This window comes from Lolium rigidum, chromosome 1, assembly GCF_022539505.1.
Source record: "Lolium rigidum isolate FL_2022 chromosome 1, APGP_CSIRO_Lrig_0.1, whole genome shotgun sequence".
In the NCBI taxonomy this organism is placed as follows: domain Eukaryota; kingdom Viridiplantae; phylum Streptophyta; class Magnoliopsida; order Poales; family Poaceae; genus Lolium; species Lolium rigidum.
Window position 1 is genome coordinate 93268654 of NC_061508.1, and position 72089 is coordinate 93340742.

At 45.5% G+C, this 72089-nt stretch overlaps 1 protein-coding gene and 1 long non-coding RNA gene across 2 annotated transcripts; one reads left to right on the forward strand and one right to left on the reverse strand.

Annotated features, from left to right (window-relative positions):
- Window positions 1-27747: 27747 nt before the first annotated feature.
- On the forward strand, window positions 27748-27984 carry LOC124677878. Its single transcript, XR_006994263.1, has 2 exons — window positions 27748-27854; window positions 27949-27984. It is a non-coding gene; the product is annotated as an uncharacterized LOC124677878 (long non-coding RNA).
- A 20791-nt stretch (window positions 27985-48775) lies between these two features.
- On the reverse strand, window positions 48776-49750 carry LOC124649096 (cytosolic sulfotransferase 5-like). Its single transcript, XM_047188773.1, has one exon. It carries the CDS (start codon window positions 49748-49750, stop codon window positions 48776-48778), a length of 975 nt encoding a protein of 324 aa, XP_047044729.1.
- Between the last annotated feature and the right edge of the window lie 22339 nt (window positions 49751-72089).

Sequence of the window (72089 nt, forward strand, 5' to 3'; positions counted from 1 at the left end):
TTGGCCCTCTCCCTCCTCCGGCGGCGGGCGTCCTCCACCACGCCCGGGCCCAAGCTGGGAGGGTCTCCGACGCCTTGCTGCCGCCCGTCGCGCGGGATTCAAGGGGCGGGCCTCCTCGTGCCGGCCTGGAGGACCTTCTCCGGCGCTGGAGACACGGCCGCCGCCAGCCACACGGCCGGACTGCTGCGGCTCGCCTCCATTTTCTCCCCCTTTTTTTTTGTTAGATCTTGTTGAACTAGCTCGATCGGATCTGCAGTTTTTGTAAAGGATCTTATGGATCTTCTGTAGATTTTTTTCATTGATCTTCTGTAATTTTGTGATGGATCTTCTTGGATATGTACATAGATCTCTTACTACTGTGTGTGGATCCCTCTAGTTCCTGTATGAGATCTGTACGAATTTCTTGATATTAACCTGGAAACGTCAAGAACTTTTTCTTTTGTTAGATACTCATCAAGAAATTCTGAAGAACTTTAGAGAGACAAAATGGATCCATATAAAAATTACATAAGATCCATGAAAAAATCTACAGAAGATCCATTAGATCCTTTACAAAAATCTGATGAACTTTTTTTTGCCACTGTTAGATACTGATATTAAAATTTTGAAGAACTTCAGAGTAACAAAAATGGATCCACGCACAACAAGGATTTCTAAAAGTGAATTTGATAAAACATAGGATCTTTTCGCAAAAGCGAATCACCAATCTTGATGCAATGGACGGCGGGAGATAGGGTCCTGGCGCCATAAGGTCCTGTAGGAATCCGCGTTATAGTCTTACCTGATACCCTGAGTAGTTATACCAGAAAAACTATAGCTGAAGGAACCTGCTTCGACTAAAATGGGCTCGGCTCAGGAGCCGAACGCTTCAGACTATGCGAGCGCTCCGTGCCGCTGAAGGCGGTGTATAGGATTTGCGCGTGTAAATGCGGGTGAATGTCAGGTAGACGCATAACAGAATAGGTGCAAAGGAATATTGCATAGGCAAAAGTCTGAAACAAACCTTGAGTTTGTAGGCCAAGTCTGAATCGAAACCTCACCTTTAAATCCCTGATATTCAAACCCTCATCTCTTAAGTCGTGATGTTCTTTTCTAGGGAAATCCAGTTTGCACGTTGGGTTTACATGACGTGGCTGGGATTAGGAGGAAAATTGGGGAATATGACGCCATGGTAGGCTGCTCTAGCGCATTTAACGGACATGGCTGTTCTGGCCCATAACGACGACGCAAATTTCACGCCTCCCAGTTAGCACGAAGATTCAGTTCCTTTCTGCTCCCTTCCTTCCGCCTTAGACGCAATAGCCATAACGACCGACGAGTGATGGCGGCAACAGGAAGACGATCAGGGAGGATTACGTCTTTGCCAACGCCAAACATCCGTCACCGAAGTCTCTAGGAGGTTCTGCAAGTACCCGCTATACCTGAGTCACCGCGGCGGCGACCCGCAACTCGTCAGCAGCGGAGACGTTTACAATTGAAGAGAGGACGCAGGTAACCATTAGGCACCCCATCTTGTCATGTACAATATAGTTTGAATCATCTGCCACATTGCTAGATTGTAGGATGTGTAGATTGGTAGAAGTGGGGTTTGTTGGGAGTTTTATGCGCCTAGAAAATTGATGTTAATCTTGTTCTCTTTGGTAGTTAGAATTTAGAAACACTTTTCCTAAACAACAGCTGGCTGTTTTACAATTGGCGCACAGTCACGTTTTCATCCGCCCGATATGTTTGTGTTGCACGTATCTCAGCGCTGTCTGTACCTCGCTCAGCGCGTCGATCTTACTTTTGTCTGGGATCGGGCTGAGTTATTGTAGCTGAGTTTTTTTTTCTTTTCATTTATGTCGCGACTCGCGAGAGGAGGGGAAACAACGGATGCCGCCATGGCGAAGAACTCTGCACTAACTCCGCAATCGGCACTGTCGGCGATGGAGGGAGCTATGCATCGTCGGCCGGCGCGACCGTCGATTGAGGGATACGTTACCCCGCAGCCGGCGTCACCAGCAACACAGACATCCGTGGCTCGCGAGCCTGCTCGACCTGTGAAGTTCCGGTGATTCACGAGCCTGGAAGGCATGGTCGCTGCTTGCTAGAATGGTAATCCCCTGCCTTATTCCTCTGTTCCTTTGTGCTCTGATTTCAGTCCCTGTTAGCTCATCTTCATGACGGTTTGTGTGGATGGCATCGCCGGTGGCTCGGTCACTGTAAGATCTGCGAAGTCCGTGACGGGTGGAGCGCGCAGCGCGGAGGCGATTTTGTGGTGGGGGTAGCTCCTATTTTGGATGGAGTGTGGCCACTGTAGTTTGGCAGTTCCGATTTTGGGTTTATGGATTTCTTACTCATTCACTGTAGTCTTCGTGTTGTTGTCGTGTGAGCTTCCCCTCCCCCCCACATTTTATTTTCACTTAGGCGCGCAATTCTGTTGATTTTCTTGTTGGTGGTGCTCACAGCTTGAAGTAGATAGGGTGTAGTTTTGGTTCAGTATGGGTTTTCTGATGTATAATATTGCTGGCTGCTAGATATTTTTTCTGGATAATTTTTTAGTGTGATAGGTTCTGTTTCAGGGATGTATTTATCATTTACTCTCAAAATCATTTTGAGATTGTTGTAGGCTTATCAGTATATTATTTGCTTGTTCATGAGCTTTTTGTTGTTTGGGCAATGCTAGATCAAATAGCTTGAAGATTTTACAATCCCTCATATGTTATCATCTTACATGCATATGGTTGCTATTTCTAGTTGTTAGTGTTTTAGAGATTATTACTTCCATTATCCAAAGTATGCTTTTAATATCCATGCATGCTATTTTCTTCCTTTTGTTAACGGTTTGTTTCCTATCTTTTCGCGGGTATGAAACCGTGAGAAGGTTTGGTGATAAATTGTCAGTGGAGAATTCGAGAGTTTTTTGTACATCAGCCTATGGACCTGTTTATGGTTGATATCTTTGAACATAGCTTATCATCAAGCGAGAATTTTCGCGTGTGTTTTTTACGGTATTATCTTTCAGTACATCATTTTTAGTCCTTCAATTTGCCTTCCTTCAGTTTAGTTCCATTGACACATTTGACACATTAGAATATAAAGAACTAGTAAATAAAATCATAGATAGGAAGTGGGTCGGTCTCAAAATAAATGAGTTGTTAGTTGTAGAATATTACTCTCGTTAGACTTGAGGTTAACGAAAAAAGGAAAGATTCATAGAATTTTCGTGCGGTACGCTCCAAAATTGGCGCGTGCGCTACATGTTCCTTCCATTTCTCCAAGTAAAGCTCTTCGCAAGGCAATACTGACGGTGCATTTTTTCAGTACTTAAGTATTTATTTCTATGACCTTTAGTACTTTATCCTATTATCTTAGTACGGAGTAACTTATTTCCCCGTTTTATCTCAGCATAGTTCAATATTAGTTGTCTTCAGCTTTTATTTCAGTACATGTACATCACTACTTTAGGAATTATAGTACTCCAGCTCTCTCCATATTTCATTGCCTTCAGTTCTCCATTTAATTTTCTCAGTTAATCATTTTTCCTTACTTAATTATTATGTCAAGTTTTCAGTTATAAATGTGTATTCTTCACTTATTCAATTATATTATCATCTTCACTTATTTTCTAAGTTCTTCAGTATCTCATCATTATCTTTCTTCTCATTATTTTTGCGTATCATTATCTCAATTCTTTCTTTCTCTATCTCTTAGTATTTCATTTTACATTTCTGCATTGCTCACTTCTTTCTCCCTGTTGTTTTTATTGCCTTAATATTTCATTTTGATTTTTCTTAGGAATTTAGTACTTTAGTATTTCATTTATGCTCTTTGTTTTTCTTTGCCACTCACTTAGTTAGTATTTCAGTCAAAGGGTAGTCAACAGTGAAAATCGTGGTCATCGGCGGCGCGGTGAACAGTGGCTGGCGTTGCTGCGAGCGGCAGGAGGCTGTGCTGCCAGACACGACCGGAGGTGCTAAGGGCGCCGCAGGTGTTGCTACTAACACCCGTCAGTAAATTCCTCTACTTGTGTTACTTATATCATGCCAATAGGTCAGCATTCAATTTGCTTTTGTTCAGCACTTTTCCTCTAGTTGTTTTGTAATTGTCAAATAGTCACCTTTTGCACCGTCTGATATTTTCATGAATCTTGGCGCGGTCCTTTGTCCAATCTATTTCTTGTCTTTCCTCTGTCCAGGCCTCCGTGGATTTTGGTCCTTTATTTTGAATTTTCATTTTTTTCATTCAACTCACCTACCCTTTTTTGCCCCCGTGTCGGTCGATGTGGAAGCTTCGAGTAGGCAGAGGCATGGCGGAGAAGGATGCGGCGACTCTGCTACTTGGCCCGCGTTCGAGGGTCCGGTGGTTGTATCGACCAGGCATGCTGCTCGGCCGGCATCGAATGGGGCATTGATTCCTTAGACGGGGAGAGGACCGACAGAGCGTGCTGCTCTAGCGGCAATGGGGGAGCTGTGGCTCACGTTCTTATTATTTATCTCATTTCTTTAGTTTCCGTTAAGTCTTTTCTTTTCAGACTCCCTTTTTGAGTTACTTATTTAGTTCCTCAGTCTCTTAGTGTATCTGTGAGCATTATTTACTTTCTTTCTCACTTTTATTCAGTCTTTCAGTCTTAAGTGTTTCACTCTCCTCAGCTTTTCATTCTTTTATTACATCTAATCATCATTTCATTTAGTCTCTTCCTTTTATTCAGTTTTCAGTATCTCTCTTTGGTCCCTTTTCTTTAGTCAATTATTAATAACTTTAGTCTGTCTTCAGTCTTTAAGTATTAAGTTTGTCAGTTATTCAGTCCCGCGTTCCCTGGCTTTTGATTCTTTTATTTGCTCTGTTTTATGAGTTGTCGATTGGCTTCAGTCTCCCTGAGTATCTTAAGTTTGTATCGTCTTAGATGTTCCTCCACCTTTTAGTCCTCAGTTTTCAGTAAGCATTTCATTATTTTTAGTTTATGTTGAGTGTCTATTTTTTAAGTTTATTTCTGATTTCTTTAGTTTATCTCATTCATCATTCATGATTTATTATTCCGTGGTGTCTTAGTTGGTACACAGTGGCGAATCTAGGACAAAAATAAAGGGTGGGCTCAAAGAAAAATATAACTCACCCCTACAAGGGCCAGGTTGGCAAGTCATGCATTTCGTGATGCGTATAGCTTGATTTAGCAGCTATTTGCCTCTCCCACTACGGAATTTGAAGCTCTCAACATCATCTATGATCTGGATACATTTATTTGATGCAACTTGTGCTCAAATTAGAAGGTAGGCTCGAGCCTATCGACGCCTACCCAGTAAATTCGCCCCTGTTGGTACATGTATTCATTACTCATTCCCAATTTTAGTCCTCTCTGTTTGTATTTATTTTAGTGCTCACTTTGCTTTAAGTTTTTTCAATCTTCATTTTCCACATATTTTTCCATCTCCGGCCTCTAAATTTTTGTCTTTATTCTTTCTCCTGAGTAAGTGTATGTTCCATAATCTTCAGCCCCATTCTTTATTATCGTTCTTAGGTGTCTGAGCTGCTTAGGCTTACGTGTTCAGTTTTCCTCTATTTATTATTCTCCAGTCTCCAAGTAGTCCAGTGTTTTTTGCTCATAATTGGACCAAGGTGGGTGGAGCAGCATCATGCCGGTTAGCGGCAAAGCGGGTAAGTGGCACTTGGTTCTTCGGTTTTCAGTTAATTTTGGGAAGGATTTTGTTCACACTCTTTGTCCTGTAGGTTTTCTTTGCACAAACAGATAGTTTTTACTTTTCTCTCTTTCAGCTTATCTCTTTTTTTTTGAAGCTTATGACTATTTTCATTTCTTCATTGCTCTCCTTATTTCATTCCCTCAATTTCTCGGTTTGCGTTCCCGGACAATGTCACTCGTCTCCGTCCGGGGTGATACTCAAGCTGCTGCACTAATCAGCTGCCGATGGCAGCTGCTGCACTTCTCCTCAAGGTACACTATATAACAGTCGTTTGTTCTCTCTCTCTCTCTCTCCCCGATGCTTTTTCTCTGATTATTTGACAAAATGTTCAATTTATTTTTTCTTTGTGCTTTTCTTCCAGGTACACTATACATTTACCAAATCCAAGTCTGCATTCTGGATCACACCATTTGTTTTCTGGAACAATAGATCTTGGTTTTGTTATGTTTCTTTTAGTTTTTGCTGAACACATGTTCTATTACTATTGGACAGGGATTTGTTTTTCACCTTATCTTTCCTTCAAGGAACATCTAGGTATTAAAACTGAACAAGATGTTTAGTCAACCTATAGCACGACTGTTGTTTTGAAATGTCCCTGATTAGTTCTTTTCTGTCTCAGTTTGGCATCTTTACCAGCAGCCTTGCACGGAACGCAAAATCCCAAACCCGCATTCATTATGTAAAATTTACTCTTTTCTCGCAAGGAGTTTGTTCACTCATGTCCCAAAGGGTTTTAGATTCAAATGCACATGATGTTCATATATTCTCACTGTTAATTTTCTCTCTTGTTTATTATGTGGTCAACAATAATTTGTTCACACTCATGTCCCAAAGGGTTTTAGATTCAAATGCACATGATGTTCTTATATTCTCACTGTTAATTTTCTCTCTTGTTTATTATGTGGTCGACAATAATTCAGTGTCTGAAACGAACTCTTTTCTTGTGGGTACAAATGCTCTTTCTATTATTGGAACAGTATATGAACTCAGTTTATTAATGGAACAGTAGATGAGCTAGGGTAGGGCCTAGCGGAGGGTTATGGGTGGTTGCACGCACGGACATCCGCATTATGTCTAATCAGCTGGTACCATTGAAGGTATATTTTCTTCATACAACCTTCTTCCATTTCGCTTCATGATATATGTCTCAGCTTCTGTCATTTTGTAGCAGGTGAGGTAGTTTGCTTGCTGAAGAAGAAGGACGAACATGTGTCTATGGGCTTACAGGGGATGCTCGTTATGTTGTATGGGTTTTTCTTACTCCGAACTGCTTGGCGTCCGATGCAGCTGCGTCCGACTCCTATACGAAGCCAAATCGGAAGGCCTCGACCTAGGTGAGCGTCAGTGTCAACGGTGGAGCAGACGCCTCGTACGAGAATCGCATGTGAAACGTCTCATGTATAGTAGCACTCTTCTTACTCATGGCCTTTTTATTTTTTCGTTGGGTTTTCCTATACTGTGCTTAAAGAAGCCGTTAGAACTGAACGTTAAATGAAGACTCAAAAATTCAAACTCAAGGTGGGCTCAGCAGAATCTGTCTGTTCGCCAAGACTAAAACAGACACATTTTCTAACTGAGTGTTTTTGATTGATATGCTTATTCAGTTTGACAGTTGCAATTATTTCATTGGCTTAGAAAAAAGTGTCTGTTGCTCAATTGCAAAACAGACGGCTGTTGTTGTGGACTGAGGTGAGGGCCTAACCTGAGGTAGAAGGAGGCTGCAGGGAGGAACTCTCTCATATTAGGTTTACAGAGATAGAAGCACCTTATATAGGTCAGGACTGGGCTGGGCCAAATGGGCCAGAACAGAGAACAAGAAGACAGCCCAACAGACACACCAACAGTTGTCCAACACTCCCCCTCAAGATGGGTGATAAATGTCAATCATCCCCATCTTGGCACAGGCTAGATTACACTCCTTTGAGCCCAGTCCCTTTGTTAAACGATCGCCACCTGTTGTCCTGATCTCACATAAGCCAATGAGATAATCCCTGCATCAATCTTTTCTTTAATAAAGAATCTGTCTATCTCCACATGTTTAGTTCGCTCATGCTGGACAGAGTTATTTGCTATGTTTATGGTAGACATATTATCACACCACACTTTCAAGCTTCCTTGCCTTAAAATTTTCAGCTCTCTTAGAAGGTTTCGTACCCACAACATTTCACCCAGGCCCTGTGACATAGCTCTGTACTCAGCTTCGGTCTGTTGATTTCGAGACAACGGATTGTTTCTTACTTCTCCATGACACCAAATTTCCTCCAACAAAAACACAATACCCCGAGGTGGATCTTCGATCATCTAAGCGAGCTAGCCCAATCCGCATCACAATATCCATCTACATTTAGGTGTCCATTACTTTTAAACAACACTCCTTTTCCCGGAGTGCCCTTCAAGTATCTCAAGATTCTTTGAGCTGCTTCCAAGTGTCCATCCCTCGGATCATGCATATAGCGACTCACTACGCTCACTGCAAATGATATATCTGGTCTCGTGTGGCATAAGTATATTAGTCTTCCAACAAGTCTTTGATATTTCTCCTTGTTTATGGGTTCCCCAGACTCTGCTGTGATTTTAGTGTTCTGGTCAATAGGTGTTGAAGCCACTCGGCACCCCAGCATGCCCATATCATCTAAGAGATCCAATGTATACTTTCTTTGAGATAGTGATATCCCTTTTGACGATCCTGCAACTTCTATTCCAAGGAAGTATCTAAGTTTTCCCAAATCTTTCACCTCAAAGGCCCGACTCAAGCATCCTTTCGGTTTTAGATTTCCACAACATCATCTCCCGTGATGATAATATCATCAACATACACGAGCAAGGATAGTGATTTTCTCGCTCCGAATGTCCGTAAAATAAGGTATGGTCTCCATTGCATTGACCATAACCCATGCCACACACCACTTGTCCGAACTCCGTCAAACCAGGCCCGTGGAGATTGTTTGAGACCATATAGAGATTTCTTCGGTCTACATACCTTCCCTTTAGTTTCAGGTCCGACAAACCCCGGTGGCATCTCCATATACACCTCCTCTTGAAGATCACCATGCGGAAATGCATTTTTGACATCAAGTTGATGCAAGGGCCATCCGAAATTTGCTGCACAAGAGATCAAAATTCGACAGTGCTCATTTTTGCCACCGGTGCAAATGTCTCATCATAGTCAATGCCATAAGTCCGACTATATCCTCTTGCCACAAGTCTTGCCTTATATCTCTCCACTTTTCCTTCGCATTTTGTTTTACGTAATAGATCCCCTTACGGCCCTACTCGTATTCTTTCCTTTAGGGAGATCTCGTCAACTCCCATGTTTTATTTTTCTTCAAGGCCTCTAACTCTTCCATCATAGCATTGCACCATCTCGGGTCCAACCTGGCTGCCTTCCAATCCTTAGGAACAAATACAGTTTGCAGTGAAGCAACAAAAGCCCGAAAGGTGGGTGATAATGCCTCGTAAGAAATATAATTTCCTATGTCATAGTCATCATAACTCAGTCGCTTTGGGGGCCCAACCTTCCTTATCCCTTTCCTTATTGCAATTGGCAAGTCTAGGCTATTATTGGACTCAGTCTGAGATTGATTCTCCTCTGCAGAATCTACACTTGTGCTTCCTTGATTTTCTGGTCCAATGGGTTGCTCCCCCTGCCCCTGGTCTTGTTGCTCCTCCAGTGCATCTACTTGTTCCCTTTGTACTTGTCTTCTAGAGTACACAAGTGGATTCTGCAGCCATCTTTGTGGTGGTACAGGTCTAGGTGGTGTAGGTGTACCAGGAATTGCAGGAATCTCCGCAACAATAGGAATTTGTTGATGTTGTTGTTGGTCACCATCTTGCTGCTCTTGATCACCACCTTGTTGTTGCTCCCCCTCTTGAGCATCACCAAGATGGTCAAGCCCCTGGAACAAGCCACTAAGATCACTCTCACCGTCATAAAATGATTCTGACTCGCGAAACGTAACATCCATGCTTACAAATGTCCTCCTATCAGCGGGACTCCAACTAACCCTTCTGTCTGGAGGAATAGCCAATAAAGATACATTTGATAGCCCGATGATCAAGCTTGCCAACAGATGGCCTGTGATCCCTTACAAAACATGTACAGCCAAAGAGTTTGGATGGTACAACAAAGTCATTGTTATTGAGAAGGACTTGGCAAGGAGACTGCATACCTAGAATTTTTGAAGGCATTCTGTTGATCAAATATGTAGCAGTCATAACTGCCTCACTCCATAAGAATTTTGGAACATTCATGGTAAACATAAGAGATCGAGCCACTTCAAGGATGTGCCTATTCTTCCGCTCAGCAACTCCATTCGGGGAGGAGTGTCGGGACATGAAGTCCGGTGCGAGTATACCTTGCGAAGATAAGAAAGCAACAAAAGGTTTGTTGATATATTCGAGTACCATTATCGGTTCGATCACTTGCACTCGAACATTGAATTGGTTTTTCACATAGGCACAAAAACTCTGGAAACAAGTGAACACTTCATCTTTGTGACGCATAAGGTAAATCCAAGTCATTCTGGAATAGCAGTCAATAAAAGTCACAAAGTACTTCATGCCACTTACTGACACAACAGGACACGTCCATACATCGAGGTGCACTAACACAAATGGGGATACACTTCTGATCCCTCTACTAACATAAGAGGTTCTCGTATGCTTAGCATATTCGGAGGCATCACAACATAATTTGGTTTTGTCCACTCCATTCATTACATCAGGAAAAACTCGAAACATTTTATCAAACGCCATGTGGCCCATTCGACAATGATGAACTAGTGCCATACTCTCCTTTCCTCCAACAATCGCAGCAAGCACCGAACTAGCATCATGCCCCATCTTGTCACGATCTATGTGCCAAAGACCTCTATGTCTGGTTGCAGTCCCAATCTTCTTGCTGCTCTCCCTTTCTCGAATTAAACACATATATCTATCAACTATTATACGGTAGTCCTGCTGATCAATCGGGGCACTTAGAGATAGCAGATTCTATGGAAAGCGGGAACATGTAGAACTGATGACAATTTTATGTTGGGTGTACATTGAACCGACCCCTCCCCTTTTATAGATTGTGCTTGTGCCATCTGCTCGTTTGGATAGTGCCTCTATGTGTGGGAGGATACTGAGTATAAGAGTCAAACTCACTAATATTTCCGGTAACATGTTTGGATGCTCCGGAATCAAGAATCCAATCTGAATTAGCATTATGAGTGGCTATAGAAACTCTATCAATATTACCTTCATCTTTGTAGACATAGTGAGCAAAGTTCCCAAAGGTTGCTTCATTTTGTCCTTCTTCCTTTGATTGTCCTTGAGAGGTACTGGTAGTTGACTGCGAAGCTGCGCTGCCATATGTGCCTTGGGTGATATAGCGTGCTGCTGTCCTCCACCCCTGCCATACTGATATCCATATGGCTGTCCACTACCTCTGCCATAGTGTTGTCCACCACCTCTTCCATAGTGCTGTCCATCACCTCTTCCATAGTGATGTCCATATGGCTGTCCACTACCTCTGCCATCACCTCTTCCTCTGTAGCTTCCTCTGCCATGTGTGTATCCTCCTCTCCCCCTACTGGATGTAGCAAAGGAGGTACACTGATGCTTCAAGTGTCCCTTCCGCCGCAAGTATAGCAGTCTCTCATCTCTTGTCTCTCGGTAGTGTAGAAGGTCGGATGAGGGACAGAATCGCTTCCCTTTGTCATATTCGGACGCACTTCCTCTCTGGACATAGCTGCAATGGCTTCTTTGAGAGAAGGGGTAGTGGTTTGATGCGGTAAAGCAGCCCTTCTCCCCTCAAAATCTTGATTAAGACCCTTCAAGAACTTCATGACTCGCCGACGTTCAATCCGGTTTGCAGCGAGCACTCACACATTCCCCATGGGCAAGTTCCGGAGGATCAACATGATCTAAATCTCCCCAAAGATGCTGCAACTCAGCCACATATGCCATCACGAGTTTTGTTTCCTTGTTGCAAGTCATGCACTTTATCCTCAATCTCAGCAATCAACATAATGTTCCCCTTTCCGGAATAAAGATTTGATAGGGTGTCCCATACCTCCGAAGCTTTTGTGAGTGCCTCTACGAAGCAGCAATGTTAGGAACCAAAGAGTTAAGCAACCATGCCACAATCGGAGAATTTATGGCATTCCACTGTTTCCATTCCGAACCGGTCTTGTCTCATCGGTTCAGCAGCTTCACCACTCACACGTTCATCCAGCCCTTTCGAGTTCAAAATCAGCAGCGCCCTCCTTGACCACCGGAGATAGTTGGCCACTCCTTCCAACTTGATTTCGTTCGCCGGCAGCTCAAGTTTCTGACCAATGTTGGTATGGGGAACGATTGCTCCCCCTCCAGCAGATCCTCCTCCATCTCCTTTGGTAGTGATAAGTTCTGCCAGCTTCTCCAGAGCCTTGGCCAAATCCCTGTTGTCCCCCATGCTTGACACCAAACTAACCTCTCCGAACCACCAAAGGACTTACCCGCAGGATGCCTCTTCGTCTCCTTACTTGTCACTGCCTTCTCCTCCTTGCCGCCGCAGCAGCCTGCTCCCTTCCTCTTCCTCCCAGCCACCGCAGCAGCCTACTCCCTTCCTCTTCCTCTTCCTCCTAGTTGCCACAGCAGACTAGGCTTCCAGATCGGCAGTCCTTCCCGTCGCTGCCCTCACTGCCCCTTGCTCTGATACCATGTGGACTGAGGTGAGGGCCTAACCTGAGGTAGAAGGAGGCTGCAGGGAGGAACTCTCTCATATTAGGGTTACAGAGATAGAAGCACCTTATATAGGTCAGGACTGGGCTGGGCCAAATGGGCCAGAACAGAGAATAAGAAGACAGCCCAACAGACACACCAACAGTTGTCCAACAGTTGTATAGTCAGTCCCTTTAGAAATCCATTTTGGAGTGAGACTGTCATTTTATTTCTCGTTTTTAATGTAGGTGGTTCTTGTGCGAAGGAAATCATGGATCCCTGTGATAGTTTGAATGTGTGTTCACTTCGGCGGTGAGTTCGTCCGAATTGGTCCTCGGCTATAGTATGTGGGGGAGATGATGCCATGTCTGAAACTGAACGTGCTAACTTATCTATGCTACATTCGAAGACCCAACTGAGTAAACACATGAATGTAAAGGCATCCATGAAGTACTATTTTTTGCTTCCTGTTAAAAAACTGGATAATGGTATGTTGTTTCTGATTGATGACATTGCCAGCAAGAAAATGTCACAATACACAACTGATGGTTTAGTGGCCGAAGTGTTTGTTGAGTACCATGGTGAGGAGGATGAAGAAGAAGGCAGTGAGAAACGTGGGAGTGACTTCGAAGATGAAATAGGAAGTGAAGAAGAGAATGGAGACAGTGATATCTTAGAGCCTGAAGCTGTGTTTACAACTAATGCTAGCATTATTTTTGGTGGGAACAATATTATTACAGAAGATAACATTCTCGTTCCTAATAATATAGGAGTTCTGAAGACAGACATTAGTAGTCCGTCGAAGCAAAACATGAACCCAAGCTCAACATCAAACAAAATATCAGAGAAGAGACATGTTTGAAGAGATACATAGCTCACAAGGTGCTATGACTGGACGCTGTCAAGTGTTTAATCCAACCACACCATGGGGCAATCAAAGATATGCACAAACAAGTTCTGCAAGGGAGGAATTGGGTGATCAGAGTGGGAGAGATGAAGTTGCAAAGGATCAAGAATCTGATAATGAGTCGGAAGATTTAGATTATGTGCCATGTTCAGATGACAGTCGTGAAGATGATGAAACAATGCAGCTCAGAAAGTTTGTAAAACAGTACAAGAAAAAAACTGAGAGACTCCTAGAGGTTTGTGGAAAGTGAAGCTTCAAGTGCGGTTCCAATTGATCTAATGGCAAATGTTGAAGAGGTGATAGAACAACAAAACATAGAGGCGAAATATGACTTGGGTTCAGAAGACTTTGTTATGATGAAGCTAGTGACGAGAAAGGGTACTGAATCATTCTTTTACATTGTCATATTCTTGAAATTACAATTCCCTGCTCTTGCTGTTGCATTGCCATAAGACTGTCAGTAGTAGTGTAACCTAATGTATATGGCCAGTACATACACCAGCTCCTTGCGCAAAGCTTTCAGTAAACCACCACTGGGTACTGAGCAATGTCGTGTCTATCCTCCATCTTGCAAACCTTGTCTGGCAGATCAACAGCAGAGCCCGTAGAAATTGGCTAGGCTGAGCATCACGCCATATGTAGAAGCCACAGCCACCCCACTGTTTCAGGTGTTTTTTTTTGGACAATTAGAAGAAGAGAAAATAGTAACCAACAGAAATCGAAATCGTGGAAAAAATGCCAAGCTTTGCTAGTGCATTCACGCACACATAGTACCTCATTCATGGGTTTGCATCACTCTACGGAATCCACCGAGTCGCGTACGGCTTCCAGGCGCAAACGCACAGCCAGGCCCGGCGACCTGCAGACGTTGCCGTCGGCCTTGCATGCGACCTTGCGGAGCTTGCTGGCGGCCTTGCAGGCCATTTGGCAGACCTTTCCGATGACCTTGTCGCCGGTGGTGGCCCCAGACGATACAGCCGATGACCACCACATCGACGCCGCCGCCTCTCTATATCCCCTTCTCTCCCTCAGATGATTTCATTCCCCACCAGGTACGAGGCCACGGCCCACATACGAGAGCAAAGGATAAGTGGACTGGTCTGGCCCACCTGTTATTACAACTGTCCTCCTAAGCCACCTAATGTAAACCGAACACAAAAAAGAGATTTCCTCGGAAAGGGATCAGGATCACCGGGATTTGGAAGATGAGGGTTCGAATATCAGGGATTTAAATGTGAGGGTTCGATACAGACGTGGCCTACGAACTAAAGGTTTGTTTCAGACTTTTGCCTATTGCATATATCGGGGCGAGGGGAGTTAGGCTCATGCGAGTGCACACACCCATGTTGCGCTAGCCTACTACCCATGCACGTGTTGGTCGTACTAATGCAGAAGTCAGTTCTATAGCCCAAGACAGTTGCCTTCCAGACGAGGCCCAAAAAGTCGTACAGCGTGACTTGATCACTCGAGAATCCTATTAGACGCTCAATGCGTCTCGGTAGCTACATGTAGGGAGTCATGTGATGGCAACTAGTGACGGCACTGGAGAGGAGGAAGATGGCCGGATTGGAGGAATATGAGGTGCACAAGCAGGCGTTGACCATCAGAGAGGACGGAGATGAGGCACCCCTCACCATAGCCATCGTTGCCACGGCTCGCCGCGACAGGGAATGTGAAGGTGAGAAAGAAAACTTAGGGTTTAGTGTGCGGATTGGGTAGACAATACCGAAAATAAGGTGGTTGGGAGGATCTAGAGGGAAGCTGGGGGTGACGGTGGATCGGCGGCGGCAAGACGACGTGGGAGTGTCGCTAGACGCTGGTGGCGAAGGCGGTCACGGTCATCAGTGGCGATGCCGGGGAATCGACGTGTGAAGAATGGAGGCGACCAAGGGAATCAATGCCCGAAGAACGGAGGCGACCGAGGGAATTGCGTGGTAGAGGGCAAAGATGATGGGGGTGTTAGGTTGGTCGGCCCATAAGGCGGCTTCCTCCGACGTCTGTGAGCTAGCATGCGCATCGAGCGCTAAGTAGGAGATCCTCTTCGTGAAAAGCGATATATAGGATTACCGCACGCATGCAGAGCTCCCCTCGTCCGCTCGGGCCGGCCTAGGTAAAGCCTATTCTCCAGATTTATCTTTTTCATATTTATTTATTTTTTTTAAAATGAAATTCGGAAAACTTTTATTTGTTAGCAAAATAGTTATTCAGATTTGAAAATTTTCAAAATTAAAAATTGTTGAAATAAAGAAAATGTTCTGCAACAAAAAATGCCATTTTTTTAGAAAAAACAAATTTAAAATTTGTTCAATCTTTTTTTAAATGAAATTGAAAATTTTTCAAAATAAAAAAATAAATCAAAATGCTCATATTTCAAAAAATGTTCAAAAAAATTAACATTTTCAAAAAACTCAATCAAAAAGAAGAAACATAAAAGAAAAGAAAATATTAGGAAAACAAAAAAAAGAAACAAAACCAAAAAAAACCCAACTCAGCCAAATAAACAGAAAGAGAAATGGAAAACCCCACCTGGGATCTTCTACTCCTTCCATCTATAAAAGATGTCTTAACTTCATCAAAATTTGAATTATCTAGATCTTCTTTACTATTAAATTGCTAGAGGTATGGTACCTCGTACGTCGCTCCTAAAAAAAAAAATCGTTTTGCATTAAGCCCCTCTAGACATTCAAAATCAACCCGTAGTACTAGAAAACATCCCAAAACGAGCGATGACCTAGACCGAGCTCCGCGCCCCGCCCCTGTCTGTCGTCCCTGCTTTCACCCGTGCGTTCCTCTACCCGGTACCGAGTTTCAGCGTAACCGCTTTCCTCTACCCGGTATGGAATTGGAGTCCCTGGTGTCTGTGCCGCCAGCACGGCCCTAACGCTCTACGTCCGCTGAAGAGGCGGGGCAAGCAGGTCTGGGCGGCCCTGTTCCGTCGTGCCCGCGAGGTCGACCTCGTCTTATCCGGTGAATGGCAGCGCGAGCCTCTAGGCGCTTGAGCGCCTGGTCGATGGACGAGCGCTTCTCGCCATGGCCAGATGGTAGTCTCCGCGCCCTGCAGTTCGATTCTGCTCGTCCTTGCCGTTCTGGGTCTGCCTTACCGTGTAAACGGTACTATGTCCACAAATATCTCTCCTCGTGAGGCCGTGAGTCCCATCACTTGGGAAGAACGGCAACACTCGTTAGTCTCTCAATTTGATGTTGTTTACTTAATTTGATCACAAAGTTGGCGTTTGTTGTACCACACCAAGCTTTATGGCAAAATATACTACTGATTAGTCCTATCCTCTCCCTGTTCTTATTCTGCACCATACATCTTTGTTTCAGAACAAAGCTACAAAGAGGGCCGACGTTGGAGTAGTTGCAGGTGACAATCTGCACATGTGGCACAGGGTAATGCTGACCCTACTCTGCATTTTTCCACTCTGATCGAAGTAAATTCCCGTGTTTGCCGGTGACATGGTGAAGATAAGAAATTAAGTTTATATAAGTTAAGGGAAGGACAATAATTTGTAAAATAAATTGCTCTGACCGAAGTAAATTACTGCGGTGCTTGCCTGCGACATGATGAAGGTAAGAAAATTAATTTGTATGATTTATGGCAAGGATGGAAATTTATGAGATAAATTTAGGAGAATTGTAGCGCTTGTGGTGATATTCATCATACGGTTTGTAGGTTTGGTTGTACTATATATATACTAGGCAAAAACTGATTTCCGACGGTTTCATAATGATCTGTAACATAGGGCCGCCACTTAGTACTCGGAAAGGTCTTGTGCACGCATACTGGCATAAGTTGACCAGTCGACCAACGAGAAAGTGAAGGAGGTGCGGCTACCTACATAAACAAGCAGAGAAGGTGGATGAGGCGCCGGATGAAATACTTGATCACAACTATTCGACAAAAATCAACCCGGAGCGAATGGAGGACTTGGGTTATTTATGTATTTTTAATTTGATCAAGACATATTTAGAGCTTTGTTGTGTAAGTTTCCTAGAAAAAAAAATTCTAGATCTGCAATTGTTCAGCCGTAGCAACGCACGGGTATTTTTGCTAGTCTATTTTAGTATCTGGATACATCAAAAGTTATATAAAATTGAGACATTTTTTATGGCGAATGCTACGCGTCGGTCGACTGATAACTGGGCGAAAATCGGTCGTTCCTGCACCGTCCGATCGTAATCTGGCGTGCAGAATTAGCAGCATTTCGATTTTTGCATTTTACCCCCTGGTTTTTAGAAAATCAACCCGCGGTCCTAAGCCTATCAGTTTAAAACGAACGCGTGTTTCCCTTTGCCCCCAAACTTTCAGATATTTACAACAAAACCCGCCGCTTAGTATAGCAACAAAACCTGCCGCTTTGTGTACAAAAAATAAAAAGTATTACAACAAAATTTTCACAGTAAATCTTCACATATATGTACAACAAATTATCAATATATTTACAATAATAATTAACAACAAAAACAATATTTTTTATTTGGGTGTTTACAATAATAATCAGTTTCCATGCAAAAATATCTTTACAACAAATCGGAAACATACTTACAACAATAATTAATAACAAATTTAACCAACATTATTTTATTTGGATGTTTACAATAAAAGTCCGCTTTCATTCCAGAAATATCTTTAGAAGATATTTACAACAATAATTAGTAACACATGCCACAAATAATTTGGGTGTTTACAACAAAAGTCGCAAACATCATCCATAAAAACCGCAGACTATTTACAACTAAAATATATATGTTTGCAAATAATTCAAAAGTTGTTAAGAAATAATTTAATTTGCTACAACTTGAATGACAACAAAAATCATCATCTATTTTAACAAAAGTTAGAAACAAATACAACAAAAATTTATATGTTTGCAAACAATCAAAAGTGGTCAAGCTACAATTAATTTGCTATAAATTTAATTACAATAAAAGTCGGCAACTATGTTTTACCAAAGTCACAAATAATTACAACAACAAAAAATGGTGCACAAATAGACACACAGCCAGAAGAGAAAGTGTTATCACCAGAATTTGACCGGATCAGAGGTGGACCGCGATTAAAGATGGGCTTGAAGAATATACATGGAAGGAATACATGAATCGGCCTGGTATACAAAGTTTGGGCTAGTTTGCCCGTGTATCTGTAAATATAGTAGGATACGTGTCGGTTAGATAGAATTTGGCTCGTGCACGGTTGGGATTATTCCCACGTTAGAAAGTCTACGGACTATAAATATGTATCTAGGGTTACTGAAATAAACAACAATCACGTTCACCACAAACCAATCTAGGCGCATCGCTAACTACCTTGTCTCGAGGGTTTCTTCCGGGTAAGCATCATGCTGCCTAGATCGGATCTTGCGATCTAGGCAGTACACGTTTATTCGCTGTTCATGCGTTGCTCGTGCTGAAGCCTTGTTGATGGCGAGCAGCGTGGTTATCATAGATGTGTTAGGGTTAGCATTGTTTCATCGTATCATATGCTTTCGTCCGTGCAACCCTTAGACGTCTAGCCGCCCTTACACCTATCTTAGGTGTAAGGGCGACACCTCGCTTGATCATTATTTAGTAGATCCGATCCGTTATGATTGCTCCTTGTTCTTCAAGGATTAGTTTAATATCTCGCATAGTTAGGCCTTACAAACGGGTTGAAGGATCCAGGTGGCACGTAGGGTGTAGTTTGCTAGCCCTAGACAGGATGTTACGGGGATCAACTTCATGTTGGTTTTTAGGCCTTGTTTAGGGTCGGTTTATGATCACCGTGCGTGGCCGCCAGGCTCAATCACGCGTAGGATGTTCCGATTATGTGGTGAAAACCCTAAATCGTAGTAGGTCGTTTTAGCTTTATTTTGATCAAGCAGGACCACCATGTGATCGTACACCTCGTACGAATCGTGGGTGGATCGGCTCCTTGAGCCGATTCACAGGAAAACCTGAGAGCCGATCGAGGCTCGTATTTAATGTTTACGTGTATGTGATGCAGAAACTAAGCGAGGCAAATCCATCACCTTCCCGACCGGTATAGGTCGGTGGCACGCCCTTGCACCAGCATCGGACGTGCGTGCCGAGTCTTTGCGGGCCGTCGCTCGAGGGACCAGGGCCAGCCGCAGTCCTGGGAGCCTCCCGGCTCTACTGTGTTGCCCGTCGCTGCTCGCCGGTGGGTTTCTGACCGCAACAGAAAGGTCCAATGGATTTTTGAGGCCCACCCACGTCTTCTGTAAGAAAATATGTGCATACGTATTTTGGCTTCTGGGTGTTGGTGGGCTTGGTGTTGGTGCCGTAGCTGGGCTTGGTGTTGGTGGGCTGGAGCGCGTCTAAAAGGAGCGAGCGAGCGCGCGATCAACAACCGATCTTTCGCTCCGATCGGTCGGCCGAATAGGAGCGTTTTCCATCTCTACTATCTAAAAAGGAGGAACTGGTTCTGTTTCCTCCGGTCAGATATTTCGTCCTACATATTTTCATCTGACTATTTTGCCCTCCCACCAAATCTCCTCACCAGAGGTCGTTCCCCCGTCCCGCACGTGCAAACTGGGCTAGGCCCAAAGCCAACGATCTGGTCAGAAAGGTTCCTCCCCCGCGCACTTTGGCTCCGTTCGACGCCAAGATCCGCCCCGTGCTGCCGCCGCCGACCCTCCCGTGCCTCCCTCGTTCTCGGGTTCACCGCAGAGGAGGTGGACCAGGGCGCTGCTGGTCCGGCGGGGAGAAGCGACCGCCGGGTGGTACGGCGTGATGGCGTGTATTTCACACGTTCGTTGGGCAACCCCAAGAGGAAGGTATGATGAGCACAGCAGCAAGTTTTCCCTCAGAAAGAAACCAAGGTTTATCGAACCAGGAGGAGCCAAGAAGCACGTTGAAGGTTGATGGCGGCGGGATGTAGTGCGGCGCAACACCGTAGATTCCGGCGCCAACGTGGAACCCGCACAACACAACCAAAGTACTTTGCCCCAACGAAACAGGTGAGGTTGTCAATCTCACCGGCTTGCTGTAACAAAGGATTAACCGTATTGTGTGGAAGATGATTGTTTGCGAGAGAAAACAAGTAAAAACAAGTATTGCAAGTAGATTGTATTTCAAGAAAGAGAATTGGACCGGGGTCCACAGCTCACTAGAGGTGTCTCTCCCATAAGACGAACAGCATGTTGGGTGAACAAATTACAGCTTGGGCAATTGACAAATAAAGAGAGCATGACAATGCACATACATATCATGATGAGTATAGTGAGATTTAATTGGGCATTACGACAAAGTACATAGACCGCCATCCAACCGCATCTATGCCTAAAAAGTCCACCTTCAGAGTTATCATCCGAACCCACTCCAAGTATTAAGTTGCAAAGCAACGGACAATTGCATTAAGTATGGTGCGTAATGTAATCAACAACTACATCCTTAGACATAGCATCAATGTTTTATCCCTAGTGGCAACAAAGCACAACACAACCTTAGAACTTTCGTCACTCGTCCTGTGTGTCAATGCGGCATGAACCCACTATCGAGCATAAGTACTCCCTCTTGGAGTTAAAAGTAAAAACTTGGCCGAGCCTCTACTAGAAACGGAGAGCATGCAAGATCATAAACAACACATAAGCATAACTTTGATAATCAACATAACAAGTATTCTCTATTCATCGGATCCCAACAAACGCAACATATAGAATTACATATAGATGATCTTGATCATGATAGGCAGCTCACAACATCCGACAATGATAGCACAATGGGGAGAAGACAACCATCTAGCTACTGCTATGGACCCATAGTCCAGGGGTAGACTACTCACTCATCACTCCGGAGGCGACCATGGCGGTGTAGAGTCCTCCGGGAGATGATTCCCCTCTCCGGCAGGGTGCCGGAGGCGATCTCCAGGATCCCCCGAGATGGGATCGGCGGCGACGGCGTCTCAGTAATGTTTTCCGTATCGTGGCTCTCGGTATTGGGGGTTTCGTCACGGAGGCTTTAAGTAGGCGGAAGGGCAAGTCGAGAGGCGGCACGGGGGGCCCGCACCATAGGCCGGCGCGGCCAGGGGTGGGGCCGCGCCGCCCTAGGGTTTGGCCACCCCATGGCCCCTCTTCGTCTCGTCTTCGGTCTTCTGGAAGCTTCGTGAGAAAATAGGCCTCTGGGCTTTTATTTCGTCCAATTCCGAGAATATTTCTTTACTAGGATTTCTGAAACCAAAAACAGCAGAAAACAGGAACTGGCACTTCGGCATCTTGTTAATAGGTTAGTTCCAGAAAATGCACGAATATGACATAAAGTGTGCATAAAACATGTAGATAACATCAAAAATGTGGCATGGAACACAAGAAATTATCGATACGTTGGAGACGTATCAGCATCCCCAAGCTTAGTTCTGCTCGTCCCGAGCAGGTAAAACGATAACAAAGATAATTTCTGGAGTGACATGCCATCATAATCTTGATCATACTATTTGTAAAGCATATGTAGAGAATGCAGCGATCAAAACAATGTGTATGACATGAGTAAACAAGTGAATCATAAAGCAAAGACTTTTCATGAATAGCACTTCAAGACAAGCATCAATAAGTCTTGCATAAGAGTTAACTCATAAAGCAATAATTCAAAGTAAAGGTATTGAAGCAACACAAAAGAAGATTAAGTTTCAGCGGTTGCTTTCAACTTGTAACATGTATATCTCATGGATATTGTCAACATAGAGTAATATAATAAGTGCAATAAGCAAGTATGTAGGAATCAATGCACAGTTCACACAAGTGTTTGCTTCTTGAGGTGGAGAGAAATAGGTGAACCGACTCAACATTGAAAGTAAAAGAATGGTCCTCATAGAGGAAAAGCATCGATTGCTATATTTGTGCTAGAGCTTTGATTTTGAAAACATGAAACAATTTTGTCAACGGTAGTAATAAAGCATATGCATCATGTAAATTATATCTTATAAGTTGCAAGCCTCATGCATAGTGTACTAATAGTGCCCGCACCTTGTCCTAATTAGCTTGGACTACCTGGATTATCACCGCAATACATATGCTTTAACCAAGTTTCACAAAGGGGTACCTCTATGCCGCCTGTACAAAGGTCTAAGGAGAAAGCTCGCATTTGGATTTCTCGCTTTTGATTATTCTCAACTTAGACATCCATACCGGGACAACATAGACAACGAGATAATGGACTCCTCTTTTAATGCTTTAAGCATTTGACAACAATTAATTCTTTTCTCATTAGAGATTTGAGGATATTTGTCCAAAACTGAAACTTCCACCATGAATCATGGCTTTAGTTAGCGGCCCAATGTTCTTCTCTCACAATATGCATGCTCAAACCATTCAACTCAGTGTAGATCGCCCTTACTTCAGACAAGACGAACATGCATAGCAACTGACATGAAATTCAACAATGAGTTGATGGCGTTCCCCAGTAAACATGGTTATCGCACAACAAGCAACTTAATAAGAGATAAAGTGCATAATTACATATTCAATACCACAATAGTTTTTAAGCTATTTGTCCCATGAGCTATATATTGCAAAGGTAAATGATGGAATTTTAAAGGTAGCACTCAAGCAATTTACTTTGGAATGGCAGGAAAATACCATGTAGTATAGGTAGGTATGGTGGACACAAATGGCATAGTGGTTGGCTCAAGTATTTTGGATGCATGAGAAGTATTCCCTCTCGATACAAGGTTTAGGCTAGCAAGGCTTATTTGAAACAAACACAAGGATGAACGGTATAGCAAAACTCACATAAAAGACATATTGTAAACATTATAAGACTCTACACCGTCTTCCTTGTTGTTCAAACTCAATACTAGAAATTATCTAGACCTTAGAGAAACCAAATATGCAAACCAAATTTTAGCATGCTCTATGTATTTCTTCATTAATGGGTGCAAAGCATATGATGCAAGAGCTTAAACATGAGCACAACAATTGCCAAGTATCACATTACCCAAGACATTTATAGCAATTACTACATGTATCATTTTCCAATTCCAACCATATAACAATTTAACGAAGGAGAAACTTCGCCATGAATACTATGAGTAGAAACCAAGGACATATTTGTCCATATGCTACAGCGGAGCGTGTATCTCTCCCATAAAGTGAATGCTAGGATCCATTTTATTCAAACAAAACAAAAACAAAAACAAACCGACGCTCCAAGAAAAAGCACATAAGATGTGGCCGAATAAAAATATAGTTTCAGGGGAGGAACCTCGATAATTTGTTGATGAAGAAGGGGATGCCTTGGGCATCCCCAAGCTTAGACGCTTGAGTCTTCTTGATATATGCAGGGGTGAACCACCGGGTGCATCCCCAAGCTTAGAGCTTTCACTCTCCTTGATCATGTTGCATCATACTCCTCTCTTGATCCTTGAAAACTTCCTCCACACCAAACTCGAAACAACTCATTAGAGGGTTAGTGCACAATATAAATTGACATATTCAGAGGTGACACAATCATTCTTAACACTTCTGGACATTGCATAATGCTACTGGACATTAGTGGATCAAAGAAATTCATCCAACATAGCGAAAGAGGCAATGCGAAATAAAAGGCAGAATCTGTCAAAACAGAACAGTTCGTATTGACGAATTTTAAAATGGCACCAGACTTGCTCAAATGAAAATGCTCAAATTGAATGAAAGTTGCGTACATATCTGAGGATCATGCACGTAAATTGGCATAATTTTCTGAGCTTCCTGCAGGGCAGTGGGCTCAGATTCGTGACAGCAAAGAAATCTGGAACTGCGCAGTAATCCAAATCTAGTACTTACTTTTCTATCAACAGCTTAACTTGGCACAACAAAACTCAAAACTAAGATAAGGAGAGTTTGCTACAGTAGTAAACAACTTCCAAGACACAAAATAAAAACAAAGTACTGTAGGTAAAAACATGGGTTGTCTCCCATAAGCGCTTTTCTTTAACGCCTTCAGCCTAGGCGCGTGAAAGTGTGTATCAAGTATTATCAAGGGGTGGTACTTCTACAGCGGGGTGTGGGCTCTTCTCAACCAGGCATATTATATTAGATACATAAGTTTTAGCATCTCCCTTTTCATTAGTCTTAGGCGTGCTACTCTCATCAAACAAATTTTCAGGAACAAGCCAAACATAATTATATTCTAGTGCATCATTCATAGCTAGGAGCTTGCATGGTATTGGTGCTTTGATCTCCCCACCATCATCAATATTATTAGTGTATCTTATTCTATCCATATCCATCTTTTCAAGGAGACTAACAAAATTAGTAGGAGAACCAAGCATATTAAATTTAGCAAAGACCTTTCTAGCTTCTCTTGCTAGACCACCAAATTCTCTAAGAAGGGTTTCTAAAACAAAATCTTTCTTTTCCCCTTCTTCCATATCACCAAGTGTGAAAAACATATGTTGGATTATAGGATTGAGATTAACAAATTTGGTTTCCAACAAGCGAACTAAATGCGCAGCAGACAATTTCATAAGTAGGCGCAAGGTCTACCAAGTGTCTATCTTCAAAATTTTCAATGGTACTAACATGGTTGAAGAATTCTTCTATATTATTTCTCCCAACTATAGACCCACGTCCTACCGGTATGTTCTTTGTGGTAAAATTAAAAGGAAACATGATGAAATAAGTAAAGTAAATGCTAGTAACTAATTTTTTTTGTGTTTTCAATATAGCAAACAAGATAGCAAATAAAGTAAAACTAGCAACTAATTTTTTTGTATTTTGATTTAGTGCAGCAAACAAAGTAGTAAATAAAATAAAGCAAGACAAAAACAAAGTAAAGTGATTGAGAAGTGGAGACTCCCCTTGCAGCGTGTCTTGATCTCCCCGGCAACGGCGCCAGAAAATATGCTTGATGGCGTGTATTTCACACGTTCGTTGGGCAACCCAAGAGGAAGGTATGATGAGCACAGCAGCAAGTTTTCCCTCGAGAAAGAAACCAAGGTTTATCGAACCAGGAGGAGCCAAGAAGCACGTTGAAGGTTGATGGCGGCGGGATGTAGTGCGGCGCAACACCGGAGATTCCGGCGCCAACGTGGAACCTGCACAACACAACCAAAGTACTTTGCCCCAACGAAACAGGTGAGGTTGTCAATCTCACCGGCTTGCTGTAACAAAGGATTAACCGTATTGTGTGGAAGATGATTGTTTGCAGAGAAAACAGTAAAAACAAGTATTGCGAGTAGATTGTATTTCGAGAAAGAGAATTGGACCGGGGTCCACGGTTCACTAGAGGTGTCTCTCCCATAAGACGAACGAGCATGTTGGGTGAACAAATTACAGCTTGGGCAATTGACAAATAAAGAGAGCATGACAATGCACATACATATCATGATGAGTATAGTGAGATTTAATTGGGCATTACGACAAAGTACATAGACCGCCATCCAACCGCATCTATGCCTAAAAAGTCCACCTTCGGGTTATCATCCGAACCCCTCCAGTATTAAGTTGCAAAGCAACGGACAATTGCATTAAGTATGGTGCGTAATGTAATCAACAACTACATCCTTAGACATAGCATCAATGTTTTATCCCTAGTGGCAACAAGCACAACACAACCTTAGAACTTTACGTCACTCGTCCTGTGTGTCAATGCGGGCATGAACCCACTATCGAGCATAAGTACTCCCTCTTGGAGTTAAAAGTAAAAACTTGGCCGAGCCTCTACTAGAAATGGAGAGCATGCAAGATCATAAACAACACATAAGCATAACTTTGATAATCAACATAACAAGTATTCTCTATTCATCGGATCCCAACAAACGCAACATATAGAATTACATATAGATGATCTTGATCATGATAGGCAGCTCACAAGATCCGACAATGATAGCACAATGGGGAGAAGACAACCATCTAGCTACTGCTATGGACCCATAGTCCGAGGGGTAGACTACTCACTCATCACTCCGGAGGCGACCATGGCGGTGTAGAGTCCTCCGGGAGATGATTCCCCTCTCCGGCAGGGTGCCGGAGGCGATCTCCGGATCCCCCGAGATGGGATCGGCGGCGACGAGCGTCTCGGTAATGTTTTCCGTATCGTGGCTCTCGGTGCGGGGGTTTCGTCACGGAGGCTTTAAGTAGGCGGAAGGGCAAGTCGAGAGGCGGCACGGGGGCCCGCACCATAGGCCGGCGCGGCCGGGGGTGGGGCCGCGCCGCCCTAGGGTTTGGCCACCCCGTGGCCCCTCTTCGTCTCGTCTTCGGTCTTCCGGAAGCTTCGTGAGAAAATAGGCCTCCGGGCTTTTATTTCGTCCAATTCCGAGAATATTTCTTTACTAGGATTTCCGAAACCAAAAACAGCGAGAAAACAGAATCGGCACTTCGGCATCTTGTTAATAGGTTAGTTCCGGAAAATGCACGAATATGACATAAAGTGTGCATAAAACATGTAGATAACATCAAAAATGTGGCATGGAACACAAGAAATTATCGATACGTTGGAGACGTATCACGGCGCTAGCATCTCTAGCAGCGTGCTCTCCTCCGCCGTCATGTTGTACTCGAGGTACCTCAGTTACATTCCCACCACTGGGTCCTCGAAGTCCAGCTTCGCCGGCGGTTCCATCTAGCTTCGTGTATGACACCACCTCAGGCGCGATCTCGAACTCCTTGTGCATGGTCGGGAAAGAAGAGGAGGGGGCGCTGGGGTTGTGGTCGGCGGCCAGAGGAGCCGCCGGAGGGTCCACCTATTTTATCTATCACCTATTCACGCATGATTTCCCTCGTCCTCTCTCGATAGCTAGCCGCTAGGGTTGCGTTCACCCATGCCGCCACTATCACCACCGCGTCGAGCGACTGAAGAGTGTCAGCAATCCCTTGATCGCTCAGTTACCTCTCCTCCACCACCGAGCGGACCTGCTGAGTAATCTATCGAACCACCGCCTGATGCCTCCAAAATCGAAGACTGTGGCCACCCCGTCGCGGATCCGGTGGAGGCGGCTGGACGCGGGATCCAGTGGCAGCTGGATGGTTGCCATCACTGTCTCCCGTCCCTTCCCCGTCGTATCTCCCCCTCTTCCTACCTCGTCGCTCTGAGTTGGGCCTGCTCCGCTAGATCCCTCTACAGGGTATTGTCTGGCGCTTCCTCCACATCACGTCTCTCCTCCACCCATCATCATCTATGTGCGGAGGTTGCGGCCGCCAAGACGAACTCGTCGCCGACCCTGGCAGGAGGGCATCTGTAAATCGACTACCTCCACTCTCTTGCTTAGTTTTGTTGAATTGTTTCTCTGCCTTCCTTTTCAGATTATACGAGATGGAGCCTATGCCTGTAACTTTGTTTATGAGATTCGATCTGGACATGTTTGGCCAAGGTGTGTGGTATGTCATGGAATGAATTCCTAGGAATCATGTCCAGCACAAACATTCGATGCAGAACGTCCACATAACCTCGCCATATTTTTCTCTCTGAAGAAGGTGCACACATTATTCTCCACCTGCTGATTTTTGCCTCGTTCTTCAACTGCTCTGCTCCCAAAGCTTCTAATATTTGTTTGTGCAAATTTGTTTTCTCAACGCCTACAAGGTGTTTGATGAAAATCCAAGAAGACAATGGGGCTCAATTATCTGCGCAAGCCATGTGATTCACAACCAGCTTCAATCCCATGTGTATGTAGTGTTTTGTTCCCTTTTCATCTTATTTTTTGGTATTTTCTTCCCCTTGCCGCTGCAACTCTTTACAAATCATGACCTGATGACGCAGGTTGAAGAAAAATAGGAGAAAATTGTTGTTGGGAGGCAAAAATATTGAACCAGAGAGTGCGACAATCAAGAACAAGAGGTTTTTTTAAATTGAAGTATCCGTCTAAATAGGTTGTATTCGTGGGTGTTTTGATAAGGAACAAGTATCGTTGGGAATGGAATATTACGATGAAAGAATACACTATAGTGCGTTGAAGTCATTCCCTTCGGTTCTGAATTAGAGAGTGCATCATTGAAGAAACAAAAGAAACATGAAGTGAGTTTTATTGAGTATTCTGAGATCAGCAGTTTGTAGTTGGGTTAGAATCAAGTATTGTTGGGTTAGAATCTTCTTAAATCAATATTTGTTGGTTGCAGGGATGCAGACAGTAGTGAAGAGGGCACTGCCCTGACGAGCGTCTTCGCCGTGGGTGCCGAGATCGCAAAAACGCGTGAGCATTGTTGTCCTGGGCCAGAGCTGATGTTCTTGTTCATGATCTCGCCATCTTCGGCACCTCTGCAGGTATATGAGCTCCTTCCTGTCTCTTTGATTTTTCAGTGCTACCTCTTTGGTTTATGCTCATGCGCAATGTGCTTCTTACCTTTTTTATATTGTTATGTGGATGATTGTTGGGGGGATGACCCCCGGTATGCCAAAGGCATGCCAAACCGGATGGTTTGAGCCATCAAGATACCGGTTTAATGTTCGTACCAGAACTTAAAGATAAGAACTTAGCTAAGTGAAGCTAAGCCGGTATCCCCAAGAGGGGTATGCCGGAACAGGGTAAGAAGATACCGGGCCACCGGAGGGAAGAGCAGGTCGGCAGGACTGGTCAAAGATTCTCTCCAGAGCTAGAAGACAAAGATGAGCTAAGCAAAGTAAATTTATACGAAGGGCTGACGATAAAGAGAAGGATGACGGTCAAAGAAGCCGGAGGACGTCAGCATCTCTGATTAAAGAGGACTCCGGTGTCTTCTATGATTAAAGTAGCTTTGTAAAGTAGTTTGTCTAGTCAAAGATGCCATTAGGGTTTCTTGCCTTGTAAGCCACCTCTCCCCTATATAAGGAGAGGGGGCAGCCCTTCTTACACACACGCGCATGAACACGGAAGAACTTGTGCTGAGAAACTTGTAGCTTTGTTGAGATCAATAAAGATGATGATCTAGAGCGAGTTCTTCCTTATGTCTTTCTTCTTCAACCTCTAGCCTTGGCTAAGTTCTTGAGGAAACCATCCGGAAGTTCATCCCATCTAATCACAAACCCTCCCCCGAATCCTCTTGCGTCCATTCGGCCCCAACTTAAGCCATCCTATGGCATCTGTCCGTTCACCACGACGACAGTTGGCGCCCACCGTGGGGCTCGAAGTGGCGCATGCTGGAATACATATTCGGGCAGGCATCCTCGAGTTCGCCGGCGAGCGGACAGTGTCTGCGCTCGTCCAGAGCTTCTACTCCATCGACTTCATCAACGACAACGCGGGCTGCTTCGCCAACGGCGGCATCTTCCCCAAGAACGGCCGCATCATCGAGTTCGGCAGCCACCGCGTCTACTTCGGCACCGTCCCCGTGCGCCGGCGCCTCTCGCCGGTGCTTGGTGGCACCGGACCCGCCAAGGTGGCTGCAGTGCAGGGCCGCGCCGCCGGCAGCGTCGAGGTGATGATGGCTGGCGTAACCGGCGCGGGCAAGGAGGCTGCGGACGAAGTTGCTGGTCGTGCGGCTGCGACCCGTGCGGCCAAGCCACCGCTGGAGCGCGACACCGGCGCGCCGGGAGCGTCTTCCGCACCACCGGCCACACCTCTCCAAGCGGCGATGAACGCGTTGGCAACGCCCATCGCGCAGAACATCGACCCGGCAACGGCTCAGGCGGAGCTGGAGGCGCAGCGCCAGAAGATACTCGAGAGCGGCAAAGACGTCGTCAGGGCGCAGCGCGAGCTGAACCTAACCGTACGTGAGTATAACGCTGCCCATGGCTTTGCTTATGTTAGCGCTCATGCTGCTAGGATACCGGAAAACCGGCTTAAAGCTCGCAATCTAGATCAGGATCTGCGTAAGGAAGTTCTTACAGGCAAGAGTACCTCTGCATCTGCTAGCATCGTAGAGAAACCTAAGTACAGCAGCCCGGATAAAACCATAAAAGCTGCTAAGGCTGCTGTAGATCTGTGTGACTCACTTACCGGAGAGGCTTTGGCAAAGCAACAAGAGCGTGTCAGAGAGCTGCTAGATCGCGTAGAGCGAGCGAACGGCCGAGCAGGCTGGCTAGGCTGAACAAGGCTATAGCCTCGAAATCCGCGCGTTCAACAAAGAATGCCGGAAGCAAGTCCCATGGGCGAGGCCTCGTCCCCCCATCCGGACGAAGAAGAAGAAAAAGAAGTGAACGCACGGCGGATGATCGTGTACGATCCAGTCCTTGCCGGTAAACAACAAGCCGGGCAGCACGATGCCGGTAGAAAAAGCCAAGGGGCAGAGCGAGGCTACGCCAAGGAAGGCTATGCCGGAAACAATCATGCCGATAGACATGAAACCGGGCAAAACTATCCGGCTGCAAGGGCAGCGTATGATGATGAGGAGATGCCTCCACCAAGGTACCGGCAGGCAAGGGCCGCGGCACCAGAACATTACGATGAAGCTGATTCAACAAGACTCACCGCTTACGGAAACCTTTGGGAGAGCGGTTGGGAGAAAGAAACTTGCCGGAACGGGATGCGAGGCACCGTCACGGACAGAGTATACCTGTCGAGAGATGATTGAGGCGAGAGGGTCCTCCGGGTCCAAAGTGCTTTGGCCCAAGGATCATGAAAGAGCCACCTCCGGTTCGCAACTTTCGGTTGCCCCGTGACACCAAAACATACGATGGCACCACTAAGCCGGAAGAGCGGCTCGCGGATTACGTGACCGCGGTATACGTTGCTGGTGGCGGAGGAGTCATAGGCTGGAGGAGGAAACCGGCGTTGGGCCGTGAGAATTGTGCCGACGTTCCTAGTAGGACCGGCAAGAATGCGGCTGAACAACTTGCCGGAAGGAAGCATAAATGGCTGTTTGGACTTTGAGGAAGCTTTTGTGAGCAACTTCGGCGGCACCTACGAGAAGGCCAAACGAGGCCTCGGCAGCTCGCTTTGTGCGTGCGGCGCCCGCAAGAAACGGATCGGGATTACACGACCCGGTGGAACTCCACCAGAAACTCTTGTGAAGGAGTGATAGAGGCACAGGCCATCGCTTGGTTTAGCCAAGGATGCCGGCGAGGTTCGCCTTTATGGCAAAGGCTGCAGCGGAACATGCCAACAACGTTGGCGGAGATGATGCGTGTGGCGGATAACTACGCGTTGGGAGACCCAATGCAACCGGCGATACAAGCTGAGCCGGAACAATCAAACCCGCCTCAACGGCGATGCCGGGACAACCGGAACAACAAAAGGAGGGAAGATTTCCCGGATCGAAGGTATGGCTCGCGGCAAGTTGCTGCTGTGCAGGAAAACTCTGATGCCAGCGGCAGCCAGAGGCAAAGAACCGGATCGCAGCCATGGGCTGGTCCTAAGAAACAGTGGGTCGAAAAGAAACCATGGGGCCAGAAAAAGAACTGGCAAGAGCCCGCGAAGTACACCATGGAAGCCGCCATGGATCAACCTTGCCGATGGCACACGCCGAATCCGGCTCACCCGTCGAACCACTTGACAAAAGATTGTACCTGGACCAAGTACTTGATGCAAAAGGGGGCGGTAAAAGACACCCAAGGGCAAGGAGGCAATGCAATGATGCCACCACCGGACATGCCGCGTCGGCGGCGGCTACCACCACCACCACCGCTTACCGGGGCAAACGCCTTACCGGTACACCCTCGGCAAAACGAGCGAGCAATATCGGCAAGTCAATCAAGTGGGAGAAGGCTACGGACAACCACCTCCACCGACACCCTTGGGCCGGAACGTTTATAAGGACCACGATGTGTCTTGTGTCGTGTTCGTAACCGAGCCGACAGGACAAGCAAAGCCTGCGCCGTCGTTCCATGGAGGTGAACGCGGTGATGCGGCGGTGCCAAAATACATGCCGTGGTCGGAGCGGGAACTCTCATGGTCATACCGGGATCATCCTAAAATCATGCCGAACCCGGGTGGCTACGCTCTCGTGGTGGACCCAATCATGAAAGGGCCCACGACTCGCGTCAAGTTCAGCAAGGTGCTCGATAGACAATGGGAGCAGCATAAACATAATGTACAAGCACACCGTGCATACATCGGGCATAACGAGAAAACATGCTTCGGCCAACGCACACGACGTTCCATGGAATCGTTCCGGGTTTGTCCTGCGCACCGGTTGGAAAAGTCCGGGTGGATGTGTCGTTTGGAGGACGTGACAATTGCCGGGTTGAAAACCTTGAGTTTGAGGTGGTGGACTTAGATAGTCCGTACCATGCATTGCTTGGGGAGACCGAGCATCGGCGGCCTTCATGGCCTCGACCCACACGGCGTATCTCAAGATGAAGATGCCGGCACCTCGTGGACCTCCGGCTGTGGTGGGAAACTACAAAATCTCACTTGGAAACGACATCTGCCGGGTCAAACTTAGCGGAATCGCTGGTGATCGCGGAGGAAAAAGAAGAATGCAAACCGCGGTTGCGGCGGCTCGGTCCTCACGGTTGAGTTTAGCGGCAATGAGTGCAAGTCCGAGCGCTCCGGCGTTCAAACCGACAAAGGAAACAAAGGACATCGTGCTTGGACCCGGCTTTCCACGAGCGTACCGTTCGTATCGGTGCCGGTCTCGGTGAGGCATAGGAAAGCGCGCTCGTCGGCTTCCTCCGTGAGAATCGGAATATCTTTGCACGGTCTACTGATGACTTGGTAGGTGTTCCGAGGGAGCTGGCTGAGCACTCTCTAAACGTTCGGAAGGATGCCAAGCCGGTGCGACAACCATTGCGCCGGTTCGCTGAAGATAGGAGGAAGATTATCGGAGAAGAGGTGACGAAGATGCTGGTTGCCGGTTTCATTGTGGAAGTCACGCATACGGAGTGGCTGGCCAATCCGGTGATGGTCGAAAAGAAGAAGGACGAGAACCTGGAGGCAAAGGCTCCGAAGGTGTGGCGCATGTGCATCGACTACACCAACCTCAACAAGGCTTGCCCAAGAGACCCTTTTCCTTTACCGCGGATCGATCAAGTGATTGATTCCACTGCTGGGTGTGAGTTGTTGTCTTTCCTGGATGCGTACTCCGGTTTCCACCAAATCCCCTTGAAAAAGGAAGATCAAATAAAAACTGCGTTCATTACCCCGCACGGGGCTTACTGCTATATCACTATGCCTTTTGGTTTGCGCAACGCTGGTGCAACGTACCAGCGTTGTATGCAAAAATGCTTGTTTGATCAAATCGGAAAGAATGTGCAGGTGTATGTGGATGACATCGTGATAAAAACTAAGGTAAAAGATACCCTAATTGACGATATCCGGCAAACATTCGATAACCTAAGAAGGTTCCGGATGAAACTCAATCCGGCAAAGTGTACTTTCGGTGTCCCTGCTCGGCAAGCTGCTTGGGTTTCCTCGTCTCAAGCCGAGGCATTGAGGTCAATCCGGTAAAGATCGGGGCAATTGAGAGAATGACGATACCGCGGGATCCGAAGGACATACAAAAGTTTACCGGAAGCTTAGCATCTCTAAGCCGGTTCATAAGCGGGTTAGGAGAAAAGGCCTTGCCGCTATATGCTTTAATGAGAAAATCCGATAAGTTCGTACGGACCCCTCGAGCGGACGCGAGCGTTCAAGGAGCTGAAAACGATGTTAGCTACCGCGCCAATACTGGCTTCGCCGTTGGAAAGAGAACCGATGTTGCTATACATATCAGCAACCAATCGTGTCGTGAGTGTTGTTGTGGTAGTAGAAAGAGAAGAGGAAGGAAAAACCGTCCAGAGGCCGGTATACTACCTGAGCGAGGTGCTCTCCCTCTCAAAGCAAAACTACCCGCACTTCCAGAAAATGACCTATGGCGTGTTTATGGCCGCCACCAAGCTCAAGCACTACTTTGAGGAACATCCTATGAAAGTGGTGAGTGAAGCACCCATCTCTGATATCATGTGCAACAAGGACGCTAGCGGCAGGATTGCTAAATGGGCAATACAAATATCACCGTATGTTCCGGTGTACGAAAGAAGAGACGCCATCAAATCGCAAGCTTTAGCTGATTTTTTGGTCGATTGGGCGGAAATGCAATACAAGCCCCCGGATCAAAGAGCGGAATACTGGAAGATGCACTTTGATGGATCCAAGCTCAAGGAGGGTCTAGGTGCCGGTGTGGTGCTAACCTCACCAAAGGGAGATAATCTCCGGTATGTTTTACAAGTGCATTTCAGGGCATCAAACAATGTCGCTGAATACGAGGCCTTGATCCATGGGCTTAAGGTCGCAAAAGAAATCGGTGCACACCGGATCATTTGCTATGGAGATTCAGATCTTGTGGTGCAGCAGTGTTCCGGGGACTGGGACGCAAAAGATGCCAACATGGCCTCGTACCGGTTTCACGTACAAAAGATTGCCGGCTTCTTCGAAGGCTGTGAATTTCACCATGTACCGCGTGCAGAAAATGAAGCTGCGGATGCTTTGTCCAAGCTAGGCTCATCCCAACAAGAAATTCCTCCCGGAATAGCCTTGGCACACCTGAGAGTACCATCAATCAAGCCAAGTCCAGAGTCGGAATCAATTTTTGTACCGGAGTCACACATTGTACCAATGGATATCGACGAAGGAAACCCGGGGACTGTTCCGGTAAGCTCGGGGACTGTTCCGGTAAGATCGACCGCTGCCGCGCCGGCATCGGAAGAAACGATGCTCGTGGATAGCATGGACATAGACGTACCGGTATTCCTAGTTCGGGAGACTCCGTCATGGGTTAAACCTATTAAGGAATTCCTGGTCAACGGCACCTTGCCGGTTGACGAAGATGAATCAAGGAGGATCCAAAGGAGATCCAAGGCTTACACCATCATCAATGGCGAGATGTACAAGAGAAGTGTTACCGGTGTCCTCCAAAGATGTGTGGAACCGGAAGAAGGAAAGGAAATGCTCGAGGAGATTCACCGAGGAGAGTGTGGACATCACGCTTCCTCAAGGGCGCCGGTAGCAAAGGTGTTCCGGCATGGGTTCTATTGGCCAACAGCTTTGGAAAATGCGGAGGATATGGTAAGAAAATGCAATGGGTGCCAGAGGTACGCCAAGCAAAATCATACCCCAGCCTCCGGCTTGAAAACAATACCATTGACTTGGCCGTTTGCAGTTTGGTGCCTAGACATGGTCGGCCCATTCAAAACGAGCAAGGGGAAACATGACCCATATCTTGGTTATGGTGGACAAATTCACCAAGTGGCTAGAAGTCAAACCCATCGCAAAGTGTGATGGGCGCACAGCGGTTAAATTCTTGAAAGATGTCATTTTGCGGTATGGATACCCACATAGCATCATCAACGACAATGGCACAAACTTTGCTCAAGGTGAGTTCAAAAGGTTTTGTGAGGACAAGAATATCCGGTTGGATTTGTGCTCGGTCGCACACCCACAAGGCAATGGCCAAGTGGAAAGAACAAACGCTTTGGTGCTTTCCGGTATCAAACCGAGACTCATCGATGCGGTGGAAAAATCGCCGGGGTGTTGGCTCGATGAGCTACCATCGGTCTTTGTGGAGCCTAAGAACTACTCCAAACCGGTCTACCGGATACACTCCATTCTTCATGGTTTATGGAGCAGAAGCGGTGATACCAACTGACATTCTCCATGATTCACCAAGGGTGCAACTCTATAACGAGGAAGAGGTAAAGGAAGCTCGAGAGAACGATGTGGACTTGCTAGAAGAAGCAAGAGAGCTGGCCTTGGCAAGAACAGCCATTTACCGGCAGAACCTCGGACGCTATCACGGTCGGAAGGTTAACCCAAGAGTGTTCCGGGAAGGGGACCTGGTGCTACGCACAGTGCGGCGCACCGAAGGCGAGCACAAGCTTTCCCCGCCGTGGGAAGGGCCTTTCATTGAGAGCAAGGCTCTCCACAATGATGCCTACTACCCGATTGATGCACAGGAATGGAAGAAAGGAAAGGCGGACAGGTCCGGAGAGGAGACCAAGCGTCCATGGAATGTAGCCTTGTTGCGTCCTTTCTACTCTTGAAGTTGTGGTGTAAGGAGTTCCTTTTTGTACCTTATCTGCTATGAATAAAAGATGTCGGAACCTCGAATGAATCTCGGGGACTACCCCACTAAGTTGCATGTAACTTGTCTATTTTTTCAGTTTACCGGTTGCTTATTGAATGTTTTTCTTTCCGGTTTAGTAGTGTGCTAAACCCTACCGGAGTCTTCGACTCTGCTGCTGTCCGCAAACCGGCTTCATGGCAAGCAAGATAAACCGGTAGGGGATAAGCACATGAACTGTGGAGAAGGAGAGCAGGAAAGAACAATCCGAGAATTTAACTAGCCCCGGTTAAACCGGTTTTTTGCAAAAATTTCGAGTTATTTCTAAGTTCAAGAAGATGCTTGTTTTGGTGAAAGAACCTTGTGCTCATACGCCAAAGAACGCCCAGAGAAGGCAGGCAGAGCCAAGGCAAAAGAACCAAGTATGCATCGAATTGGATGCGGAAACAATCTAGAAATCTTTGCCGTACAGGATAAAAGCAAAACCATGAGCAAATATGCTAGGGCAAACATAAGATAATTAACACCGGTATAACATACCGGCATAAACTGTTGTGCCACAACCAAAAGCAGATTTAGAGTTTTACATCGTAAACCCCGGCATACCGGGGTAGAATTTAACGGAACATTGTTTTAAGGCACGCAGGGCCAAACAGTACGACAAGATAAATCTTAAAGCAGGTAATCAGGCAGCAGGAGCTTCCGGAGGAGCGTCGCCAGCATCAGCGTCGTCTAGAGGCTCCTCCTCGGCTTCATCCTCTTCCTCATCAAGATAATCTTGAACGTCGGGGAGGGGAGGGATGAAGGTGCGCATTTCGGCGTACTCCGCGATATGGTACGCGCGATCCCGCCGCTTAGCGGTGAGAATCGGGTCCGGATCGGTTTCCGCGCCTTCGCGCACTCCGGTGAGGGCATCCGGGTCGAGCTCCGGGTACCAGGAACAAGCGACGCGGAGGGCAGAGTCCGCTCCAGCGCGGGCAGCAGAGCACTGCCACTCGCGGATCCTCTTGCCGGCGCCCTTGAGACGGTTGCTGATAAGGGAGAATATCCGGCACCTCCTCGCCAGGCCACAGAGTCCTGAAGAGCTGGGTAGCTACGTCAGGAATGTCAGATAGATTGCGATCTATGGCGCGCATATGAGACACCCGCGCGTTGAGCGCGACCAGATGGTCGTTGGGCGTCCATGCCACGGCAAGATTCGCTTGGCCTTGGTCCTTGCGGCGCGCGTCAACCTTCTTGACAGCGTACTTCTGTGAGTCCGGAAAGAGGCCTGTGCGAAGAAAGAAGAAGGCTAAGGAAAAGAATCCGGAAGAAAAAGAGACCGGAAGGAAAGATAAAGAAAAGAAAATATGGTTGGAGGAAAAAAAAGACTCGTATGCAGTAGTCAAAGTATGCGGAAGAAAAGGACTCACGGTAGGCAAGTGCGTCAGTTTGCAGGATCAACTGGTTGCATTCCTTGTGCTCCTCCTCCAGCCGCGCGGCTTTCTCCTGAGCACCCTTCCGGGCCTTGGCCAGCTCCTCCAGCTCAGCCCGCAGTACCACGGTGGCATTGCTGGCGTCCTCCAGAGCCTCGTCCATCTTGGCCGCTGCATCAGCTTCAGCGGCTTTGAGGGCCTTGGCATGGTCAAGCCCCAGCTGAATGAGCTGGGACTTGAGCTCCTGGTAGCTGGTCTTGTGGGCGCTCAGCTCCTCCCGATGCTGCCGGATGAGCTGGTCCTTCTCCTCTGCAACACGGAAAAGGAAATATTAACAAGATTATGCTAATAAATATGAAAAGGAAACTAAGGTAACAGGAGAAAGGAGAAAAGTTATAAGTTGGGCGGTGGCGAGCTGCTCCTTGAGAGCGTCAATGGAAGCTTCCGGGATCACTGTTAAGCAGAAATTGCAAATGTTAGGAGGAAAAAAGGTTTCCGGTAAGAAATGTGCCGGCAGAACAAAAATTTACCTTGGCACTTATCGTGTGCCTCAGCGAGCTCCCGATGCTCCCATAAGAGCTCCTCAAAGAGGGCATTCCGAGCGTCAGCCGTGAGCTGTTCAGAAAGAAGAAATGAGATAAGTTTTGCGCTAAGAACAAAGTTCTTAACCCGAAACTCGGGGACTGGCAGTGCCGGTTTTGCGCTAAGTTTTTAAGTTAAGTTTTGCGCTAAGAACAAAGTTCTTAACCCGAAACTCGGGGACTGGCAGTGCCGGTTTTGCGCTAAGTTTTTAAGTTAAGTTTTGCGCTAAGAGCTGCGCTCTCACCACAAAACTCGGGGACTGGGAAGATAGACAAGATAGAAACCGGCATGAAACTAAAGAAAAGATAGAACAAAGCCGGAAACGAAGAAACCGGTAAAGATTGAAAAAAGTTAGTAGAACGTACCATCAAATTGTTCGTGGCATCATACCACGCGCTGTCGAGCTCTTTCACGGCGCTGCGGAGCCGCATGAAGTGCTCCTCGGAAGACCGGTCCCCGACAGGGTCAGGTGCCGGCAGCCTGTCCTTGCCCAGACCGCGGGTCGCCGGAGTCATGTCCGCGGCGTTCCACTTTTGGGCGTAGGGCGAGGAGATGCCCCGGGTCCCGGCCTTGGCGTTGGAACTCAGTAATACGGCCAAGAAGACCGGTGGCCTTCGTGGCGGTATCCCTGGCGGCCTTGGAGACGTGCAGCACCAGAGGCTGCTGGCCGACGGAAGGGGCGCTGGAGGCCGTCGCCTTCCCCTTAACGAGCTTGGAAGTCTTGGGCGGCGGCACGGTAGGAGCGGCCCCGAGAGGCTTGGCCCGAGGAGTACCTGGCGGCGGCATGAGGATGGTTCGTGGAGAATGGGGAGCGCTGGGCGCGTCACCCGGTTTGGAACTTTCCGGCGCGGAAGGTTCCGGCGCGGAAGTTGTCATCTTTTCAAGGACGGGAGGAGCCGGAGGCTCCGCCCGCCCGGCAGCTTCTTCTTCTCCGGCGCCGATGTTGCTGGCGCCGGTATCCTGGTTCTCTGGGAGGAAGGAAGGATCCTCCTCCGTGCGGTGATCTGATGATGAAGGGGCCGCACGCCCCGAATTTGTTGTGCCCCCCGAAAGGGAGGCAGACGTGTTGCCGGCACCAGGTGGTGCCGGGCTTGAGCGAGGAGGAGGGGTTGAAGTCCTTGCGGAACCTTCAGAGCTCGATGGCCTTGGGCCAAGCTTGAGCGCAGGGCTGAGAAAAAGAAAGAAAGACAGTTGGAAAAGAGCAACCGGAAAAAGAACTTGGCAAAAAAGAGGCAAGCCGGAAAATGAAAAAACTTACCCGGAAGTAGTTGGCATCGCCTTGCGCCCGTAGCGACGCATGCCCACTTGCTTCTCCCCCACGGGCTCGGTCCGGAAGCGCTTGGAGGGAGGGGCCTGGCCGGGACCGGCATTAGATGCCGGCTGCTTGTTCTTTTGGCCCTGGGCCATGAGTTTGTCCACAAACTCGGAGCTGGCCTCGGCGCGCAGGGGCGGCACGCGCTCATGGATCTATGGATTGAGTATGGCTAAGAAGCAGTTCGCAGGAAAGCGATAGCGGAAAAGTAAAAGAAACCGGAAAAGAAAATACCTCAAGCGTGGTCAGGTCATCGGAGGACCCGGTTGGCTTCGGCGGAGTCCGGCCAAGATGCGCAGCCGGGGTCTTGCCCATCTTCAGATCCTTCCAAAAAATGTAGGGATCTGGGTCGAAGGAGTCAAGGGCGCGCTTCTGGCAAGGTCCTCGTCGCTCAGCTTCAATGAGGGGGAAGCGGTCCTTGGCCTGAAACATGAAAAAAGAAGATTAGCAAGAGCAAAAAGCTACCGGCCAAAAACAACCCCAATCGCATAATCCCTTACTTCTTGGGTCGGAGGGTTAGTAGTGCTTTGAGGGAAGGAGGCCCCATTCCCAGTCAAATGGCATAGCAGTTTGGCAAATCTGCTTAGCCTTGCAAACGACGTCTTTCTTGCTAAGGGGACGGCCTGTGATCTTGGTAGGATCGCCTGGGCCATACATCTCGCTCATCCTATGCGCACGGCGCTTCAGAGGAAGCACCCGGCGTGAGATAAAGGTGCGGATGATATCATCCGAGCAGATGTTGGTCTCCTTCTTCAAAGAGGCCAAGAAGCGTACCACCCGGTTGGTTTCGGCATGGTCCGTCTTCGGGTTGTAGCTCCAGTTGGTTTTGCTGGGAGGCCCCGCTTGGTAAGGAGGAAGATCAATAAGATCGGCACGGCCGCTGTTCTTCACGTAGAAAAAGGTTCCTTGCCAGACGCGGTAGGATTCGAGGCCGGCAAATTTAAGGAAAGTGCTCCCCTGGCGAGAGCCAACGATACAAGATCCGCACTCCACGGGCGGCTTGGGCTTAGGGATTTCCTTGCCCTGGACGGAGTTAATCCGCAGACAAAAGAAGCGGGCAAACGTCTCACGAGTGGGACGAATGCCGATATAGGCCTCCATGAAGGTGGCATAGCAAGAAAGGTAGAAGATGGCGTTGCCAGGAAGATGGTGAGGTTGGAGTTTGTAGAAATCTAAAAACTCCCAGAAAAAAGGGGAGGCAGGAAGGCCGAAGCCACGCTCAAAGTGAGCAAGAAAAACAACATATTCATCGGGCTCGGGGTCCGGTTCGATTTCGTCGTCAGGAATCCGGCAAGTGACTCCTTCCGGAATCCTTCGGGACCGGTATAACCAATCGATCTCGAGTTCGGTAACACTGGAGCCCATCCAGGCTCCGCGGGTGATTGGGGAAGGCTCTGCGCCAGATGATTGGCTGGAGCTACTGGATGCTTCGCCAGAGCTACTCGCTTCAAGGTGGCTACCGGATGCTTGGCTAAAGCTACCGGATTCTAAATGGCCACCGGACTCTTGGTGGCTACCGGATCCTGGCTGGTTGCGGAATCGGTCTCCATCGGATCTGAAGCCGTGGATTCGCCGGGAGATTGTCTACGACGCTTAATGGGAAAGGAAGAAGAAGGTGCGGAGGAAGATTCCTCGTCGGACATTGGATGGGTAGGTGAAAAAAACAGAAATCCCACACTTGGACCCCGCGTGAAGATCTACGAGTAAGAAGAAAATCAAAGAAAAAGAGGAAATAAGAACACCGTAGACCCAAGATCTGAAAAGCAAGCAGATGGCGAGCGAAATAAGATTGGAACTAACCTTGAGCGTCGCAGTCGCTGAGGAAGACTTTCGCCGGCGAAGGAAGGGACCTGCGGTCGCCGACGAGCCCCGTCGACGTCGAGGCGGAGAAGGTCACGAAGAAGCAAGAATGCAGCGCGCTCAAAGAAAGTGCTTGCAGGAGATTCCCGCACGACGAGGTCCGGAGGAAGCGCGGCGTAAGTTCGCCGGGCGGCGGAACTCAAGCGAGCAACGGCGGACGGAGAGCGGCGAAGGCGCAGAGGCGAGGAGCACTATGCGCGAAGGTAGGGGAATGCGGAGAAGAGGAAGAAGAAGGGGCAGTTGTGCTTATAAAGGAGAGAGGAGGTGGGCCAGAAACCGCTGGGCCTCGGCGGTTCGCCTCGCGGCCCGCGACGGTTCGTGCCATGGGCCGCCACATGGCAAAGAGGTACACGCGAAAAAAGGGGAGGCCACACGGAGGCGCACACGGGATCCAAAACGGCTAGTGGGATCCGCAGCGGTGCATTAAACGGACGCGCGGGAGTCGAAGCGAAGTGACCCCTGACACTGGCATGTCAGTTACAGTGCGCATGTCACTGACAGACGCGGGGCCCGAGATATTCTCGACATCGCCGAGGAAGTGTTTAATGACCATGGATGCCGAAGGATAGGACACCGGATAATGCCTTAAGGAGAAGAGATAGCGATGATCTGGGCAAAGATGCCGGATCCAAGCCTAAGGCCGGATAGATTAAACCGGTATCCTAAAAAGAAAGAACCTGGCATGGTCTGTTGGATAGGATCCGCCAGACTATACCAGCTTCGGGGACTAATGTTGGGGGATGACCCCCGGTATGCCAAAGTCATGCCAAACCGGATGGTTTGAGCCATCAAGATACCGGTTTAATGTTCGTACCGGAACTTAAAGATAAGAACTTAGCTAAGTGAAGCTAAGCCGGTATCCCCAAGAGGGGTATGCCGGAACAGGGTAAGAAGATACCGGGCCACCGGAGGGAAGAGCAAGTCGGCGGGGACTGGTCAAAGATTCTCTCCAGAGCTAGAAGACAAAGATGAGCTAAGCAAAGTAACTTTATACGAAGGGCTGACGATAAAGAGAAGGATGACGGTCAAAGAAGCCGGAGGACGTCAGCATCTCTGATTAAAGAGGACTCCGATGTCTTCTATGATTAAAGTAGCTTTGTAAAGTAGTTTGTCTAGTCAAAGATGCCATTAGGGTTTCTTGCCCTGTAAGCCACCTCTCCCCTATATAAGGAGAGGGGGCAGCCCTTCTTACACACACGCGCATGAACACAGAAGAACTTGTACTGAGAAACTTGTAGCCTGTTGAGATCAATAAAGATGATGATCTAGAGCGAGTTCTTCCTTATGTCAACCTCTAGCCTTGGCTAAGTTCTTGAGGAAACCATCCGGAAGTTCATCCCATCTAATCACAAACCCTTCCCCGAATCCTCTTGCGTCCATTCGGCCCCAACTTAAGCCATCCTATGGCATCTGTCCGTTCACCACGACGACAGTGATACAAAAGCAAATGACAGATACACATGTGAAAATTGTCCAGTTGTGATATATATATATTTCTTTTTCTCTCCTTGATGTTTTTATCTTACTATTAAGAATAGCTCTGCATGATCGTGGCAGATTAATTGTGAGAATATATGTATATAAATAGACATGTGTGAGTAAAAATAATACTATGCAAATATGATAGTGTGATATCAAGAGTCAAGAGACCTCAGAATTTAGAAATATGTGTATTGTCTTATTGCTGAACTGGGCGTTATAAATTCCAGGAAAGAAGGCAATAGGAGTGTATGCAGTGGAATGGAAATGGTCAAACTCTTCGAATCTCTCTTGCAAATATCACAGGTAACGTCTATATGTTGGTGAATCGGTAGCCTTAGAGTCAGCAATACATGTATTTGTGATTTTCCCTCGTATATTTTGGTAAACCAGGATTGGTAGTCCAGAATTTCGTTTCAGTTTCAGGATTTTCTTAATAATCTTATTCCTCTCGAACTTTTTAAGAGAAACACTTTCTTTTTGATATTGTTTCTAGCTACCATGTATATGGTAGTGATTATCCTGGCCTATCTGGACAGTTAGCTGAGCCCACGTTTACCTGGACATATAAGTCAGTTGGAATGTCTACCTCGACAATTTTTTTGGGATGCTCTATTTTAGTCCAGCGATAGTGCTAGCTAAGATTGCAAGTTATGAGTAAGTAAACTACGAAGTATACTAATTGTTCAGATCACTTATAGTACGTCATCCTTTGTTTTCTGATGTTGCTCCAGGTTGCCCTTGCGGTTCTTCTGTTGGCTGCTCTTAGGTGAGGCCTTCAAGCCCGAATTATCTTTCTCACCATATTAATTGATATGGTTCTTGCAAATTGATCTTCTAAGGTGTTTACTTGGTGAAGCTTCGAGCTGTTGTATTACTAAATTGGAATGCTGTCAAATTGAGCTAGATCAATATGTCTGAAATATTACCATAACTTATATAGATGAGATGTACAGAGATTTTAGTTTTCATATTGGAATTTTTTATTTGATGTGAATATTGTCTCCCTCTTTGATTCTAATCTGAATTAAGTGTGAGATGGCGTTTGCTGAATTTTATTTAATGGAATTGCAACCGAGGCAAGAATTGGGTAGCTGAAAATTATGCGACAGAACAACTGAAAACTATGGTGTTTTTCCCGTGTTTGCCCATTGCTTCATCCTGGTGATCCGTCCAGGTTTAGTTGTTTCTAGATCCATGACAACTGCATACTATTTCCTATTTCTACTTCAGTTTGGATGGTCATGATAGAGAAGTGTCTGGGAATGGGGCATCGTGAGCACTGTCTCCCTGGAGAACAAAAAAAATCAAGAGAACGGATAACGCACTGTCTCCATCCTCCACCATGCCGCTTCACCACCAACGAATGACGGATCCGACCACAGGGGCTCAGATCAGGAGCTCTTCTAACGGATCTGTAGCGCCACAAAATGCCCCGAGGATGAGGTAATCATTAGATGACTCCTCCATATCTTTCATATTTCGTCCAAGGTTCTAAATTTGGGCAAAGTTATGTGCACCTCATCTGAGAGATGGTAAACATGCGGGCACTATTCTTAGAATTAGTAGCAGTACATTCATGTCTTACTAGAAGGAGAGCTATTCACCAAATTCATATTTGTATCTTGTTTCCGCTTAAGTGCATATATATTTTGTGTTTTTGTTCACTATCAGCACGAAATAATCAGTTTGGAAGATAATTTTGTCATATATATTTCACTGATACATAATGTGATAAATCGATGATGAGCATGGCAAAAATTCTTATGAGGAAAGCACATGAGGTTCTTAAATATTCTGATTTATGTGCAATATTTCCTACAGAATTAGAAATCATTTACTTGATGTGCCATAAATTATATTTGTTCTGATTGCACCTGAAAATTCTGAACCTTACAGAAAAGGGTTTTAATATAATTTTGGAAAGAATTATATTTGTTTCCCCTTACCATTATGCTCAGGCTTGAGATGAAACAATAACATCAAGACGAGTTTTTTAATCATGTGCGAACTTCTGTACATGCAATTTGTTTTTTAAGGTCAACTGTGACCTTGCAACCAATGTCGTGTTGCACGACCATGTGAGTGACCACCATGTGGTCACTCCTCTTTAGCACCTTCAACGTTGATGGTGCCTCGCTTTGTTCCCTCCACTGAACTCTGGTAGATTCACCACCACTAGGGAATGTGCGGAGCTATTTTTTCCGATGGGAAGAGAAGGAACCAGCAACTAATATTTCTGGCTACTTCATGGGAGGACGCACTGGATGCTTGGCACGTGCCTGTTATTTTATTATTGTTGATAACATCTAGCGTATGTTAATTTGCATCTCGGAAATTACTAATTTAATACGGTACTTTTATCTCATAAGTGAACTCTTTTGATATCAATTAGTTACTCCATGTCCACTTAGTAGTTCTGGATTAAATATCAGAGATATGAGTTTATTACGATCCATGTAATGGCATATGTACATGTTAGATGGGCATGAGTCCTTCTATGATGAGTTATTCTGGTCTGTATGACTGTATGAGTGAACTTCACATGAATGAGTGCATTATGATATCCCTTGATTGTGTTCTTGATTTGTTTTAAATTTTCATAGTGAGTTATGAATTATATATGTGCATTGAGAAATTAAATTTAAGGACCCGTAGCAACGCACGTGCATTTGTACTAGTTTTTTTATAGACGCGTATGTTTCCAAAGCCGGAAGCAACTGACTCTAGTGGGCTGCGCCCCATATCGTCCGTTAGCCAGCGGGGTGTACCGTCCCACTAGGAGACGATAAATCGGATTTACCCTTCGCAAACGTGATGAAAGCAGTGCGCGAACGGATTGTGCTAAGCTGCTGCTGCTGCATAGACCAGATTGTTTCGAAGAGAAACAAAGGAGCACCTTCTGCGCAAACGCCACGTACGGCGGCAGTACGTAGCGGTTGTCTTGTCATGCTCATCAGTTTGGTAACTGTCCTTGGCGTGAGCGTCAGCAAATTTTGTGGGTACATACTTTAGCTCTTGAATATTGGTACTCGTGACACACGCGCGCAATTCAATACTCCAAAGCCTAAACACTGACGAAGGTTGATCAATATTATAGCTAGCAACGCTCCATTACCGTGCTACCTATGGCCCAATTACATGCATACTACCTCCATTTCATATTAATTTACTCAACTTTCTCAATATACAGTTGTATCTAATTAACAAATAAGTCTAGATATATTCGTATCTAGGTAAAATTTAGTTAATTAATTTGGATCATAAGGTGTATTTGAATCTAGCATGTATTTTCACCACGAGTCTACGAACTTAATGTATTTGGAGAACTCATCCTTCGACAAATAAACAAAGCTCGCGCAGTATGCCCCAAGGGATGTAACTGAGGACGGTGATGTGGTTTCCACTTTCGTTCTGCATGTGTAGTTGCAGGCTTGTAGCATATGGAGTTGTAGTCTGGAGATCTTGTGACAGTTGTAATGACATTATTATGAAAACAAGAATTGTGATCTACTCCCTCAGTTTTAAATTAATTTGTAGTCTTCTCGTAAGTCAAAATACTTCAACTTTGATCAAGTTCATATACAAATCTATAAACATCAGACATAAGTTATATTCTCGTATCATATAGATTCGGTTTTGTAGATATAAGCAATTCTTAAAATAGTATAGTCAAACCAAGAGAGATATTTGACTTACAAGTTACGACAAACTAAAACTTTAACTCTTTTGGAGCGGAGAGATTACAAAATAGTATAGTACTTCAACCGGCTAATTTCCATGCATACACCATAGTGAAAATCATAATGCTACAATGGACTTTTGTTAAGGAGCCATTTTATGGTAGGGACCAAGATATGTGGACCGTCCAGCCGGGAGATCATGTGGCCCATATTAATCAATATTAGTGTTCCACGGGAGTAGTAACTTTTCACTGAAGGGCAAATTTGGCACTTAAAAAGATGGAAAATTATTCGAATCAGTCGACCGATTTGGGGCAAACATCGGCCACCTTGCGTGACGGCATCTCGCTGCCTTTTCTCCGCTTGCGCCTAGCTAGCTTCCTTTACGACACGCGCACTGCTTTTCGTCGCTCTATCTCTTCAGCCGCGTGTTTCCTCACGTGCATGGACCGGCTTTTGTTGCATCGCATACTCTTTTTTGTAACTATATATGCTCCTTCCATGTGTTATAACATACGCACCCACTTGCAAGATGATGTGGCATGCAAGGCTATTACACGTATAGCTAGCTATTTTTATGTTGTCACGTATCTAAGCGAGACGAGCATGGAGAGTGCCACAATTTTATTTTTCTATTTTGCGGCGCTAAAGACTGCATGTATGATCGCTTGCCGTGGTGTTTTCTTATTCGCCACACCGTTATAGGGGCATGCCGGGGGCCAGTCTAACCAAGACGACGCAATTCTACTTGAAGACGGAGCTCCCGAGAGAAAACCGCAACGCCGTCAGATTTCTAAGACAACCACGACTATCACGGTGCGGAGACGACGAAGTAGTTGAAATGGGCTCAGGTAGCCTTGATCGAATAGGCTCTATCGAGTTGGAATCATGGCTGACGGTGTCGAATCGGTGGGATTGGGCTACAATGGACGATGGTATAACTAGTTTTTTCTGAATTACTTGATGTTGCATATGTCCATAAAATTATAACAAATATTGTGTGTGTTTTGTTGCGAAAGCACACCGGAGATGTGGCAATGTTATGTTGGCATTTACTATAAGTTGTGTTTTTCTTGGTTTTTCCTATTACGTAAGTGTTTTTAAAATGTAAGAAACTCGTATGATTTCTATTGTGAAAGCATATACATGAGATGTTGCAATGTCTTTTTTGGGTATTTGCTACAAGTTGTACTTAATTTTAAATTCAAATATTGCATTAGTGATTTAAAATTGTAATAAAGATGTATACGTTTTGTTATAAAAGCGAGGTGTTGAAAGATTTCTCTAGGAGTTTGCTACAAGTTGTGTTTTTTTCTCAGATTTTCGACGTTGCTTTCATGCTTCCAAAAATGTTGCAAACACATAATATTTTTTGCCTTATTCCTTTTGAAAATGTTATGAATCTTTTATTTGCAGAGTTTTGGCAACATCTTTTTAAAATTATTGCGTAACCATTTTGTTGCATTGTATTAATGTTGTGAAGCTATTTTGTAGGGAGGTAACATATTTATGAAAAAATGTTGCAAAAAATTATGTATATCATTTTTTTGTATTACTGTTACAAAATGTTGCGGGACTATTTGGAATTTTACAGTTTCTTCTAAAATAATATCGCGATAATTTGTTGCAAATGTATATTTGTCCCTTGTAAAAAAACTAACATTGTGACAATTTGTACAAGTTTAAGTGTTTTATTATATTATTGGTTTTATTTTATTTTTCTATTTTTATGTGCATGGCTGCAAACGCAGATACCATCCTTTTAGGTGTAGCTTTATAGCTTGTGTGTATAGCAATTAGATTATCGAGGAAGGAAAATCAGAGCAGTACGTCAGCGCAAATAGCCACATCGTAGAGCTCCTGCTCATGATCCAATTACTCAAACAGTGGGAGACGACATGCAAAGGCAGCACTGAATAAGGTGACGTGACACACCGCATGCAGGGCAACGGTGCGAAAAGCGACGGCACCTTCAACCTAACAGTCTAACACATCGTACTAGCAAAGATCGATTCCTAATCGTACGATGTGACAAATCAAATGACTCTAGGTGCGACCGATCTCCGGGCGCGGATCGGCCGAGCGACGGCTGGCGCACCTGAAAAGATACGGGAGGGTATTTGGTGTGAATGTGTGATCATTCTTTCAGCACTCACCATCCTTTTCAGTTTGCGTCTTTTTTTTTTTCAGTTTTTGTTTCCTCGGTATCAGTAGGACACAGCGGAGAGAATAGCCCTGTACCGTAAAACACCTCTTATTAAGAACGCTGCATCATCAAACTGGAACCCGGATACATGTTCTTGCGAGGGTGCAATCGAGGTGAGCTCTCCGGCATATGCCATCGTTGATAGATTCAATCACACATTAGAAGGTGAGACCAGAACCTCTCAGCTTCTCCTCAACGATGCAGTCCACCTTCTTCGCCATCTCCTCAGTCAAGTGTGTCTTCCAGTCTCCCACCTTCCCTGTCCTGAAGTAGGCAGAGTTCTCCATCGGCATCCCGCCGATCCGATCAGACACGCCGGACGAGTTCACCGGCAGGCTCTTCAGCGTCTTGAAGCTACACAGGCTCACGATTTCCTCCACGGCACCGTCGCTAACCTCCTCGTCGGTGAACGGCACGCGGAGGAACTCGGCGAGCATCTTGACGTGCTTGCCGGCGTCGGCCATCATCTCGTCGTACTTGAGGAAGAGGACCCTGTCGGGCTCCGCCACGCTCTGGTTCCAGTACCCGAGGTAGTGCTCCCAGAGAGGGCCGTACAGGGACATCCCCTCGCAGAAGAGCTGGAAGGAGGCGTCCATGTCGATGTGGAAGCCCTCGCCTACCTTGTTCATGTAGTGCCAAGTGGACACGAACACGTCCTTAGGTTCCCGGCACAGGTACACGACACGGCAGCCGAGGGCGGACACGCCCGGTGGCAGCAGCGACGGCGGCATGTGGGTGGAGAGTAGCCTCGGGGAAGGGAGCGTGTCGAGGTCGGTGACCGGGTGGACGTCGCGGTGGGGTAGCTCGAGGAACGGCACGAGGTCCTGCGGGTGCGTGGTGAGCAGCGGGTGGGCGCCGGAGCCGGAGACGACGGGGTGGCGGGAGCGGTTGGCGACGGCGAAGGCGAGCGCCTTGAGCCAGGTGGTGCCGCACTTGGGGTACGTGGCGAGGAAGACGTCGTCGGGGCGCGGCGTGAACTGGGACTGCACGAGCGCAACGCTAGTCACGGAGCGGGGCGTGAGCCAGCAGCCGCGGTAGAGGTAGAATGGCTTCCACATTCCTTGCCTCGTCGGGAGCGTGGACAGAAGCTGGTTGTCTCCTTTCTCTCCGGCGTCATGGTTTTTCTCGGCCATGGCAGAGTGATCGAGAGCAGGAGTCATTTTGCTGGGTATATATGGGCGTGTGCGTGTCAGGTGAGGCCAGGTGGTTACTGATGCAAACAAATTAATTCCTTCCTTTTTTTGCAACAAGTGCACCGTCGCTAATGTGTGTACTCCAGTGACGTGTCGATCTGGTCGTCATTGGTGCTCCTAACTAAACTGTTTAAGTGATACCAAGTGCAATCAGCCAATCGCAGGTCATCTTCCCAAAGATAGTGTAATCACAGGATCCAGCACTGAGGCTACCATGGCCAAGATCTTTTGTAATTTTCTTACTAGGGATTTGCTAGAACTAAATCGAGCTATATGCACTTCTAGTCCTACAACTTGTATGAGATGTGCAAATTAGTCCCACTACTAGTAAAATGAAGTATCCTAGTCCTATAACTTGTCTCGTTGTGCAAAACTGGTCGGAAGTAATCTAGAAGCATGGGCGTATCCAGCAGGGTGGAAGGGTGGGGCACACCCCACCCTAAGAATTCAGCCCGTTAGCCCATATAGATTTTATCTCGACGGAAAGAACTCGTTAGGTTATTAGCGCACCGGTGAGAAAGCTACCTAGGTCCAGAATGCACTGCTTTCATCAGATCCTAAACCCCCGAGCTAAAGTCCCGATCTATCTCCGAATCTGCTCGCCTGATCTGACCGATGGTGCCAGAAAACAAACCATGAACAAGAACTAGGAGGCCACGGCGCAGGTGCAGCAGTCTGCAGCCAGGGGCGCAACGCGTAGTGCCGCATGTGACGGGCGCGAGTGACATAGACATTAAGGACCACACTCCCAGCGCACAGTTTCCTTGCATCTTTTGATCTTCGAGCTCTCTATTTGATCAGGTTAGGTGCTAGATTCTACTCCCATGCCTCTTTTCTTCTTTAATTTTGAGTTTATTTTCCATGGTAGAATTAAGATACCAATTCGTTAGAGACTAATTAGAGAATTGATAGGTTACTTTGTATTTTTGCATCGTTGAACTATTTGAGTAATGGGTGCATTGCAACTACTATCAAAACCATATAGTTTGTGCAAATATTCCTATATGCAAATTTTAGAAGTAATAATTGAATTAATGCTACTTTTACAAACATATGAATCAACTTCTATTGTAATTTTCAGTAATTTTATACATCTCCCTTTCATGCCATATTTGTGCTATTAGAAAAAACAATTAGTTTCCCCACCCTAGCCTAAAATCCTAGATTCGCCACTAGAAGTGGACACGTGGTCACGTTTTCTTTACAGAAATGCCCATACATCACTAGCAGATGTGATCTTATGTTTGTCTTATCTACTCCCCATGTCTACAAATAAGTGTACATGCGGGTTTTCCAAGATAAATTATGATTTGGAGCGAAAAATACATTGGGAACATGCATCTTCCCTCTTTAATTCTCTCACCTCTAATGAGCTAAGTACAATAAGATTCAGTCAGCTGGCTATAAAAGATAAAATACTATATATTTGCTTAGTTGGAGGAGAGAGATTAGGAGAGAGAAGTGAAGTGGGTTATTATGTCATAGCCAGCTGTAGCACGTACTTCTAGGCACTATGTGAGACTAAAAGGTGAGGCATGTATTGTAAAAGTATTACATTTTAACAGTTTACTATTGTACATGCTATCTATATACTGACTATAGATGATGTGGCAAGTTCTTATAGCCGGCTGCACTATTATTCTTGCTCTAAGTGCATGTAGAAAACAAGAAAAATATATACTCAATATTATTGGGTTTGATTTTCATGTGATGAGCCAGAAGCAATTAAAATGCATTGGAAAAATATGAATACATTTTTTGCGGAGAAAGTTTAGAGCTATTCATAGGAGAACTTCAAATTGATGCGCTAGTGGCTATTCGAACCGGGAACTTTCGCATCAAGAAGAAATAGCTAGCCACTGCAGCACACAATTCTTACTGCTGTAATCCATCCTGTTCATCTACTTATATATTATGCAGCTAATACACTTAGATGCATCCCCTGGCTGCTTTTGTTAGTTGCTGGTCGCGCTAGCTGTTTTTTTTTTGAGAGCAACCACATATATTTCAATTATTGAAAATCAAGTTACATGAACACACAAATGTGGAAACTGAAAGATAGACCAGGAGAAAACAGTTGTCCTGGAAACTTTGCAAGTAAAACCCTAAAAAATGAAAAAATACATAATCATTCTCAGGGTTTCCTGCACTCGCCGAAGCTAGCGGCCGCCGCCAACCTCCAACGCCGCCTAGACAGACGTTAGAAGAGACGCCGAACCTCCACCATTGCCAGATCCAAATAAGCACCATCGCCAAAGAGGCTTTGTGAGTCAATGAACAGGCCCGCTGCGAGCAGCAAGACACATGTCGCTGTGGGACGTTGACCGGGGGACGTCCCCGTGCTTCCTTGAACCAAGATCCACCGCATCCCACCGATGAAGTCGGGGAAATGCGACAGACCCACCACCTCCGGGCCAACATCCTCGCTCCAGAGCATCCATCTCGCCCGGCCCCCGGCGCCGCCGTAGAAAACGACGAACGCCAGCGACACGCCGAGAAACTAATCTCGCCAGATCTGAAGATCGACGAGAAGACCAAGCCGCCGATCTGAAGGATCGACAAGCACACGTTGTCAACAACTCCGAGACTTCACCGTAAAGATGGCCGCCGGTGTGGGAGTAGAGTTGTGGCAGATTTATTTGCCCGGGCGCCGCTCCCACCACCCCAACGACGCACCATAGCAGACAAGCCCTAACTACAGAACGGAGGAACGAGCTCCCCTCCCCCTCCTGCCGCCGGAGCGGCAAGCGGAGGGGGAGGGGGCCAGCGCCGGCGTTGGTGTAGATGGGATCTAAGTCGCCTGCCCTGTCGCCTGGGAGAGGAGAGAGGCGAAACGTTTCGTAGGGCGTTTTTTAGTAGCATAGGTCGCGCTAGCTGTTGGATAGCTCGTCATGCCTTTGTCCAAGGCTACCAATTGAGTTTGAAATAGGACTGGAAGTTTAATCCGTGCAGTGCTAGGTACTAGTTCACCGGCTCAATCTATTATCTATTAAAAGTATATTACGGGTTAACTAGAAATTAGAGAATTAGAGAATTATCTAGAAATTCCCACAAAAATTAGAAACATTTGGCCTTTAATTTTAGCGGAATAGAATAGGACACCGTTGGATCTAACTTCAAAAAAATTACCCACCAATGCCAATAAAAAATGAAACGTCCTTCTCTCTTATGCTATTTTCTCCGTACGTTGTCTTCCATGTGTTTCGCAGAAACAAGCTCCTCCTTCTGCCCTAATTTTCCAGGCCGCCGCCTCTCTCAAAAAAGGAAGCACGAAGCTACCCGCTTTGGGATTTCCGGCCGAGCGATTCTTCGATAGCATCGTCCAGGTAACATGTCTCCTTAATGAAAATTAAGATGCAGATCTGAAGTGCAGATTTCAAATTTCAAAGTGAGAATTGGTGATTTGCTTTGGGATTTTCGGCCGAGCGATTCTTCGATAGCATCGTCCAGGTAACATGTCTCCTTAATGAAAATTAAGATGCAGATCTGAAGTGCAGATTTCAAAGTGAGAATTGGTGATTTTCATATGAATCCTACCACTGCCTGGTCTAGCTTATGTATGCATGCATGGCTAAACGGTTATACAACGATCCAGATGATGCGCGGCGCCAGACGGGCTGTATAAGGATTAATTTGACCATCGGTCCTCGCATGTGCTCTCAATGATTCAGCTGCTCAGATCCAGATTGAATTAGATTATCGGTATTAATGTTGGCCTATGACCAATGGCATTATAATGGCGAGATGTTTTGGTGCACACGCTGTGACGTCCTAGCATGGCTGCCCGGCGAGGATTATATACTTACAATTCAACATACATACGCGGACGTTTAAGACATTGCAATAGCTGAGAAGAACACGACCGACCGATACGGCCATACCGACAACATCGGTCCCTGTGTGTACGAGATGCGGCTACATGCATGACCACGTCTGGTAAGATCGAGCTGGACAAGCAAGCAGCTGGATGCATGCTTCATGCATTTACCCAAGCTCTTTTTCAGTGTTCATGGTCCTAACACGGCAGATGCTTTTGCAGCTGGAAAGAATTGTTTCACAAACATTGGCGCTTGATTCTCTTCTATCTATAGTTAATTCTGTACTTCATGTTCAGCCCCAAGCACAGAGATGTACATATGAGGTATTTTTTTCTTTATCTTTGAGCAACTCAAATTTTCCTTGTCATGTATTTTCTGAATTTTAATTGACTGCATAAGTGCATGTAGGAAGAGCCATACCGGCCAGACGGTAATTAGAAGAAAGATTTTTTTTTTGCTGAACTTGATGTATATTGTGAAGACGGAATACTACTTAAACACTTCCTGTTTTGTTGCGTTGATTTTCTTCTTGCATCAATTAGCACCGTACGTGGTGATTGGGATCTGCTGGTATTGTCATCTCAGTTCTCATGGTTATGCCCTTCATGCGGCTGAGGACAAGATGCACTACTCCTTGCTGAAGTAGTCCACCTCATGTTTTTGTTTGCTAAAGATCAGAATATTTAGAAGACGTTCTTGCATATCCGAGGTAAATCCCCCTATCTAGAAAATACTGCCTAAATTTTTGCCTGATCATAAGGATGTAAAACATGGATTTAATTGTCAAGCTGCAGTCTTACGTTGATTTTCTTCAACAATTAACACCATGGTGATTGGGAGCTGCAGGTATCACTAGTAGAAAAACGCTCATCTATACCGGTTCCAGAGGGCCATTTGCACCGGTTTCTCAACCGGTATAAAAAATCCGGTACAAAAGGCCCCCCCTTTCGTACCGGTTCCTTACGAACCGGTATTAATGGCGCCTCCACGTGGGCGCCCAGGAGAGCGCACGGCGAGGGAGCTTTGGTACCGGTTTGTATTACAAACCGGTACCAAAGGTTGGCTACCGCGGCAGGAAATATGCATGAATCTCTGCCGCGGCAGAGAATTCATGGTTTAGGGTTTTTGCAGGGGTTTAGGGGTATCGGAGCGTTTCATATCACGTCGATGCACCAGAAACGCGTTTGGGTTTACGTAGTACATGAAGATCAAGGTGATGCATATCAAGTTGGTGCATATAATATAACACACATGTAATTGCATAAGTAGTACTCTTCGATTCATATCAAGTCGATGCACCGAATAAAGTAGTACATGCATGAAGATCGATCTTCATGCGTAGTGGTACTCTCCGAGGCATACTATCTATTACATGTACCATAGTGGTACACTCCGAGTCGAACTATATATACACAAAGCAATCGAGGAGCGGGAGAAGATCTTTATGCATAGTGGAACTCTCCGGATGGTGGTATGACTTCCCGGAGGAAAAATCCCGCCAATTCCTCGCCAATTGCTTTGAAGCGCTCCTCGATTGAGATCTTCTCCCGCTTTCTTCTCAACTGTAAAAGAATAAGATACAAATGAATACATGAGCTATGTGTGTGTGTATATATATGTATATATCAAATCACAAATCAAACAATTATTACTGAAACTCAGCACAACTTATGGTAACAAAATAAATTTGTGAATATTGTTTTCGTGCCTCTTTATTTCTTTCATTATTCGCTCTCTTGCTGACAATTCTGTGGATGTACTCGCAAACGTAGTATCCACATAGATCACTCCCCTGTGGTTGTTTCGCGCATTTCTGTACAAGAATATAATTCAGTCAAACAATAATCAAGTATGATAAAGGTGTGTGGACCTAGGTAACTACTACTTACTTTGTTCGCACGCCATATCAGCTTCGGTGCCCATTGAAAGGACTGATCTTCATTGATGAAAGTTTCCCATACGCTGCCCGACAAAAGAAAATGCAAAAAAGAGTTATCAATCAGTTGATATCAGGAAATTCACAAAAAAACTGATAAGAATTTGAATTACCTTTTGAGCATAAGAAAACAAGACTTGTATAGTATAGGCTCTTTGGTTAGTGAGTCAAAGACTTCAGCTTCTCCTTCGTACATTTTAATGACGATAAGAATAAAGTGAAACCTGCGCCGGAAATTCAATTCGGCTCCCGGGTGCGTATGCTCCCTCTACCAAGAAAACATATTTTGAAGTGTGGAAAAATTTTGACAAAAAATTCTACATGTACATCTCCATAATATATGTGTGTGCGTCAAGTTTCACGAAAAAATAATATTTTTGGTGGCCTATGTAAAAAAGAGAAAACTTATCCTGTGAAAAGCATTGTTTTTAGCACTGAATTTTGTCTTTTTTACACACGTCAAATGATAAGTTTATTTTTTATGAAACGACTTTGTGAGCGCTTAGCACGTGAAGATGTACGTGCGAATTTTTTGTTTCATTTTTTTTGAAATTTAAAATATGTGTAAGATGCATTTCAAAATATAGGGAGCATATGCTCCCATGTTCCAAAACACCACTCCCTGCCTGCGCACGTTTAAATAAGTAGTGTCATATATATAAGTCATGAGTTAATATTGTAACATATGGTGAGCAAAATAGAATGTGTTATAAGAGAGTAACACTCACTGGAAGTTGTAAGGCCAAAGTATTGTCTTTTTGTCACGTTGTCGCTTCAAAAACCTTAGCAAAGTCTCCGGTGTATCCTCGTTATAGAGGGGTTCTTCTATGGTCCTGACATGCATTGTGTCCGGGTCAATGAACCCAATATCCGTGATTTCATCCCTTTTGCATTCGAGCATCTTCGATCTGCATAACATAGCACACAAAAGATTATAATTTGCAGATAATGAAGGAGCTGAGTTAAAGACTTCTCAAATTATATAAATAAATCACTTACAGACAATAGCAACTGATGATAGATTTGAGGGCCCGAAGATTGTATAACTGGAAAAGCTCGCAGAAGTCAACGCTCACAGAGTATTCTTGGAAGTAGTGCTCTTCCTTAACTCGCACCATAATAGTCTCGATCCCTCCCTTTGTGGCAACACCGTACCACGTATGCAAGTTACGCATTCTTGTTGGTAGCTTCCTGAGATTCTCGACCAAATCTTTCCCTTGAACATATTTATATTGTACTTCACCTAAGGGGTAATCGGTGTATTGTCGAGAACTTTGAACGGCCTTCTCGTCAAACACCACGAGATGGGGGGCCGATTGAACGGGTTGTTGTCCGAGCTGGTAGACTTGGTGTATCCCTTTTATCTCCTTGACACCCGATTGATTGCGTTGTTTCGCCTCCACCATCGCGTCGTACGATCTTTCAATAGAACGCCTATAGTCAGATGGCGCCGATGGTACAGGGTCATACAGATTCTCAACGGTACGCACAACTTTCACTGGATCTAGTGTCTTGTCAAAAGGTATCTCTGGCGCTTTCTTAGCAAAAAAGGCTTTCAGCTGGGACTGACAACTTTCCTCATTTTCCTCGACACTCATTTCCCAAGGTAACTTCTCCATAGGCGGCAGTGGTTTCTCCATTCCAGATCTCTTCCTAGGCGGAGTACCGTTCCGCTTAAAGGACGATGTCTTACGCGGAGGATCTCGAGATGGTGGACTAACGCTGGGGTCTCTCTCAGGTAGGTGTGGACTTTGCTGCTCCTGTGGACTGCTACCAGGAGGAGTCGATGGCCAGATTTGACTGTTCGAGTCATTCAGTCATACTCGTGCCTAGCCCTATAGTAGTCGCCACTGTAGTCGTCGTAGTCGCCGTAGTCGCCGTCATCATCGTCGCTGGCATCGGGGTCGCGGTAGTCGAACCTCGGCGGGAGAGCACGCGTGGGCTGGGACTGAGGGTAGCGCAGGCGGGGGCCACGGTAGGCCATGACGCCCTGGAGAGTCCGGCCGCGCCACCACAGCCGACGGCCGGCCTCGTTGAAGTTCGAAGGAGGCGGGCCGCCCTCCTCGTGCCTGGCAAGCGCCCTCTCACGCCGATTGATGAAGAAGCTTTCCCAAGTCGGGCTGTAGTCGGGATGCCACTGGGGATTCCTCCGCTGCTCTGGCGTGAGCTCGAAGTAGTAGTGGTTCGTGATGGCCATCTCGCGCGCCACACCTAGAGGGACCGGTACGCCTCCGACGCTTAGCAACCAGCCGGTCGGGACGCGGTACCCCGGCGGGCAGGGGTAGTTCGAGGCGCAAAGCGCCTCCGCCTCCCGGGGGGTTAGAAATACGATGGAAGCCATGGGGGTACCCCGGCGGGCAGGGGTAGTTCGAGGCGCAAAGCGCCTCCGCCGAATGATGAGGTTTGCAGATATGAGTCTAGATGTGATATGTAAATGGAGGTCAAGCCTACATATATATAGTGAAAAAATGGCGGGATGACGGAGGCGGGAAGACAGAGGCGGGAACCGGTGGAAAGCGCGGGAAGAAAATATGCGGGAACGTAATGGCGCGGCAAACCTTTAGTACCGGCTGGTGGGTGCAACCGGTACTAAAGGTGTTTTTTCTGTCATGTAACAAAACTGTCGGTGGGATAAGGACGCGTGGGTAACCTTTAGTACCGGCTGGTGGGTGCAACCGGTACTAAAGGTGGTTTTTCTCGTCATGTAACAAAACTGTCGGTGGGATAAGGACGCATGGGTAACCTTTAGTACCGGCTGGTGGGTGCAACCGGTACTAAAGCTGTCGGCAGGATAAGGACGCCCTGCTCGATGAGATAAAGCATGTAGCGCACGACGCCCTGTCGGAGGAAGAAGACAATGTAGAAGCGGCGCCGTGCCTATAAGAGGAGCATTGATACGCCATGTCAAGCAGCTCAACAAGCCAACATGGATGGAGAGTTTCATCACCATGGATGGAGGAAAGGGTTGGTAAATCTCCCGTGGCGGAACTTGTCGAAGATGCCCTTGGTGCACACGCCCTATGGAATCTTTGGAAGTTCCGCCTCGGAAAAATTTCCCTGCAAGCCCGTGAAAGACTCCATCTCCTCTAACAATGTTAGGGAAAGGGTTAGGAAATCTCCCGTGGCGGAACTTCTCGAATATGCCCTTGGTGCACATGCCCTATATATGGCATATTTGGAAGTTCCGCCTCGGAAAAATTTCCCTGCAAGCCCGTGAAAGCTACTTAACTAGTCAAACAAGCCAACCATCTCCATTGTTAATATCTTACATACAGTAACATCATTACACAAAAGTGATTTCCATATTGAGATACACAAGTTATGATCCCTATCTAGCTAGTCTTCTGAGTTTTCTTCGTCTGTTTCCCTTTCTTCTAACTGCGACGCAACCATGGACAATCTTCATTGTGTAAGATGATGCTTGGGTCGTTTTTTACCTTGAAGGGTGGAATATCATAAAACTTATTATAATCTTCTGACATGTCTGTCTTGTCCTCTACTCCCACGATGTTTCTTTTTCCTGAAAGAACTATGTGCCGCTTTGGCTCATTGTATGATGTGTCCTCTTGCCTTTCTTTTCTTTTTTTCGGTTTGCTAGACATGTCCTTCACATAAAAAACCTGAGACACTTCACTGGCTAGGACGAATGGTTCGGTGTCGTATCCTAGATTCTTGAAATCCACTCGTAGTCATTCCGCATCGCGGGTCTACCCGTACCCCGTCTTTCAGGTTGAACCATTTGCACCGGAATAAAGGGACCTTGAAATTAGGTCCATAGTCAAGTTCCCATATCTCCTCTATGTACCCATAATATGTGACCTTGTTCCCATTGCCATCTTCTGCATCAAAGCGGACACCACTGTTTTGGTTGGTGCTCTTTTTGTCTTGGGCGAAAGTGTAAAATGTGTTCCCATTAATCTCGTACCCTTAAAAAGTTGATATAGTAGAAGATGGTTGCTTGGCCAACAAGTACAGCTGCTCATCATCGGTGACATTCATGAGACGTGTTTGCAACCAACCGCCGAAAGTCTTCATGTGTTCTCCATCAATCCAATCTTCACGTTGCTCCGGGTATTTAGAGCGTAAGATATCCTTGTGTTCCTCTTTGTACGGAGCCACCAAGATGGAATTATGTAGAACTATGTAGTGTGCTTGAGTGAAAGAATGTCCGTCCATACACGTTGTTGCTTTCTTTCCTAGCGTGCCTTTCCACGCAGTCTCCCCTCATAGCACGATTCAGGAACACCGATCGGCATAAGGTCAGGAATAAAGTCAACACAAAACTCAATGACCTCCTCTGTTCCATAGCCCTTGGAGATGCTTCCTTCTGGCCTAGCACGGTTATGAATGTACTTCTTTAAGACTCCCATGAATCTCTCAAAGGGGAACATGTTGTGTAGAAATACGAGACCGAGAACGCCAATCTCTTCACCAGGTGAACTAGGAGATGTGTCATAATATTGAAGAAGGATGGTGGGAACACCAACTCGAAGCTGACTAGACATTGGACCACATCCTTCTGTAAATTTTGTAGAGTAAGTGGATTGATCACCTTCTGAGAAATTGCATTGAGGAACACACATAGCTTCACAATGGGTACTCGAACATTTTCCGCGAAGCCCCCTCAATGCAACCGGAAGTAATTGTGTCATAATCACGTGGCAGTCATGAGACTTTAGGTTTTGAAACTTTTTCTCCGACATGTTTATTATTCCCTTTATATTCGACGAGAAGCCAGACGGGGCCTTGATGCTACTCAGGACTTCAAAAAAGATCTCCTTCTCCTCTTTCGTAAGAGCGTAGCTGGCAGGACCTTGATACTTCTCTGGATTCAGGTTGTTTCCTTCGTGGATACTTTGCTGGTCCTGCCGTGCATCCGGTGTATCTTTTGTCTTCCCATACACGCCCAAGAAGTTCAGCAGGTTCACGCAAAGATTTTTCATCACGTGCATCACGTTGATTGCAGAGTGAACCTCTAAGAATTTCCAGTAGGGTAGCTCCCAAAATATCGACTTCTTCTTCCACATGGGCACGTGTCCGTCAACATCATGCGGAACAGATTGTCCACCGGGACCCTTTCCAAAGATCACTTTTAAATCCTTGACCATATCATATATAACTTCCCCGAGTAGGGCGGGTAGGCTTCGTTCGGTTATCTCGCTTCACCTCTCGAAATGCTTTCCTCTCTTTCTTACGTGATGTTGTTTTGGAAGAAATCGACGATGCCCTGGTACACATTCTTGTTTCCAAAATATATACTCGTCGAGCCTCACCTAAACAAGTGTGTGCATGCATTGTATCCCTTGTTTGACCGCCCTGAAATGTTACTAAGAGAAGGCCAATCATTGATGGTTACAAACAACAACGCCCGTAGGTTAAATTCCTTTTGTTCGTGCTCATCGCACACATGTACACCTTCGTCACGCCACAACTGTAAAAGTTCTTCAACCAATGGCCTCAGGTACACATCAATGTCGTTGCCGGGTTGCCTCGGGCCCTGGATGAGCACTGGCATCATAATGAACTTCCGCTTAATGTACAACCAAGGAGGAAGGTTATAGATACATAGAGTCACTGGCCAGGTGCTATGACTGGAGCTCTGCTCACCGAAAGGATTAAAGCCATCTGTACTTAGACCAAATCTTAAGTTCCTTGCGTCATCTGAAAATGACTTGAACTCTCTGTCGATTTTTCTCCACTGCGACCCGTCAGTGGGGTGTCTCAGCATCACATCTTTCTTACGGTCCTCTTTGTGCCATCACAACAACTTGGCATGCTCTTTGTTTTGGAACAAACGTTTCAACCGTGGTATTATAGGAGCATACCACATCATCTTCGCAGGAACCCTCTTCCTGGGGTTGGACTCGCCCTCAACACCGCCAGGGTCATCTCGCCTGATCTTATACCTCAATGCACTACATACCGGGCATGTATTCAAATTCTCGTACTCCCCGCGGTAGAGGATGCAGTCATTGATGCATGCATGTATCTTCTGCACCTCTAATCCTAGAGGGTAGACAACCTTCTTTGCTTCGTACGTACTAGAGGGCAATACGTTCTCCCCGGAAGCATCTTCTTTATTATTTTCAGCAACTTTTCAAACCCCTTGTCGAAGTACCATTCTCTCGCCTTCCATTGCAGCAATTCCAGCGTGGTACCCAGCTTTTTCTGGCCATCTTCGCAATTTGGGTACAACAGTGTCTTGTGATCCTCTAACATTTTCTCCAACTTCAACCTCTCCTTTTCACTTCCGCAGCTTATCTTCGCATCAAGAATGGCCCGACCAAATCGTCATCAAAAATCGGCTCATCAAAAATAGGCTCTTCTTCAGCTTCGTCTTCCCCCATTCTACTATCACCGTCTTCAGTGAACATAGGATAGTTGTCACTATCCTCTTCTTCTTCGTTGTCTTCCAATATAACCCTCTTTCTCCGTGCTTGGTCCAACAATTATAGTTGGGCATGAAACCGTTCTCCAGCAGGTGGACGTGAATGGTCTTTGAGGTAGTGTAATCCATCATATTCTTACAGGAACTACATGGACAATAGATGAATCCATTCGACTGCCTGTTTGCCTCAGCCACGTTGAGAAAATAATGCATGCCATTAATGAGGTCGGGATGGCACCGGTCACCGTACATCCATTGTCGACCCATCTGCATTTTATATGTATATCAAAAATCATTAATTACACAACATCGTAGATATATGAGTGACCAACTTAATTAATATTCAAGTTCATCATATAAAACTAAGTTTTTTTAATAAAAAAGAAGAGGCTCACCGAGGTTGTACGGTGCCGGCTAGGGGACGATGCTGGCGATCGACGGCGGTGAGGACGGGGATGATACTAATTAAAACCTACAAAATATACCATAATTTCAGCTCAAATTGATTATAAAAAAAGTAAAATCCCTAACTTAGTCATTTCATCGAACACCTTGCTAGCACTAGAAAAATAGTACGAGTTAAAACTAGCAAAGAAATGTGCTAAATTAGGAACGCCGGAAGAGAGGATGATATTGCTAACCCTTGGATAGATGTATGCCCTTAATCTTGTTAAAATGGTGGAGAAAAAATAGAGATTTGTTGGAGTGTGAGAGGTGCAAAATAGTGTGAGAGGAGAAAAAGAGAAAAATGAGATGAAGATCCAGGGACGGGCTGGCGATGTGAGATATAGGTGGCACCCTTTGGTACCGGTTCGTGTTACAAACCGCTACGAAAGGTCCAGCCCTAGCCCCACACGAGCCTGCCGGTTCGTAACACGAACCGGTACGAAAGCTCCTCACGAACCGGTGCCAAAGCTCCTCGCCCGCCAGAGGTCCCAAACCGGTGCAAATGACCCCTTTGGTACCGGTTCGTAAGGGAATCGGTACCAAAGGCTTAGATGGATGCCCCATTTTCTACTAGTGTATTCTCATCTCGGTTCTCATGTACAATATGGTGGATCTGGTCGTCTCAACAATTGATGGCTCGGAAGGCAAATACTTCTTAAGGAAGGTTCCCGCGATTGGGAATCATGCTTGCTCCAGATTGGTAGAGTTGGGTGATTGTTCTTGCAAGCTCCAGGTTCGTTCATCTGAGGCAGTCCCGCTAATTTTCTCTTTCAGTGCGTATGTCCTATTGCCATCTGATAAATATGCATGTAGCCTTGCTATTTGAAAAGATATTACATAATCAAGGGGGCTTTGTTATTTGATTTGATGATACTGAAAGTTGTATTGCAGAATACTAAAGGCATTACTGTACAGTTTCTCCTACTGTGCTATGAGATGGAACTCCAAGATTAAGCATAAAGACTAAGAGATCAGTGGCATGATAAAGATGTTGCAGATTGTGCGGACATAAACGTTGAGGAGGCTGCAAGGTGCAACCCTGTAGCAATGGCGGTGCCAAAGATGAGGAAGGTGGAGAGCTCAGGGAAGACCCGTGTCGTCTCGGGTACAACAGCACCACGAGAGGCTCGACATGGAGAGATGTTTAGCGTTGAGCATGTAGAGCGGCAACATCAGGAGGAGGCTGCAAAGTTATGTGTACAAATGGTGTACGGCGCAACCGGCCAATACTGCCTGAGGAAGAGTCCGGCGATTGTAAATTATGCGTGCTTGCAGGTTCATAGATTCCGGCTATTGCAAAACTTGCAAGCTCAAAGTTCGCTCATCTGAGGAAGACCCGCTAATTATCTCTGAATTCCAATACAATTTTGAGGTATTAGACAATCCATTGTATTTTACTGCACGGTTTGGTAAGTTCAGATCAATATTAGTCTTATATGAAAAAAACCAGTTTTATTCTGCACATGTCTATTGCCATCTAATACATGTGTCTCTTGCCTAGGCATTTGAAAAGATTTTAGGGCTTTGTTAGACAAGTTGATGACATTTAGAATTGTAATGTACAACACTAGAAGGCATTACCGTACTGTCTCTCTTATTGTGCCATGAGATGGAACTCTAAGATAAAACACAAAAGACTAGGATATGATGTGTGAGCTTGGATTGCATATTCTCAACCAACCTCATCCAGCTTTTCATATCAAACTGGGTTTATCATATGAGAAAAGTAGTACATAGAGATACGGAATCTACCTAAGTAATAGAAGTGTGCCCATGCTATCATAGCAATTCATATGCACCAGGCCTGCTAGCAAAAGGATGTCCGGGTACCTTCCGAAGTGGTTTAAAATACATATTAGACCGAGAGATGTGGTACATATTAAATATTTAAATCCAGTGCACGTGCATGTAATTTGTACTCGCTCGATCCTGGTGTGGTCAGTACGGTTAATGGAATCATCATCTCGAATATGATTAATCAATTTTACTTTGATACAAGTGGAGCTGGATTTTATTGAAAAAAATATATATACTAAGTTACTGACCCCAAAAAGTGTAGCCGCAGTAATCAGTCTTCGATTTTTTTGCTGATTAAACATAGCTCAACAAAGTACTGTCTTTTTCAGGTTTAGCATCTCCTATTGAATTGTACTTGCTCATCTACCATCTATGGTTCATTTTTTCACATGTTTAAAAGTATTGAAAGAAATTGAAAATCCATATCCATGTTATATATACAACGCCGAAAATTGTGGTTTGATCAGTTGCAGCTACATAGAAGACAAATTACACACCTTAGCAAGAAGGCACATGCCTAAAGCATTTTGTGAATGCAATGTCCTTGACATGTCCAATAACAGTGAAGAGGGTTATGTTCAAAATTCAGTGGCCTTATAATTACTACTAATTTCCTCCCAAGGCAAGAAGAACCTAGACACTATGAACCGTGATAGAAGTTTTATTTTTGTCTTTGAAATATGAAATATAGTAGCCTCTCCCGAAATAATATCTAAAAAATAAAATATTTCGCATCTGAAGTATGTTTGTTCTCATAGACTTTATGATTTAAGGGTTATAATTTCCTATTCGGTCTAGCCATCCGACCCTTAACTTGTATTAATGTTTTCATTCTACAGCCAAGGTAATATGAGGATTTAGCTAGAATATCATGATTTAATAGCAATGATAGCAATGTACAAAGCGCCTGAGTCCAGGCTTTGGAATTACATGTGAATGTACTTGTCACACAAATTTCTGCTTCACATATGGTATGAAGAGTATTACCATGTTTGTATTTAATTCACATGTAAATGTATATAAAGTAGTAAGAAAATGCTTCGATTATTGATATTTCCAAATATCTATATGGTGCAACCATTTGCTAGACTTATATAGATAGATGCCTATAATATAGTGAGATCGCTTACTTCATCATACTGATAAAATATCATTTACGCAAGGCCTATAAAATCACATAGGAACAGACAAGGATCTTAATTCCACACTCTTGCAAATGACATAACAATGAGTCACTTCATGAAACAATGACCCCAAATACAATAGCATTGAATACATATAATGTGTTATACCAAAATCTTATGAATCATATAGTAGTGTTACCTGCACAAATATACAAACATTAATGAAATCATCAATTAATTTATTGGACTGATCTCTAGATGATGCCCTCGCATTTGTGAGGGCCACTTTGCTAATTTAAATAAATATTTTATATCTTTTTTAGTTTGAATGGATAAAAAAAATGGACGTGCACAGGAGGTGGAGAGGGGTGGTTGAGTGCGTCGAGCGCGCTGGAGTAGTGCGCCTCAAGGCGCGCCTCCGCATAGGCACAGAGCCGCCACACATTCTCTAGGCCTTGGGGCCTTGGGGCGCATAGCTTGTCATGTGCGGTGCGGCGCCGAGCGGGCTGCTACCCATCTCCGTGGCCAATATAGAGAGCGCCGATGGGGCATGGTTAGATCCAAACAGACAAAAGTGAAAAAAAAGAGCCAATTTTATGTATGGGCTCGATGCAAACATACATATTACGTGCGCTAGAGATGACCTAAGTCCTTATATACGCACGCATATGGCTATGTAATCACACGTATAGAATTGAAAAAAGTGCACAAGTGCCTTTGACAATATTTTAGTGGACACTGTTCGTGGGTTTTGATCCGATTAATCTGTGTGCAAATCCCAGCGGTGACGCCATGACGCTTGTTCTTGACATGCTCGTGTGGCTTCATGTTCCATCAGTGTTATTCTCGACGTGGCTAGTAGCGTGTGCCTGATAGACAATTAACTCGTCCTTTGTCGCTATTACCGTTGGAAATTGAACTACTATAGTAAGAAATTATCGTGAGAGTTGGTCATCGAGAGCACGTGATGTTGTGGGTAGTCTAGCCGTTGCTGCAGGGCAAGTGAGTATGTAGTATAGCATGCTCGGTAGCACCCCCAATATGTCGCACACTCGGCGGCCTCCACGACATGAACAAGCTTCCCAACACGACACCAACACCACCCGAGGCAGCACACTTTTCATCAACTTTGTCAGCATGGTCAGCGGCCATCCAATCTACTGGTACAAGGAGAATGACGCTTAGTGAGATGACAAGATGAAGCAGACTAACAGGAGCACAACCAATAGGTGCAGTGTACAAAATCATGGCCGTAAAGTAGTCTATATGTAAGAATAACAGTAGACTTAAAACTGAAAGGGTTGTTGGATCCAATGGTTATGCTAAGCTACGGTGGCTTCCCACACAGAGTCTTGTGTTCGAACCTCAAACCCTGGTTATAATTTTATTATTCTTTCTTTACACTGACACATAGGGCCCACAAGGCTAAGATAACTCCTAGTCCCACAACTACAAGTATGAGGATCACTTCATGTCCGCTTCTGAATCACTTTGGACCAGTTTTGCACAGCAAGACAAGTTGTGGGACTAGGATACCTCATTTTGCAAGAAGTAGGACTAATTTGCACGTCTTATAGGACTAAAAGTGTATATAGCTCAACTAAATCCATGCGCAGTCAAGTTTACACCGTTTAATTGCATCGTGATTCATGCATATAAGTTACAAGTTGGATTGTAACTAGATTTTTTCAGTTGGAAGTGGGGTTGCAACTAGGTTTTTTTGCAGTTGCAAGTGAAGTTGGAACTGAGAAAAATTATCTTGGCCGTTAGATTTGATTCATGATCTATGCTAGCTATTTGTTGCAGTGCAACTGAGATTTGGTGACATCATCTTACTAAGAACGAATAGCTTGTCATGTGCGGCGCGGCGCCGAGCGGGCTGCTATACGCATCTCCGTGGCCAAAATAGAGAGCGCCTATGGGGCATGGTTAGATCCAAACAGACAAAAGTGACAAAAAGAGCCAATTTTATGTATGGGCTCGATGCAAACAGACATATTACGTGTCCTCCAGCGCTGGAGATGCCCTAAGGCCTTATATACGCACGCATATGGCTATGTAATCACAAGTATAGAATTGAAAAAATGCACAAGTGCCTTTGGTAATATTTTAGTGGACACACTGTTCCCGGGTTTTGATCCGATTAATCTGTGTGCAAATCCCAGCGGTGACGCCATGACACTTGTTCTTGACATGCTCGTGTGGCTTCATATTCCATCAGTGTTATTCTCGACGTGGCTTGTAGCGTGTTCGCCTGACAGACAATTAACTCTTCCTTTGTCGCTATTACCGTTGGAAATTGAACTACTATAGTGAGATATTATCGTGCGAGTTGGTCACCGAGAGCACATGATGTTGTGGGTAGTATAGCCGTTGCTGCTGGGCAAGTGGGCATGTAGTATACACTACAAGAAAAGTTCTGATAGACAACGTCCCAAAATCGTCCGCTAAGGGGTATTTTTCGTCGCCTATGGGCCTAACCCGACGATATGGGTTCTGTTATCGAAACTGCGTCAGGCAAAGTCCTACGACGATTTTTTCGGTCCGTCGCGCTTTGGCGCCCTTCCGCCACGGAAAATCGGACCGTTGCAGAAGTGTTTCCGGAGCCCGTTGACTGCCGACGTCATGCAAGCCGACACGTGGCGGACGTCGCTAGCCGGCGCTTAACGTCGTTAACCGCCGAAACCCCGTGGTAGATGGTAGGCCCACACGAGGCCTGCCACGTCTTAAGCGGGCCGGTCCATTAAGTTTGCGGGCCGGGCCAGCTGACTTAGTTTGACCGGTCAACTATATAGCTGGGCTGGTCCATTAGTTACGTGGGCCGGGCCTAACCTCTAAGGTTGACTGGTCAAAACTTTAATGGGCCGGCCCACTAAGCATGTGGGTCGGGCCGAAAGCACTCGTTTGATCGGTCAACAGGGAAAGGGCCGGCCCACAAGACATGCGGGACCCACTTTCCTATTATCGGGCCGGCCCATTTACCAAGAGGGGTCCACCTTAAAGCAAGTGGGCCGGCCCAAGAAGTTATTGGGCCGACCCAATTAGCATGTGGGTCCCACTATCCTGCTATCGGGCCGGCCCATTTAGTACGTGGGGTCCATAATAGATCAAATGGGCTGGCCCAACAAGCCAGTGGGCTGGGCCAAAAACACAGGAGGGTCCCACATTAATGTTAAAGGGTCGGCCCATTTAGTACGTGGGGTCCATCGTGTAGCAAGTGGGCCGGCCCAACAAGATAGTGGGCCGGGCCAAAAACACAAGTGGGTCCCACTTTCCTGTTAAAGGGCCGGCCCATTTAGTATGTGGGGTCCACCGTATAGCAAGTGGGCTGGCCCAACAAGAAAGTGGGCCGGGCCAAAAACACAGGTGGGTCCCACATCCCTGTTAAAGGGCCGGCCCATTTAATATGTGGTGTCCACCATCTAGCAAGTGGGCCGGCCCAAAAAGGTAGTGGGCCGGGCCAAAAACATAGGTGGGTCCCACTTTCCTGGTGAAGGGCCGGTCCATTTAGTATATGGGGTCCACCTTATATCAAGTGGGCCGGCCCAGCAAGATAGTGGGTCGGGCCAAAATCACAGGTGGGTCCCACTTCCCTATTAAAGGGCCGGCCCATTTAGTATGTGGGGACCACCACAAAAGCTATTGGGCTGGCCCAACAAGTTAGTGGGCCGGCCCAATAAGCTTGTGGGGCCAATATCGTGCTAACGGGCCGGCCCAATTAGTATGTGGGGTCCACTATAAATCAGGTGGGCTGGCCCGACGAATTAGCGGGCCGGCCCAATAAGCCTGTGGGGCCCACAATTCTGTTACAGGGCCGGCCCATTAGAGGGTGGGGTCCACCATAAATCAAGTGGGCTGGCCCAATAAGTAGTGGGCCAGCCCGTTTAGATGCTGTTTATATGCCGGCATAATAGGCGCTTTAGGATTTTGCACATATGTGATTTCGCTTAATTGGGGCGTTTAAGGGATGGAAATTTGTGATTTAGATACTGAGAATATTTATGCAGCACATGATTTCTGTCGGATAGCCTCACTTACCACGAGCACCATAGAAAAAATGCGTGAAAGAACTATAAAAACTAACTAAATATTACATCAGCTGCAAGGCTTTGAAAAAATATTACAGAACCCAGAGAAATTGAATGGTAATTAAACCTAGCAATTCAATGAAGCCATTCAGCAATCTTTTAAGTTGTCCATGCACCACCTATATCTGAAACAAAGACATTACAAGTTAAGACAACAACAATGGAAAGGCAAAGACACTACAATATTGTTTGCCAAAGAATTTGGAACTCATCATTTCGTCGTTATAACAAGATCATTGTAATGCGCACAATAAGCAAACAAAGAGTGCATGCCGCATACCAACGACCAATATAACGAGCACGTTAAAATGAAACAACGAGACTTACTACTTGTCGAGTCCCATGCAAACCAACATGTTCGGGAGTACAAAATTGGCATGAACAACATAGTAGCGAGGCTATAAATTTTGTAACAACGATCGAGCAAGATGAAGTTATGATGGCTACATCTACAGAGCGAGGAATGTAAACCAAAAATAGAAGTTACGATGGCAAAAGCTAAAGAGGGGGGAATGTGAACCAACATGTGCCAAGTGCAATTACTTCAAATTGGTCGTGAACTAAATAATACACCTGAACTTATAGTGAAGGGGATGCAAATCAAGATGTTTCGGGATATAAACTTGTAATGAGCAACACATAGAGGATAGTTAATCACTACAAGAAAAACCTTCCATAGAGACATTTTACTAGAGACACTTCCTACTTTGCCTCTTTAGAAATCACATTAAGACACTTTCCATGTTTTAGTGGCACTTTTTGAGACACTTCAGAAATAGTTTCATATGTAGAGACGTTAGTTGAGATATTTCTGTAAGGTGTTGCAGTTTTCATTCTATAGACAACTAATGAGACACTCCAAAGTGTCACAAATAAGTTATCAAGAGGCAACCCGTGAGACACTTCGTTCTATGTCTTTAATTTTTATCTAGAGACAATGTTTGAGGCATTTTGCTTGTTCTCTAGAGACATTTGTTCTATGTTTGGGTCATGGTGGATAATACTAATTAGAAATTTGTTTCAAATATCAACATATACTTGTGAAAGGGTGAGATGGTTAATGGAATAAGTCTTAATCACTAAAGTCATGAGTTAGAGTATCACTTTTCACATGGTTTCTTTTCATTTATTTACTCTAGAGACACAATATAATGCCTCTTTTATGTCTTCTAAAATGTAGAGACATTATTACTATTGTCCTTACCACGTAGAGACACCGCCCGTAGTGACAGTTTTGAGACAATATGGAAAGTGCCTCTATAACTACGTAGGAGCAATTTAAGTGTCTCTACGGGACCAAAATAGTGTCTCTACATGCAAATTCTCTTGTAGTGAATGCTGGAGCTTAGGATGGACCAGATACAGAATATAGTGGGATCACGTATGAACTTGTATAAGAGGGAATGCAAACCAATATGTTCAGCATTCCATATGTGAGCGTCATGCCAAGTTAGAGAAACAAGTCAATAATGCAGCTTTTGAAGAACAAGATGGCACACAAAATTATTATCTAGTAGTATGTCAAGTTTATTTGTACTACAGACTAGATAGCAGAGTGATAGCATGCCAAACTAAGTGCTTACTTTGTTAGCTTACAATGAACTAGATACAAAACAATGGCATCACCTGTAGTACAGGGAATGCAAGCCAACATGTTCATGGAGTAAAAAATTGGCACAAACAACATAGTAGCAGGCCATAATTTTTGTAATAACGACCGAGCAAGATAAAGTTATGATGGCTAGATCTACAGAGCAGAGGAATGTAAACCAAATATAGAAGTTACGATGCCAAAAACTATAGAGCGAGGAATGTAAACCAAATATAGAAGTTACGATGCAGGAACTAATAGCGAGGCGATTACTTTGTTAGCTTACGACGAAGTAGATAGAAATAACAATGGCATCACCTGTAGTACAGGGAATGCAAACCAACATGTTCAGGGAGAACAAGATTGGCATGAACAAAATAGTAGCAGCATGAGATCGAAAGAAATAGGCAAGTGACCAAAAATCATAGGGTGAAACATAATCCAAGAAAAGAAACTTTTATTGTACATAGAGGATGACATGCGGGTCCCATTTTGCAGCAGCGGTCCCAACGTTTCAAATGCGGCTTGAGATCAAAAGAAAAAGAAAGTAGCCAGAAATTAGGGGGTAAAAAAAACTCCAAGAAAGGAAAGCTTTATCGTTCATACAGGCTGACATGTGGGACATATGAGCCAGCAGAGTCCTCAACGTTTCAAAGGCGGCAGGGGATCAAAAGAAAAAGGAAATAGCCAAAAATCAGAGGGTGAAAAAAAACCAAGAAAATGAACTTTTATAGTACATAAAGGATGACATGCGGGTCCCATGAACCAGCAGGTTCCTCAACGTTTCAAACGTGGCATGAGATCGGAAGAAAAAAGGCAAGTGACCAAATATCAGGAGCCAAAAATAATTCAAGAAAAGAAACTTGATTGTACATAGAGGATGACATGTGGGTCCCATTTAGCAGCAGCGGTATCACCGTTTGAGAGGCTGCACGGGATCGAAAGAAAAAGGCAAGTGATCAAATATCAAGAGCCAAAAATAATCCAAGAAAAGAAATTTTATTGTACGTAGAGGATGACATGCGGGTCCCATTTTGCAGCAGCGGTCTCAATGTTTCCAAGGCGGCACAGAACCAAAAGAAAAATGAAG

Excerpts from the sequence above, each read along its gene's own strand:
- LOC124649096 (XM_047188773.1), bottom strand. The coding sequence starts at position 49,750 with ATGGCCGAGAAAAACCATGACGCCGGAGAGAAAGGAGACAACCAGCTT.